The sequence below is a fragment of the Triticum urartu genome, chromosome 7A (assembly GCF_056163025.1).
Source record: "Triticum urartu cultivar PI428250 chromosome 7A, HENAU_Tu73, whole genome shotgun sequence".
Taxonomy (NCBI): Eukaryota; Viridiplantae; Streptophyta; class Magnoliopsida; order Poales; family Poaceae; genus Triticum; species Triticum urartu.
In genome coordinates this window covers 31,074,057-31,146,145 of record NC_141879.1, presented here as the reverse complement: position 1 = coordinate 31,146,145, position 72,089 = coordinate 31,074,057, and the positions used below count along the sequence as shown (strand labels likewise).

The window sequence follows — 72,089 nt, the reverse complement described above, 5'->3', positions numbered from 1 at the left end:
TTTTGTTGAAATACCTAGTCTCTATTACAACAAAACAACTATCTCACGCAACGTAATTTGTTTGTCGCAATATCGCTACCATGTTTCAACAACGATGTAGTTTGTTGCAATACGTGGTCTCTATTGCAACAAAATGTGTATTTATCGCGACAAGATTCGGTTGTGGCAGTATGTGCACCCTATTACTACAACCGAGGAATTTGTGGTAATATTACGTTCTATTGCAACAAAAGATGGTTGTAGCAATAAATTTTGTTGCAATAGACCGGAATCCTTGTAGTGAGCCCCGCGCAGCCCGCCTTGCTTGTAGGGGAGGAAAACCCACCGCCGCCGACTTCGCGCGGGCTTTGCCCGGCGGCGCTCGCCGGCGGCGACGGGGAGAGGAAGGCTGGAGGTGTGGCGGCGCCCGGCGGCTAGGGTTAGAGTTCGGGTCCTCATCCCACTCTTCGGGGACTCCAAGTGATACTGCGGTAAGCAGAGGAAAAGTTGAAAGAGAAAGGAAGTTTCGATGTACCCTATTTTGGAGATTATATTTTTTTGTCAAGAGGTATTGCATATCATCTGTTGCTGCTAGTTGTGTTAGTGTTCTTAAACCGCATCGCTAGTCTGATCTATCCCTGGACCAACGCAGTTCCGGCGTTCAACATTTGTTGAACTTGTCTCTCTGAATTGATTATTGATAACCTTGCTAATATACTGAAGCCTTCCCAAATTCTACAGATTACTACACCGTGCAGTTTAATATCACCTGGTAGTCATTCTACCCAATCTTTGGAGGTAATTGACACCATTGGTTGGTTTTATGTTGGTCGAAAAGAGTTTGTGGAACAACTTGTAACATGGACGGATGATACATTTCCATGGATAGAAAAAAGAGTCAGAGAGTGTAAAACAGACAATCCTTTATAAAAGGGTGCATGGATGATTGGAAAAGTAGTAAAATATGATGTTGATATTTACATATTTGCATTAGGTTTTGTCGTGGTAGCTTTGTGATTTGCAGTCATAAACTGTTGTTAGGGCAAAATAAGTGTTGGGGTGCAATTACTCGTGCAGATTGGTGTTTTCATCTGGTTGAGACTTAAGGACAGATCCATGCATAGCAGTAAGTTGCAAAATTGAAAAGCTGCAAATTAAAGGAGAAAGATTCTAATCATCAGACTGATTTCTGCGTCTACATCAGCCGCTTGCTTTATCGTCCAATTGACACTCGCACGTTCCGTGATGGATGGTGCTGCATGCTATCACGTGGGTGGTCCCTAATATTATGTACTACACATTTTACTTTTTGCTTCAACACCTTTTACACATTTTACTTTTTGCTTTTTGCTATCACATGGGAGTCCCAGCCGTAGATCGCCGGATCCCCCTTCCCTTGCCGGCGCCTCAGAGAGACTTCGCCGCCTGAGCATCCGCCACCGTCGAAAAGCTAGATCCGCCGCCGCCACGATGGGGAAGATCCTCGCCGCCGCCATGGAAGTGGATCCTTGTTGTCGGCGGCGACGGGGAGAGGGGGGTGGTCGGAGAAGGGTGGTGGACGGCGGCTGTTGGGGACGCCCGAGTCGCCTGGGCGGAGGCGACACGGACGCGGACCTGGGCGGATCCGTGTGCTCGTCGTTCGGGCAAATCTACTTTGGTAGTTGACTGAGAAGCAGGTAGAGGACAGCATGCTAGAGTTCTTGAAGCGCCTCAAATACAATGAAGATATACTACTTTCTTACAACTTCCAGTGAGTAACACTTTCTTGTATTACAAATTCTATGTTTTTGCCTACTAGCTAGCTATATGTTTTTGCTTACATATGCCCGCTTAATTAAGACATGCAAACGTGTGTGCATGAAGATTTCACTGGATCTTGTGTATCATTAAAGTTGACGCCGGAACAGTTCAAATACTGGACTCGCTACTCAAAGCAAATAGTGACTATAACATCTTGTTTGGGATAGTCAACATGTAATTTCAATCATTATTAACTATATATCTCAGCCTATTTAGTTCGTTATTTCATGATATGAACTATTTAATAACCCCTTTATTCATTTTCTTTGTCGGCGGGCAGGGCTTGGGCAAGGTTCATCAGCGTCATGGAAGGCGAATGGAAACGACAGCTGAAATGGTTTCGACCCAAGGTAAGTAATTAAGTAGTACTAGCTAGCTAGTTAGCTACCATCTCTTTAATTATCATGCTTGATTAATTATTATTTGATCAAATTAAATTTCATTCTCGTAATAAAGGCCCTGAAGCAGGCGCAGGGGACTGATCTGTGTGCATTCTGCGTTTGCGAGAACATTCGCATGATGGCGTCCAAAAGGAGCAGATCTCAAAGACAAGAATGGGTACGCTTGTCAGAACACTATTCACAATTTTTACACCATTATCGATATCTAGTCACACAACTAATACACATGCATATTGATCTCCTTCTTAACAGTTCAAAGAGGTGCGGGACAAGCTCCTAGAAACGGAGCGCGTAGAAGCACTTCAAGAGAAAATAGCAGGATTTTTGCTCGACCAGGTCATAAATCCGAAAGGAGAATACTATTACCCGCTACCGCCCCCATCGACCAGGTCATGAACCACTTCCAATTGTCATCGTGCTCCGAAGGCACCAATTAGGCTAATGCCACTGGCTCCGAAGGCAACATGCATATGTAGGAGAAATTGTATATAGCTATACATGTGTGTATGTGTGAATTAATATGGTGGTTTGTGAGACATAGATGATATATATATGATTGGTTCTACTAGAAATTATCTATATATATATATATATATGCATAACGTGTACAATGTGTAGTACCATAAAATACCAGCAAACGAAAAAGAATTAAAATGGAAAACACAAAATTAAATGAAAAAGAAATCATAAAACCAAAAACCCCCCAAACATTTTAGTACCGGTTGGTGTTACCAACATGTACTAAAGGATCCCGGCCCCCGGAGCTGGCTCTTGCCACGTGGTTGCCCTTTAGCACCGGTTCGTGCTGAACTGGTACTGAAGGGGGGGCCTTTAGTGACCATACTTTAGTGCCGGTTATGGAACCGGCACTAAAGGGCCTTACGAACCGGTGCTATTGCCCGGTTCTGCACTAGTGAAATGTCTTTAAATATGCAGTGAATATGTTTTGATTTGGGCGCCGAGATCCCCGCCACCACCTTCCCCGGCACCCGCGCGGGCTTTGCCGGTGGCCGTCTCTTTTAGCGGCGAAGGAGGGAAGGGGGATGAGGGAAGGCGGCGCGACAAAATATCTGATTGCCCCCGAGGCGCCCGGGAGGCGATACGAGCGCCGCATGGGAGGGCGTCATGGGCTATCTCAGTTTGACCAATGAGCAATAAAGAGCCCCCCCAAAAAAACAAAAGAAGATAATAAATGGAAGATATCTTCTATATCTAAATAGAAGCCCTCCACTAGATGATTTCTCTTGACATGCAGCCTATCCACATCAGCAACAACATGCAACCAACCACCTCAGCAAATTTGCCACCCCAGCTAAAGAAAAAAAAACACCACAAAACAAATTATGTGATTTAATTTCTTTTAGTACGCATCGGTTCCTCTTCGTATTCTAAAACCGATCAGATAGTCTATCTACTCTTTAAAGAGACACACCATCTTCTCCTCAACTCCCCACTGCATATACTCCTTCATTTCGTGTGCACGTCCGATCTTCTCTCCGGTTGGAAATCTGCCTCCATGGAAGATGAGCGGCAGCTAGGAGCTTGTGCTCCAACCCCTTTCCTAGGTCTGGCAGCCATGGCTTCTAGCTTCTGTGGCGGCCCGACTTTTGGCTGCGGAAGCGACAGCCGAGCGCCACATCGTCCATGTTGAGCGGACTATAGAGGTTGCAGTTGCAGCGGTGCCACCGTACTACTGGTTTGAACAAAGCGCCCAGATCCTACTCTTAACCGCTGAAGCTGTCCGTCTGGTCGAGGACTGATCTGTACCTCCTGCCTTCCGCGGCTCGGCTCCTTCCGCCTGCAGCTGCTCAACCGATCTGAGAGGGAGAGACGAGAAGGACAAGACATCTTGCAGCTATGTGAGAGAGAAGGTAGGGGAGCATGACCGAGTGTGGCGGCGGCTCTGTCGACGGGAGATACAGGAGAGCATGACTAGAGACGACATCACACATCAAGAACCGGAGGCAATGAGGTACAGACGTCTTCTCCCAGATTAATCAGAAGTCCCCTAGAAAAAGATTGATTTGGAATTAGAAAAACAGGACCACATCCTAGTTGTGGCATTCATTTACTCTCTTCCTTTTTTATTTGATAGAAAGGGAATCGTATGATATACATGACTTACGCAAGTTACTTGCACAATCTGATTTCTGCATGCTTTGGCATGTAATTAATTAGGAAAATCTTGGATTTTCTTTTATGTAAGTTTGTCTCTGCAGATGGCAGTAGATTCACATGTATCATACAACTTGGAATCTTTCAGTTAGGTGGAACCAATTTTCACGTCGGCGCAAAAAAAGGAGGCAATTTTTAGGATTGTGGGAAAGTTCAGATTGCTGGAATCCATTCTGGTATGATATGGTTCCTAACTAACTTTTTGTGTGGGATGCTACTGGAATAAATCTTAATATCTGATCATTTCGTACAACAACACATCAGAGTTATGACAAAGCATCATACGTTCATAAATAAGCTGCCTCAAAGTTTCAGGTGAGAACTATATATGTATGAACAAGATTACTTTTACGAAGAAAGTAAGTCATGGCCTGACTACAATTTAATACTTAATTGCTGTATATCATTCCTTACGCTTGACCTGTGGTCTCTTCTTATTACTCCACTGTTGAGACAGACATGTTTGTTGCTTTGCAGTACATGTGCACACGTACCCATTTAAATCTTTCATATCCATTGATATATTTGTCACTAATGTCATCCACCTGTTATTTTCTTCATATTCATGGTCAATTTCACAATATATGCTGATGAACTACCAAAATTTACCTTCATCCACGGTGTTGTAAAACAAGAAAAATAAGTTTTTATACAGCCATATGAATAATCAACCGCCCCCTCCTCAAGTCATGTTCTTTTTGTTTTATGTCCGAAGAAAGTGCAACTGATTATGTAGTCGTAAGATGCATGTTTCATGTCTTTCAAGTATTGTTACACTAGCTTACGCTGGGCATATAGAGTGTGCATCGAGATTTGAGCAAATCTCGTATTGGAAGATCAAATTGTTGCTTCATATTATGCTTATACACACAAATGCATACAATTAATAATGATACTTATGTGTATCTCTCTTTTTTTATAGAAAAAGAGGGTGATACTTGCCAAGATTGATGTCCAAAACAGGTTAAAACTTAAAACAGAGATGGATGTCTCATTAAATTTTTTTGGTGTACAATTGTGTCCACTTACCCTATCAGCCCATGTACTAACTGAAAGTGCGTTATATCGACTAGAGGGGGGTGAATAGGCGATTTTTATGAAAGTCTTCAAAACATGGAAGTTTCGAAGACAAACGATAGAAATAAACCTATTACCATACAGCGGAAGTTAGACTACACTAGATAAACCATAGTCATGTATTCAATGAAGTGAAAGGACAATGACTAACAGTAGCTAGGTAGTAAGGATCAGGCAGGAAGATATTAAGAAGCCAAACGGATCACACAGTCACTCAGTGAAGACAAAAAATAGAGCAAACATACCATGACTTCACACAGAGTAACAGTAAGTAAAGAGATGGGAAGGATGAAACTAGTGACTCGTTGAAGACAAAGATTTGTTGGACCAGTTCCAGTTGCTGTGACAACTGTACATCTGGTTAGGGCGGCTAGGTATTTAAACCAAAGGACACACAGTCCTGAACACGCAGCTCAGGACACCCAGTCCTCACCGTATTCCCCTTGAGCTAAGGTCACACAGACCTCGCCCAATCACTCTTGTAAGTCTTCAAGGTAGACTCCCAAACCTTTACAGACTTCGTTCACCGGCAATCCACAATGTCTCTTGGATCCTCAGAATGCGACGCCTAACCGGCTGGAGGATGCACAGTCCTCAAGTGTAATAAGTCTTCAGATCACTCAGACAAGAAGACTTAAGTGATGCCTAATTCTCTTTGGCTCTGGGTGGTTAGGGCTTTATCCTCTCAAGGAATTCTCTCTCAAAGGCTTCGAGGTGGATTGCTCTCAAAGGACAAAAGCCGTACTCTGAATCTGAGCAGCCAACCGTTTATGGTTGTAGGGGGTGGGCTATTTATAGCCACTAGGCAACCCGACCTGATTTTTACGAAATGACCCTGGGTCACTAAGGAACTGACACGTGTTCCAACGGTCAGATTTTAAACTCACACGGCAACTTTACTTGGGCTACAAGCAAAGCTGACTTGTCCGACTCTGGACAAGATTTGCTCTCATAGTCTTCACTCGAAGACATAGGTTTTTGTTTAAGCATCACTTCAGTCATTCTGACTGGTTCTCTTGGACCCCACTTAACAGTACGGTGGTTCCTATGACTCAACACAGAAGAAAAAGAATTACGAAAGATCTAAGTCTTCGAGCTCCATAGGCTTCATGCGGTGTCTTCTCTTGTCATAGTCTTCAATGTGAATATCTTCATATACCACCTTTGACATCAATGTCTTCATACATTTTTAGGGGCCATCTCTGGTAGGAAAACCGAATCAATGAGGGACTTCTACCTGTGTTATCCTGCAATTCTCACAAACACATTAGTCCCTCAACTAGGTTTGTCATCAATACTCCAAAACCAACTAGGGGTGGCACTAGATGCACTTACAATCTCCCCCGTTTTGGTGATTGATGACAAACTAGTTCAAGTTTTCAACGGGGAATATAATCTGTGAAATTGTAAAGGATAAGAAATTGTCTTCATAAGTTGCAAGGGCTCCCCCTGAAGATGTGCATCTAAGTAATTTGCTTTTGGAATGCAAATGCACATGGCAGGTTGTACTTGTGGAGATCCACTTCAACTTGTGATGACAATCCACTATGCATGAGAAAGTATGTGAAGATAATGACATGCATAATGAAAAATGGACGTCTGCAGAATGATCTAAGTGCGGAATTTATCATCGCACATGCGGAATTTATCATCGCAACACAAGGTGGCAAATAAGTAGCAGACGACCATCGAGTTTAAGTGTTACAACTCAAAGAACCAAATGTAGCAAAACGAGAGTTGTAAGCACGAAGCAAAATATAAAGCACCCGCCCATATGGACCCGCTTGAAGACTATCAAACTCATATGCTTCTCCCCCTTTTGTCAGTAAGGACCAAAAAGGTTTGAAGACATAGAGCATCTACTCATTCCCATGAGGAGTAGGTGAAGCAGCAGGGTCGTTGGTGGTGTTTGGCGGTGCAGAAGAGCTTGGAGCAGAGTCGAAGCATGCTGAAGGAGGTGGCGGTGAAGTAGCATCGTCTTCATCCTCGATCACTCTGGCATTCACAGTTGCAGCAGAGGAAGAGAACTCAGAGTCTTCAAGTGATGGAGTTCGTCGCAGCACAGCTCTGCGAGGAGGTGTGGAGTCAAACTTGAAGCGCTCAGTGAAGCCATCCTCTTGCAGATCATCTTCAGAACACAGCAGCATCAGCCCTTTCCATGTGCGTCGAGATGTTTCATGAACAACAAAGGCGTTCTTAGTGGCATGATTGCGAATGCGATTAACATCCACCAAGAGGCTTTACATTTGACGCTTTAGCCAGTCATGATGCCTATCCTGTTTCTGATGAAGGGCCACCAGAAGCTCTCGGTCATTGAGAACATGAGTGCGCTTCTTGGGTCGTTGAGCAATGGTGCTATCAGTGGCTTCAATAAGAGCAGGATGCGGTGCACGGGTAGTGCCAGCCAAAGGATACACACGTGTTACTGCTTCAACGCCTTCAACGTTCTGAGAGAAACTTTGATGCTCTGCATTCTGAAGACTTAGAGGTTCTTTGGCAGGCTTAGGATATATGGCTTCAATAGACATATCCACATCAGGCAAAAAGATCCGATGATTGTGGGGAGATGGCTGATATGAGATAGCAGAGTGGAGTTTGATCAGCCGCATCACCCAAGGGGCGTAGAACTTCAAACCACACAGATCAGAGCCAGATGCAGCAAATGGCGAATGAAGAAATCCTGTGTATTGAAGCATTTTCCATGAAGAATATAGAAGACCAAAGTCTTCATTGCACCTTCCAGCTTGGCATGGGGAGAATGTCCTTTGATTGGCCAGAGAGTTCGCCTTATGATATGATAAATGGTCTTGGGCAGATAATCAAGGTCTTCAACAAAGAACTCCATGGGATAAGCAGCATCTTGGGGCAATGGCTTCATCATACTGAGCATCTGACTCATATTGGGTTCAGTCTTTTGAAAGATGCTCTCAACAGCTTCACTGTGAAGCTGACAGCCATGCTCATAGAGATCGCCAGGAGTGGGCAAGCCAGTGAGCTCAATGATGTCAAAGGCTTTGGCTTCGTGATGAACGTTTCCAGTCATCCACTCCAGGACCCAAGTCTTTGGATCTCTGTTATACCCTCGAATGTGAAGTGTGTCATAAAATTGGAGCAGCAGCTCTTCATTCCAATGCTCTTGGTCAGTAACGAACGGCAGCAGTCCAACTTCCTTGAAGCAATCCAAAGTTTCTTCCAGACAGGGCAGACCAGCTATAGCTTCAATGTCAAGGCGCTTGTGTGGGAAGATGCGACCTTGGTTGTACAGAATGCATGAGTAATAGCTTCGCTGAGGATAGCTCCAGAACCGATCAGATGATATCCTTTCCCTTGAGTAGGGGTTCCTGGAGCTATTGAAGAATGTGTTGTCTGCCCTGAAGCCATTGATATTGAAGGAGCCAGGTGCTGATGCAGGACCTGGGAACCTTGGAAATCTTGGGATTGGCTTCTGGACCTGAGGCCTGTGCTCAACATGATAGTCGAATTGAGGACCGGCAGCAAACTCAGGAACAGAAGTGTCAGGATCAGTGGCTTCACTGTCTTCTGATGCTTTTGGTGGGGAGGGCTCCACATTAGCTTCATTGGTGGTTGTGGCAGCCTCAAGATTTTCATCCTCCACTTGACGAGCTGGAGGGTCGGTCACAAGCATGTTCTACTCGAGAACTGCTTCTTGATAGGACAGGGGGTTAGCAGCTTGTGGAACTTCTTCTTCCGCGGCTGATGCAGCCGGATTGTCTTCAGCAGAGACTTGAGGCCTTGGACCTTTGCGAAGACGGCGCAACGCAGGCGACGCCTGTGGAGTTGGTGTTGGCTGGGCCTCAGAGTCTTCTTCCTCTTGTGGGCGATCAGCCCATGAAGCATCCTGTGCAATTGGCGTCAGTGGACGACCAATGCTTATGCGTTCGCTGTGCGTTAGCACAGGCGATGATACCTGTTGGTGCTCTAGCTGAGGAAGGACTGCATCATCTTCAACATGGTCATGGTGACCAATGTCTTCATCTTCATGAGCCTCTGAGAAAGCAGGCTCATGGACAGTCAGTTGACGGTCTTGTGGATCAGCGTCGGGGTGAACCATGGAAATGGGTTCAACAATCAAGGGCTCTGTGGGAGCAGCCCGTTCCTGCTTGGTCTTTCTTTTCTTCTTGGCGGGGGCAGTAGCAGAGGCTTCAGGATGTTTTCTCTTCCTTGCTTCAGCCTCAGTAGTCCTGGTCTTCTTCAGTTCTGAAGCGGTTGACCTGGCCTTTTGCTTCGGGCCAGTCATGCTAGTTGGGAAGACAATGGGATCTGCTTCCTGCCTTGGTGCTTCAGGTTCAGCCATAGCGGGCTTCTTCTTCTTCTTGGCAGCCATCCTGGGGTCGATACCAGGACGCCCAAGGGCCTTGCGCTTCTCAGCCTCATTGTAGGCTTGCACACATCTGTCAGCCAGGGCCTTCATGCGCTCACGCGAACCTTGAGCTTCTGCACGTTTCTTCAGAAAGGCTTCCTTGAGCTCGTTCATCATGATCTTGAAGTTCTTCACTTCTTGCACATTGAGCTTGGCCATATGCTTCTTGAACTGAGATTTCCCATAGTCAATCTTCTGCTTCAGTTCAACAACGCGCTGGGCGATGGCTAACTCTGATACAATGGCGACTTGGAAGGCGACACTGAGGCCAATGGGTAGCTGCAGATCATCAAAGCTGATGTTTGGCGTGTCAAACCACTCGTCAATGAAGTTGTGGATGATGGTTACATCAAAGAGAGACAGATCATTGAAGATTTCGGCTTCTTCTTTGCTCTTGATGAGTTGCTCAAGAGCGTCATCTGCAAGATCTTCATCACTTGACAGATCAATGTCATCATTGCGCAGAATGGCAGCAGCTGTTAGCTCTTGGCCGGTGTGTGTCAGAGGCATCTTGGCCTTTTGGGGCTTGGAGATGCGTGATAAATCTTCGGACTGCACACTGTCTTTAGGAGGCGCAGTTGCCAGTGGCTTCGCCCTTAAGATTTTTGGTGAAGGGGCAGGCTTTGAAGCTTTGGGCTTGTTCAGCTTCTTTGGCGTTGGCGCTGCAGGCGCTTCATCTGATTCAGCGTCAGCTGCAGGCTCATTCACGGCTGTCCCTTGAACCAAGATATGGGTGATGAGTCCTGCAAAGTTGTAGAAAGGACCGACGACATTGGGTTCCGCATCGCGTGTGCCGTCAGCCCTTGGAGCAGAAGGACCAGGGTTGAAGTCTAATCCAAAAGACTTCTTGTTCTGCTTCGCTGAGTTCGTGGCAAACTGGAAGTTGCGCTTGAACAGATTGTCGTCACGGCACCATAGTAGTGACGATGGGTGTGCATCTGCAGGCTGTGGCCCACGGACCATGCAGGGATAGAAGCCTTGAACAATGGCTTCATCTCTGGTCCTGGGTTGAATATTTTTGTAGAGGATGTCTCCCCATGGTCGCTTGATGGCATTCTTTTCAGCATATTCCTTTGTCACAAATCTGTACTTGAACCACTGTTCTACCCAATAGCGTCGAATCCATTGGATTCGTGTTTTGCGCTGATTGTAATCCTCTTCAGGGTCTGTCTTGTAAAGCTCTGAGAGGTCATCTGGCAGATCTCTGGATGTTTCTCCACGACGCTTTCTGCCACCCTTCCTTACTGATTTCTCTGAAGCCATAAACTTTAACTTGAAAGGCTTCAACACGTTCAAAGGCTTCAAAGGTTTTCGCTTGCTGGACCAACAGGAACTGGCTTCGGGAGAGTTTATGTGATGCTGTAAGAATTCTGCAAATGAATGCAGACTATGAGAACCAAAGGATTCTCCCACGGACATGTACCTGTGACAGCATTAAGGTGCGAGGGAAGGGGAAGAGGTCATATGCATTCTCAGAAGATTTTGAAGGTAAATCAGTTTAGAAGACATTGACCTCATCATGCGAAGACATTCACTCATAGATAAGCAGTTGGTTCCAGATTTGTACGAATCCACAAATCAGTACAAGTGAGGAATCTAACTACTTTGTGAAGCATAAGTGAATATACTAGGCATGTTATGAGATGCAGTATGAGAGAGATCTAACTTGTGTGAATAGAAACTTCTTATGGTAGAAAGTGACAAAGCCATAAGATAAAAAGGGACTGTAAAAAGAAGTTTTATTTACCACACTGGGAACTGCTAGACGGAGTGGAAGAGGAGGCCGAGCAGTTCAATCTTCCGTGCCCTAACTTGGCGACGGAGGACACCTACGGCGACAGTGGAGAGGACGATGTCCGCGGTCGGCGTGAAGACGGCGTCGGAGAGGTTGCGGCAGTGAAGCATTCGTCGTCGGCGTCGTCGAGGGCTAGCGGTGGCGCTAGGGTTCGTGCGAGAGTGGAAGAAGAGATAATGACCGCTGTGAAGGGTGTATTTATAGGTACAGGGGCGGTACTATGTTATTACACAGGTGCCCCTAGCGATTCACATCTGAGGAACACGTGGCCATCATGCAGTATATTGGGGTTTGTTTCACGTCTCACACACGCCTGGATTGTCGGGTGGTCGTTCCAACTTCTCCGGGTTTCATGTGTAGGAATGAGCGTTGAAAACGGACTTAATGTTTGTCTCTGTATCTTCTGCTGACAAGGACGCAGAGAAGACATTCGACAGTTTCAATAGAATGCATATGATTTGGAGAGATAGAGTTTGAGATAGAGAGCACAGAGAGGTTAGGGTCCGATCACATTCACTTGGATCAAAAGATTCAACAAGAAGACATAGCTATAAGTGAATGCTGTAGAGGACAGAACACTAGTATATATATATATAATCAACATAGTGAAGATAATCATGAAAACATGTTGAGATTGAAACCAAACCGAATGTGAAGACATAGCAAGGTAACGCCATGAGTGAAACACTTAAAATAGAACATTTGGTGGTGGAGTTACCCACCGTATAGGAAGTATTAGACCCAGACACGGCGCACAATTATCGTGGCGCTCCGAAGTCAAATTTCACATTAATGTATTCACACTTAGAATGTATGTCTTCATTGATTGAAGATATACTTTACTTCGTGTGTTGCACATCTAAGTCATCAATATGCATAAGTGTTAGGATGTGTGCCTGATCATAGGACATTTGAGAATTCGCTTCACAGCTAAGTGATGCGACTCCTTTGGTGCCGCTTGAAATCGAGCACACATGCAAACACTAAGCATAATATCTGGCCTAGATGCACATAGATAAAGCAAAGAACCAATCATGGAGCGGTATACCTTTTGATCGAACTCTTTACCATTGTCGTCAGGACCCAGATGATGCTTGGCTGGCATTGGCGTCGTGAACCCTTTGCAGTCTTGCATACCGAACTTCTTAAGGCAATCTTTGAGATACTTCTCTTGAGATATGAAGATGCCGTTGCGTTGCTGTCGTATTTGAAGACCGAGGAAAAACTTCAGCTCTCCCATCATGGACATCTGATATTGCTCTTGCATCATATATCCAAACTCTTCACTGTACTTCTGATTGGTGCAGCCGAAGATAATGTCATCCACATATATTTGGCACACAAACAGTTCACCATCATATGTCTTCGTGAAGAGAGTGGGGTCGAGGGAACCAGGTATGAAGCCTTTGCTCTTCAGGAAGTATTTGAGTGTGTCATACCAGGCCCGAGGGGCTTGTTTGAGACCATACAGTGCCTTGTTGAGCTTGTATACCATATCAGGATGTTTTGGATCTTCAAAGCCAGGTGGTTGTGCAACATACACTTCTTCTTCAATCTTTCCATTGAGAAAGGCGCTCTTCACATCATTTGATAAAGAAGTATGTTGTGATGATTTGCATAGGCCAGCAATATGCGTATAGCTTCAAGTCTAGCCACAGGAGCAAATGTTTCATCGAAGTCAATGCCTTCCACTTGAGTATATCCTTGAGCAACTAGACGAGCTTTGTTTCTGACAACTTGACCATGCTCATCTTGCTTGTTGCGGTATATCCATTTTGTGCCTGTTATGTTGTGCTTCCGAGGATCAGGACGCTTAACCAGTTCCCATACATTATTCAGCTCAAACTGTTGAAGCTCTTCTTGCATAGCTTGAATCCATTCAGGTTTCATGAAGACTTCTTCCACTTTCTTGGGTTCTGTTATTGAGACAAATGCGAAGTGCCCAGAGAAATTTGCCAGCTGGGTTGCCCTTGATCGAGTGAGCGGACCAGGTGCATTGATGCTGTCAATTATTCTCTCAATCTGCACTTCATTGGCAACACGAGGATGTACAGGGCGAAGACTTTGCTCTTGCTGATCATTGTCGTTGTTGGAAGGATTGTCTTCAGGTTGAGCATTGTCTTCAGGTTGATCTGGTGCCGAGATGATGAGTTCCTCTTCAGGATGAGCTTCAGAAGTTATGATTTCTCCAGTTCCCATTAACTTGATTGATTCATTGGATGGAACTTCATCTAGCACATTTGGCAAGTGCTCTCTTTGTGAACCGTTAGTCTCATCGAACCGCACATCCATGGTTTCAACCACTTTATAATGAAAGAGGTTGAAGACTCTATAGGAGTGCGAATCCTTTCCATATCCAAGCATAAAACCCTCATGTGCTTTTGGGGCAAACTTTGAAGTGTGATGTGGGTCCTTGATCCAGCACCTTGCGCCAAATACTCTGAAGTAACTGACATTTGGCTTCTTGCCAGTGAGGAGCTCATACGATGTCTTGTTCAGAAGCTTGTGAAGATAAACACGATTGATTGTATGGCATGCAGTATCAATGGCTTCAGGCCAGAATTTTCTTGGAGTCTTGTATTCATCTAGGATTGTTCTGGCCATCTCAATGAGTGTTCTGTTCTTGCGTTCGACGACGCCATTCTGCTGTGGCGTATACGGGGCTGAGAATTCATGTGTGATGCCCAAGGTATCAAGATATGTATCAAGGCCAGTGTTGTTGAATTCAGTGCCATTGTCACTTCTGATGTGCTTTATCTTGGCGCCATAGTTGTTCATTGCTCGATTGGCAAAGCGTCTGAAGACATCCTGCACTTCAGTCTTGTAAAGGATTATATGCACCAAAGTGTATCTAGAATAATCATCAACAATGACGAAGCCATAAATACAAGCAGTAGTAGTAAGAGTTGAGTAATGAGTGGGACCGAAAAGATCCATGTGAAGCAGCTCGAAGGGTTGAGTCGTAGTCTTGATTGTCTTCGAGGGATGCTTGGCCCTCGTCATCTTTCTTGCTTCACAGGCACCGCATAAGTGATATTTCTTGAACTTGATGCCCTCGATGCCTATGACATGCTTCTTCTTTGCAAGGGTGTGGAGGTTCCTCATGCCAGCATGCCCAAGCCTCCGATGCCAGAGCCAGCATTCTGAAGCTTTTGCTAGAAGACATACGGCAAGCATTGGTCCTACTGAGAAATCTACCACATACAAATCATCTTTCCGATACCCTTCAAACACTAGAGACTTGTCAGATTCCATTAGAACAAGGCAGCGATATTTTCCAAATATTACGATCATGTTCAAATCGCAAAGCATTGAGACAGACATTAAGTTGAAGCCAAGGGATTCAACAAGCATGACTTTGTCCATCTATTGATCCTTTGAGATTGCAACTCTACCTAGACCCAATACCTTACTTTTACCAGTGTCAGCAAATGTGATGTGGCTCTTGTCGGATGGACGTAAGGTTGAGTCCATAAGAAGGCTTCTTTTGCCAGTCATGTGATTTGTACACCCACTATCAATAATCCATTCTGAAGACGCTGGTGTCGTACCCTTGGCACCGCGTGCCATGAAGCAGTAGGTAGGAGCATAGTCGTCCTTGTCATTTGCATCGGCGTCGGTGGTGAAGTCATTGTCTTCAGTGTTGAAGATGGACTTGGCAACGTATGCTGTAGCCAGACTTGCAACACCAGAATAGGACTCCTCCTCAGACTCCACCTCCGCCTCCTCAGACGCAGACTCCTCCTCTGAATCCATTTCCTTGCCAACAAACGCACGTGCCTTGCCAGATGAGCTCTTCTTGTGTGATGAAGACTTTGAGGAAGACTTGGAAGAAGACTTTGAGTATTTTTTCTTCTTCTTGTCGTCAGAGTCATATGCCTTGCTCTTCTTCTTCTTCTTTCTGTTTTCATTGTCCCACTGCGGACACTCAGAGATGAAGTGGCCAGTTTTCTTGCACTTGTGACATGTTTTCTTCTTGTAGTCATGAGAAGAAGCTTCATCATTCCTTGAGCTTGATCGTGAGGACTTTCTGAAGCCTTTCTTCTTGGTGAATCTTTGGAACTTCCTTACAAGCAGAGCAAGTTCCTTTCCAATGTCTTCAGGATCGTCAGAACTGCTATCAGATTCTTCTTCAGATGAGGAGACAGCTTTTGCCTTCAGGGCACGAGTTCTCCCATAGTTTGGACCGTAGATATCTCTTTTCTCAGAAAGCTGAAACTCATGTGTGTTGAGCCTCTCAAGTATGTCGGACGGATCGAGTGTCTTGAAATCAGGTCGTTCTTGAATCATCAGGGCTAGGGTGTCAATCGAACTGTCAAGTGATCTCAGTAGTGTCTTGACGACTTCATGCTTGGTGATCTCAGTGGCGCCGAGGGCTTGAAGCTCATTTGTGATGTCAGTGAGTCGGTCAAATGTGAGCTGGACATTCTCATTGTCATTACGCTTGAAGCGATTGAAGAGGTTGCGAAGAACGCTGATTGTCTGATCTCTCTGGGTTGAGACGCCTTCGTTGACCTTGGAGAGCTAGTCCCAAACCAGTTTAGATGTTTCCAAAGCGCTCACACGGCCATACTGTCCTTTGGTCAGATGACCACAGATAATGTTCTTGGCAGTAGAGTCCAGATGAACGAACTTCTTGACATCAGCAGCAGTGACACCATCTCCAGCCTTGGGAACGCCGTTCTTGACGACATACCATAGGTCGACGTCAATGGCTTCAAGATGCATGCACATCTTATTCTTCCAGTAGGGATATTCAGTTCCATCGAAGACGGGGCACGCAGCGGAGACTTTAATTATCCATGCAGTCGACATAGCTAAAACTCCAGGTGGTTAAACCGAATCACACAGAACAAGGGAGCACCTTGCTCTGATACCAATTGAAAGTGCGTTATATCGACTAGAGGGGGGTGAATAGGGGATTTTTATGAAAGTCTTCAAAACATGAAAGTTTCGAAAACAAACGATAGAAATAAACCTATTACCATGCAGCAGAAGTTAGACTACACTAGATAAACCATAGTCATGTATTCAATGAAGTGAAAGGACAATGACTAACAGTAGCTAGGTAGTAAGGATCAGGCAGGAAGATATTAAGAAGCCAAACGGATCACACAGTCACTCAGTGAAGACAAAAGATAGAGCAAACATACAATGACTTCACACAGAGTAACAGTAAGTAAAGAGATGGGAAGGATGAAACCAGTGACTCGTTGAAGAAAAAGATTTGTTGGACCAGTTCCAGTTGCTGTGACAACTGTACGTCTGGTTAGGGCGGCTAGGTATTTAAACCAAAGGACACACAGTCCCGGACACCCAGTCCTAAACACGTAGCTCAGGACACCCAGTCCTCACCGTATTCCCCTTGAGCTAAGGTCACACAGACCTCGCCCAATCACTCTGGTAAGTCTTCAAGGTAGACTTCCAAACCTTCACAGACTTCGTTCACCGGCAATCCACAATATCTCTTGGATGCTCAGAACACGACGCCTAACCGGCTGGAGGATGCACAGTCCTCAAGTGTAATAAGTCTTCAGATCACTCAGACAAGAAGACTTAAGTGATGCCTAATTCTCTTTGGCTCTAGGTGGTTAGGGCATTATCCTCACAAGGAATTCTCTCTCAAAGGCTTCGAGGTGGGTTGCTCTCAAACGACAAAAGCCGTACTCTGAATCTGAGCAGCCAACCGTTTATGGTTGTAGGGGGTGGGCTATTTATAGCCACTAGGCAACCCGACCTGATTTGTCCGAAATGACCCTGGGTCACTAAGGAACTGACACGTGTTCCAACGGTCAGATTTTAAACTCACACGGCAACTTTACTTGGGCTACAAGCAAAGCTGAATTGTCCGACTTTGGACAAGATTTGCTCTCATAGTCTTCACTCGAAGACATAGGTTTTTGTTTAAGCATCACTTCAGTCATTCTGACTGGTTCTCTTGGACCCCACTTAACAGTACGGTGGTTCCTATGACTCAACACAGAAGAAAAAGAATTACGAAAGATCTAAGTCTTCGAGCTCCATAGGCTTCATGCGGTTTCTTCTCTTGTCATAGTCTTCAATGTGAATATCTTCATATACCACCTTTGACATCAATGTCTTCATACATTTTTAGGGGTCATCTCTGGTAGGAAAACCGAATCAATGAGGGACTTCTACCTGTGTTATCCTGCAATTCTCACAAACACATTAGTCCCTCAACTAGGTTTGTCGTCAATACTCCAAAACCAACTAGAGGTGGCACTAGATGCACTTACACTAACTCTAATAGTATGTGTGTTGACTTTTTTTTGTTATTGTCATCGACAACATGTGTTGAATGCTGAGAGAATACCTATGTAGTTAATGTTTCTCTTTTGCAAGAAATAGCATTTATATATAGTACTATAATTTAGAGGTTTTGCACTTTTTATATATTATTTTGCTACATGCTTCATGTTTTTAATGTTTAAAATTAATGTTTGTGTTGCTTTAGTTTTAGTTCATTTTGTAGCACCTATTATACAAATTTTTAACAAGGTTTCCGGAGCAACGCGCGGGGTATCATCTAGTTGAAGAAAATTGTTCGAAATATTACAAAAGAGGAGAAATTAATTACGAGTAATAAATGGATAAACACATGACTATCGCACGCTGCCGCGTAGCCACAATTCCATACATCATGTCTGTTCAACAAAACTGGTTCCCTCACAAAGACTGGATTTCATTTCTTCTTCATCCTACAGCTTTCTTCCGCCCCTTGTGTGTTCGTTTCTTTCAAACAAGTTTTGCTTGGTATTGAATTATCTACTTCTTCAGGGCCCTCGCCCGTTCTAATCAATATGCTCCCTCCCGTGATCGTCGATCTGTAGTTATGGCCAACGCCGGTGTCAACAATGTCCCCACCGCCGGCGAGTGGGGAGCCGACCCCGCCGTTGCCTCCGTGGGAGGCAAGGCACAGTCCCCACCACCCTCGTCCAGGTACAATGCATCGTCGGAGTTGGAGGGGTACCTGGCAGGCACCGAGGAAGGGCATGGATCGGGTGTGGTGCTGGCGCCCCTGTTGCAGTGCTGCCAGTTGAAGCGGCGGCTGCGGCAGTGTGGTCCCTCTCTTTCCGGTCCGCGTCGGAGTGGGGAATGGATCCGCGAAAGGGTATGGAGCACACCATATCGCTGCTCCCGGGCCGACGGCTCCCCCATGCACTTCTTTGCCGTCTTCGACGGCCATGGCGACCCCTAGTTAACATTCCAAGCCACCTCCGGGTCTAGTGGTCGACACCGTCCACGTACTTTCCACTACACCTTTGATTTGCTTGCTACGTCAAGGTGCAGTGTCAGCCCTGTGCAGGTAACAGACGGACGTCATACTTGCGGTAACAGATGGACGTCATACTTGCGGACGAGCCGGCGGGCACGGTAACAGCCTACCCGAAGGAGCACCCGGAAAAGGATGACGAGGCGGAGCATCTTGTGTGGGAGGCGGCGCTGAAGTGGAGCTTCGAGCGGGCGGATGCGCTGTGGATGGGGCAGTCGGCATCGGGATGGCCCATCATGGGGTCCACCCACCGCCGTGGTGGAGCTCCTGGTGCGTGCCAGAATCCTCTGCCGCGCTGGAAACGCCTAGCCACTCTCCGAGAACCACAAGGTGAGATTAATTACCTCATGCATATTGCCTTTCTCTCCTTTGATCTCGTCTGGCTATACGAATTTGAGCTTCATGCATAGATGCAGCTGGAGCTGCTTGTTGGGACGGCGGCGGGAGAGGAAGTGTGCGCCTCGGCAGACGGGCAGCTGCGTGTACGGGGAATGCTTGTCATGTCGTGGGGTTTGGATATAAGTTGTTCCGAGGCGCACTCATACAACAAGTACTCCCTCTGGAAGAAAAGATAAAAGTTGTTTAGATCTCTTGTATTTATTTACGGAAGGAGTACAACTTAGGTAGGCCAAAAAGAAAGAAGTACTGCCTAAGCCTGCCATTGGACGACCATGCTACCTCAGTCAGAGAACGTTGCCATCAGGAACGGGCCGAGCGACTTAAGACAGACAAGAGACAACAATCAATCTCAGACAGCGACCTCAGTGAGACTCACGGAAGAGCAAAAAATAACAACGGGAGCTTACACATATCACGAGGCCTAGAGTGGACACGGTTCTCTCTAGAAACGCCACCTCTGCTACACAGATCATCATAGACAACAGACAGCCAAAGCGGCCGGCCATTCCTCAGCGAAATAATTCCGGCGCCCCAGATCAGATCCCTGGGAACACACGTCAGGCTCGAACCACCCGTTGTACGTTCGTGAACTCGCGGACCAAGGAGTGCACGGGCATGCCTCAGATCGGCCCCGGGCCAGATCACAGCGGACAAACTTTTAACGACCCGCGGGCCACCGCTAAGCAAACTAATATCTATCTCCGATCGACCACAGTTCCATTAAATAAAAGGTGATTATCAAGGAGACCGGTGGAGGATTTAGCAAACCTTCGGGTCAGGGTCAGATTTACCTACACTTTAGATACATACGTACACGTTTTGTTTCCATGCATTAACATTGGCTTTGTACATATCTATCTTATACAATATACAGAGAAACGAAAGTATGTGTTAAAGATTTTTTAATAAATATGTGATCCACATTTTTTTCAGAAGTATGCAATGAACATGTTTTTTTCCAAATATGTGATGAACATTTTTTTAGAAATATGCGATGGATAGTTTTTCAAGTACACGGTAAATATTTTTGAAATACAAATGAACATTCTTTAAATACGGAGTGAATATGTTTTGAAATATATTTTGAATATTTTTTGAAAATGCGGTTAACATTTTTTAAATACACGATGAACTTCAAATATGTGTTGAACATTTTTCAAATACAAGATGAACATTTATTCAAATATGTGTTGAACACTTTTTGAAATATCTGTGGAACACCTTTTCAAGTACACGATGAACACTTTTTTGAGTGCACAATGGATATATTTTTTCAAATACATGATGAACTTTTTTTCCATACGAGTGTGGCGCAAAAACGCTTCCCGCCTGAATTTTTTTTCTTCATCCTCCCACCTTCCTCGTCTTTTCTCCTTTCTCGCATCCGTTTCTTTCTTTCCACTCTCAACCTCTACACCCTATCTCTTCCAAGACAGGTTACTTGGTTGGCTTCTTAAAAATAAAAATTGAAACTCATCTTTTGAACTAGTAGGAACTATTTTTTTTTAAATAGTGATGATGGGGAACATTACATGAAAATCAAAAAAAAAATCCTACGTAACACCCAACATCTAATCTTGGAGAGATGCAAAGCAACGAGAGGGGAGTGTGTCTAGATACCTTGTAGAACGAAAGCGGAAGCGTATATAACGCATTGATGTAGTTGTACTCTTCGCGATCCAATCACGATCCAATCCGATCAAGTGCCGAATAGACGGCACCTCCGCATTCAGCACACGTGCGGCTCGATGACGTCTCCTCCTTCTTGATCCAGCAAGCAAGAGAGGCGAAGTAGATGGGATCTCAACCAGCACGACGGCGTGGTGGAGATGGTGATGACACCTATGGAGCACCAGCAGAAAGCTCTATTTCCTGTGCACTTGTGGAGGAAAGTCTCATCAAGTTACCCCATATAGTGATGCTACTGCTACGGCCAGGCTTTTCTGTAATGATCCACGAAAATGTGCAGGATCTGTTGGATCTGCATGAAACTGCTAGATAAATAAAAACTTATGGTAGGTCAACTGCTCTCCCAATTCATTATTCCTTTTTTTCTTTCAATAAAATGAACCATTGGAATCACATGGACAGGCTCCCCCACAGGCACGGCATGCCGCCATGCCTCCGCCTGCTAGTATTAATAATGCATCCCATGCATGCAGACATATCCAGTAATGAAAATGAACACACTGCTGGAGTTGCTCGCTAGAGAAATCTACACTCGAGGTATGTTTGAACATTTTCGCAAGGTCCTATATGAAGCAGGGCAGTACAAGGTAGATGAGATCTGTAAAGGAAAAACCTATTTTGTGTGGCGGTACCATCCAGAAAAACATGACCAGTGGTGCAGGGTTCAGGGTTGTGTACAAAGTCGAAGTTGTTGAGGAGGGCAGGGAACTGATATGTGAGTGTGGTAATTTTGAGCACACAGGCTTGCTGTGCTGCCACACTGTTAAGGTAACAATATTTATTGTGATGATCAAGGCTTTTGCTGCAAGCCTGCTAAATCAAAAAAATTGTTGAGCAGCATAATTAAGCATACGAACTATGTGTTTTGCAGGTCCGCGATTTCCTTGTATAAACTAGATAGAGGCAAAGCTCATTGTGAAACGTTGGACAAAAGATTGAGGGATATGCGGCTAGACCACTTGGCACATCTTCAGGGCAAAATTTGTGTAAACTCGATAACATTCGGACACTCAAATATGTGGACCCATGCCCTTGAAGTTGTAAGGCTGGGAGATGCAAATACAAGTGCATACGAGTGTGCAAATATCTTTAAGACAGCAATGGCTAAACTGACACCTATATATAGCCACTGTTGCGGGATGGAATGGAGCTAGAAGACTGAATCAAGACAAGGGGAAAGATAAGGAACCGATTCAGTGAGGGCACCCTCCAGCGGGTGTGGGAGCGACGCTAAAGGTAGTGACATTGGTAATTTCGTCGCTCTAAAGGCTCCAGAACGAAAGCGTAAGCCAGGTCGACCAACCATCGGTAGGGACAAGCCTCCATATGATGTTCAGGGTGCGAAGAGAAAGCTGCCGATGGATGCGGTGCAAGCAAACACACTCGCTTCTGTAGTATATGCCTGGAGCAATGTCACAAGAGCACCACGTGTCCACAGAGGGCCGACCTTCCTCAAAAAGAAAGAAAAGAGGCAAAATGCTGAAACTATGGCATCGGTATTCACAGGAAGAACACCTACAACAAGCCTAAGGTTGTGCTGCATATTGTTGAAAACGCCACTTTAGATGGAAATGCCATTTGCGGGTGACCTGGTTAGATTCAATATTTTTTTCTACGAGTTGCTGAGGGCTCCGTGGTTGCTAGCTAGAAGACTGTTATTCTTAATAGAAAAAACTGTTACTGAGTAGTATGTGCTGTTGTCATCAGTTTATGTGTTGTATGCATGTTTATCATCAAAAAATGTTATGAGCGAAATTTGAGTGCCATCTCATATGGAGTGTGCATTATCCCATGGGTTTCATTGCAATTTTAGTTGACAATTCTCAATTTGGTCTACTGATGTGTGTGAGCAAAATTTCAGTTGATTGTTTCTGTCCCCCTCTTACAAAATTTGTTACCATCAGGATCCACTATGCAGCTAGACCGTGGTGGCAACGATTCAATGTGACTGCGGCCTAAAACAGGTCAACACACTCCTGCTGTATGTCATGGGCGGGACCCGTACAGTTTTATTTTAGAACTGCTTGAGAGGGCTCCCCAAGGAAGCGGGGTGTACTTAACGAGGGGCTGCATCCCCTCCGGAGAGCACACACCGGAGCTTCATCTACAGTCTACATGGGATCAAGACGACCTGTGTGTGAGTGGACATGTTTGTGCTGGCTTCCTACGGGAGCTCCTTCTGTTCGAGCTGGAGTGCCCTTGCTGTCGGCGCTGACCAAGGCAACCATGTTCAGAATGTGAGTTCTGAAGAACACGCCAGTGGTGGCATTGCTCCAGCGCATGCGGGTTTTGTACATCAGCATTCACTGATCCAAGTACATGCTACTCACTTGCCGATGTACGTCGCAAAATTTGAGTTGGTGGGCATACCCAGCCCATTTACGTGCCGTTTGAACCCCTGGCACATGTTTTTAATGAGCCAAAACGTCATAGCAGTCTAGCCAAGTTGAACACCAGACCGATTGGCATTGAGGAAAAGGGCTAGTTTGGGTTAATTTTTTAGAGAACAGGGTTTTTTTGTGTGTGGAGGTATATGGGTTATTTTTTATGCTGAACATTTGATAGAGATCCAGTTTGTCAACTCTCACTAAATGAAGTGAGTGTATCAATACCGTTTTTACTCAGTTCTTGAATATTGAAATCCAAGGTGGGTGATGGATGTGTTTACTACTAATACATATAAATGTCAAACGATGTTAGTGCTGATATAGAGGCGAGGCGGTGCAAGTAAAATGCCTCCCATGAGAATAAAAAAAAGTAGATGAAACAAACCATAAGCATTTGCTCTGATATTTTTGCTTCTTGACGTATTGCCACTAGGGCAGTTGCCGCAGCAGCCGATTCTGCCTCCTTTTTTATAGCATATTCTTGCAGACTTCCAAATGTCGGCCCATCTATGGTCACTGTTGACTTGAAGATAGGTTCATGATGCGGACCACTCTGAGTGGTGTTATACAAATGTAAATCTTTCTGTAGGTCTTGAACATAATTTCGTAACTGTGACTTGTAAGAAAGATGGATTTCTGCAATATATAAATAAATTAGTGAGTACCACAAATATAGAAGAAACATGTGTGAACGATCATCATGAGCATTTTCAGTGGCAGGAATAAAAACGTCACAGCGGCATGATAGAGACGTAAAAAATCAAATCAATTTTTGGCATGAGGGGCATTTATATGACTACATAGGTAGTAAAGGCCAATCAAGAGAACAGAAAAAACAAAAGAATAATCTTCAATAGCCAATAAGCTATCCATTTCTACTAGACGCTCTCTGAGTAGCTAGCAATCAAAACGGCTTAAACCTTCATTTTCACAGTTGACACCACTTATATATATATGGTGGTCTGCAAACAACCGGCAACGTAACCCACATATATGTATAGAGTCTGGATGTACTGTTTACAAGTCGATCTTCTGGGATCTTGTCGAGCACGACGAGGCCCCATCAGTTGTGGCGGATCAGGTTCTTAGGAGTCGTCTCACGTCTGCTCTGGTAGTTGACTGAGAAGCAGCGACGGCGCATATATCTGGCGCTAGCCGGAGAACTAGGATCTTGAACAAAACATGATCTAGCTAGCTAAGGCGCAGACGTACACACCGGAAAGTAGCTGCCGAGGGGCGGAGCGGCGACGGCGCATGCATGCGCTAACCGGAGCCCTAAAATCTTGAACAAAACGAGATCTAGCTAGCTAGGGCGCATACATACTCACCTGTCAGTAGTTGCGGAGGTGACGAGGGGTGCTCCAACGCTTCCCTGGCGGCGATGTCCTCCAAGGCTGTCCTTGCGGCGACGTCCTGCGCCTGGATGAGCGTGCGGGACCCGGACTCTGGCGAGCTGAACTCGGCACCGCCGACGGCAACGGTGGAATGGAACCTTGACCCGTGGTCAGGGCCCTCGCCCCGGTCGGTGTAAGCCGGCGTCGCCTATCGCCGCTGCTGGCACAGGTTGTACATCGTCGATCGCGTCGCGTGGGGGCGGTCTGAATCAGAAACAGAAAACCGGGATTATATTGAAACTGGGAAGGGAAGGATTTCCTGGGGGCTTTGATCTGATCTGCGCGCAGCTGTGTTCTGGCCGGCGTCGTGTGCACTAATTGGACGCGCCAGCCAGCACTACTGCGTTTCTTTCTTTCTTTGGATTTGGAAGTTTGCTGAGAGCTTTGCAGAGCGTGCCGTTCACTATTGAACGCATGTTGGGTGCTGTCAATTCCAATTAATGCCGTAAAACTGAAAGGTTTTTATTTCTGTCATTTCCCATTTTTGATGCTTTCCTTTTAACACTTTCCAAATACGTACCTCAGCCCAGCTCGAGAAATTTTAAAATTTCAAGATTTTCAATGAACATGAATTTTGTTTGGGGCATGGTTCGACTCACGCACCTGTTATGAATAGTAAATTCGGAAAAAAATATACTGATTTTTTTTTCAAAAAAAATCTGAACTTTTTTTTCACATACATGGTCGACCACTCTACCCACATATGAAATTTCACAAAGAAATGACACCCACTACATTCTGTGGTGTCCCTACACATAGTCGGAGGGTTCAGTGGCAATCCCTAAATTACGGAGGTCCCCACACACCACATCGAGGTGCTACACATAATCGGAGGGTCCTGTGAATTACGTCGAGGAAGGAGATGTCTCCAATGTGTTGGCAGCACCCCAACTACGAGCTGAAGCGGCAGCGGCGACAGTATGGCCAATGGCTTTCGGGTCGACGTCGGAACTTGTGCAAGTTCAGCAGGAGATGATGGTCATTTTTATGCATAACTGTTTTGACAAATATGTGATGCAAACTTTTTCAGAAATTTGTGATTAACATTTTTAAGTACACGGTGAATATTTTTTAAATACAAATAACTTTCTTTAAATATGCAGTGAATATGTTTTGATCCGGGCGCCGAGATCCCCGCCGCCACCTTCCCCGGCGCCCGCGCGGGCTTTGCCGGTGGCCGTCTCTGGTGGCGGCGAGGGAGGGAAGAGGGATGAGGGGAGGCGGCACGACGAAAGATCTGATGGCCCCCGAGGCGCCCGGTAGGCGACACGAGAGCCGCATGGGAGGGAGGGCGTCATAGGCTATGTTAGTTTGATCAATGAGCAATCAAGTTTTTCACCAAAAAAGAAAAGAAGATTATAAATGGAAGATACTCCCTCCGTTTCATAATATAAAAGCATTTTTCACAGTAGAGTAGTGTCAATAACACTCTTATATTATGGGACGGAGGGAGTAGAAGATAATGATGCTGAAATATTAAAAAAGAGGAGAAATTAATTACGAGTAATAAATGGATAAACAAGTGTCTGTCGCCTGCTGCCGCGTAGCCACAATTCCATACATCTTGTCCGTTACACAAAACTGGTTCACTCCCAAAGACCGGATTCTTTTTCATCTCTAGCTTTCCTCCGCCCCTCGTGTGTTCGTTTCTTTCCCACAAGTTTTGCTTGGTAGCGAATTCTCTGCTGCTTCAGCGCCCTCGCTCCTCGCCCGTTCTAATCAATAAGCTGCCTCCCGTGATCGTCGATCTGTAGTTGGCCAACGCCGGGGTCAACAACGTCCCCGTCGACGGCAAGTGGGGAGCCGACCCCGCCGTGGCCTCCGTGGAAGGTGAAGCGCAGTCCTCACTGCCCTCGTCCGGGTACAACGCATCATCAGAGTCGGAGGGGTACCTGGAAGTCCCCGAGGAAGGGGATGGATCGGGTTTGGTGCCGGCGCCCCTGCTACGGTGCTGCCAACTGAAGCGGCGGCGGCGGCAGTGTGGTCCCTCAATTTCCGGTTCACGTTGGAGTGGGGACTCGATCAGCGAAATGGTATGGAGGACACCGTATCGCTGCGCCCGGACAACGAATCCCCCATGCACTTCGTTGCCGTCTTCGACGGCCACATCGACCCCAGGTAACCTTCCAAACCACCTCCAAGTCTAGTGGTCGACACCATCCATGCTCTTTCCGCTACAACTTTTATTTTCTTGCTATGTGGTGACGCAGAGGTCGGCCATGTGCAAGGACCAGATGCACATCATACTTGTGGAGGAGCTGGCCGGCGGGGCAAGTTCCTACTAGAAGGAGCATCCGAAAGAGGATGACGAGGCGGACCGTCGTGCGTGGGAGGCGGCGCTGAAGCGGAGCTTCCAGCTGGCTGACACGCCGGGGATGGGGCAGTCCGCATCGGGATGGCCCATCATGGGGTCCACCCACCGCCGTGGTGGCGCTCCTGGTCCGCAGCAGAATCCGCGTTGCCATTTGCGGGGACTCCCGCGCCGTGCTCTGCCGCGCCGGTAACGGCTTGCCACTTTCCAAGAACCACAAGGTGAGATTAATTGCCTCATGCATATTGCCTTTCTCTCCTTTGGTCTGGTCTGGCTATATGAATTTGAGCTTGATGCATAGATGCAGCTGGAGCCGCTGGTGGGATGGCGGCGGGAGAAGAAGTGTGCGCCTCCGCAGACAGGCAGCTGCGCGTACGGGGAATGCTTGCCATGTCGTGGGGTTTGGATACAAGTTGTTCCGAGGCGCACTCATACAACAAGTACTCCCTCCCGAAGAAAAGATAAAAGTCGTTTAGATCTCTTATATTTATTTACGGAAGGACTACCGCCTAGGTAGACCAAAAAGAAAGAAGTACTGCCTAAGACTGCTCACAGTGGGGAGTAACATAGAGTAGTAACTTGCCGATGTTACTAGTCTATGTTAGTACCTCCATAGTGGGTAGTAACATATGAGTGGTATCATGAAAGAGTTCATTTATTAGGCTATAGACTCATTATGCCTTGAAATGCGTGATGTTACAGTAACTAGCTAAGTTACCACAAACCCCTCTCTCCTCATTAATTAGCTGCCACATAAGCAATTTTGTATTGAAATGTGTGATGTTACTAGTTAAGTTACTTTCATTGTGACTAGTCTAAGCCTGGCACTGGGACGACCTTGCGACCTGAGTCAACGAAAACGTTGCAATCAGGAATGGGCCGAGCGATCTCGAACAGACAAGAGATAACAATCAATCTCAGACAGCAACCTCAGAAAGACTCACGGAAGAGCAAAAAATAACAACGGGAACTTACACATATCATGAGGCCTATAGTGGTTACACAGATCACCGTAGACGACGGACAGCCAAAGCAGCCGGCCTTTCCTCGGCGAAATAATTCCGGCGCCCTAGATCAGATCCCTGGAACACACGTCAGGCCCGAACCACCCGTCGTACCTTCGTGAACTCGCGGACCTAGGCGTGCACGGGCATGCCTCAGATCGGCCCGCGGGCGGAGAAACTTTTAACGACCCGCGGGTGGCCACTAAGCAAACGAATCTCTATCTCCGACCAAAGTTCCGTTGAATAAAAGGTGATTATCAAGGAGACCGGTGGAGGATTTAGCAAATCTTGATGTCAGGGTCAGAGTTACCTACACTTTAGATACATACATACATGCTTTGTTTTCATGCATTAACATTGGCTTTGTACATATCTATCTGATACTCCCTCCGTCCCATAATGTAAGACGCTTTTTGACTCTAGTGTAGTGTCAAAAAACATCTTATATTATGGGACAGAGGGAGTACAATATACAAAGAAACAAAAGTATGTGTAGAACACTTTTTACCAAATATGTGATCCACATTCTCTTTCAGAAATAGGCAATGAACATGTTTTTTTGCAAATATGTGATGAACATTTTTTTAGAAATATGTGATGGACCGTTTTTAAGTACACGGTGAATATTTCAAGATACGTGTGCTTGATCCGTGCGTTTCTTTATATATGCAAAACTGCTTCAGGAGCGCTCCCGTCTTCCTCCTCTGCTGCTTGGGTCTTCCTCTACAAAAATTAGGAGAAAGTACAGCTGAGCGCTCCAGTCTTCCTCTGTAGTTATGGCCAGGGCCGCCGGCGAGTCGGGAGCCAACCCCGCCATGGCCTTGGAGGAAGGTGAGGTCCAGTTCTCACCTCTCTTGTCCGGGTACTACGCATCCTTGGAGGAGTCAGACGGTTACGTTACAGGAGAGCTCCCGCATGCATGGTGGCAGCTCTCATGCACATCCCGCTGAAGTGACGGTAGCGGCTGTGTGGCCCATGTGACCCACGGTGTTTGGGTCGGCATCAGAGAAGGGGCTGCGCCCGTTCTTCTGCGCCTGGGCCGACGGCTCGCCCATGCATTTCTTTGCCGTCTTCGACGGCCACGGCGGCCTCAAGGTAACCTCCCCTCTCCTCACCTAGTCATTGCTTCACTTGGCCAGATTACAACACCTTTCACGCCATATCCAGGTCGAGTGCTCGACACATGTACACCTACCTTACACATTTTATTTGCTTGGTACGTGGCAGTGCAGGTGTCGGCGCTGTGCAGGGAACAGATGCACGCCATCTTGTTGGAGGAGCTGGCCGGCCCAGGAAATGACGAAGAGGCGGAGTATCGTGCGTGGGAGGCGGTGCTGAACCGGAGCTTCGAGCTGGCGTATGCACTAGGGATGGGGCTGGGGAAGAGGCGGACGCACTGCCGTGGTGGCGCTTCTGGCCCGCGGCAGCGTCCTGGTGGCCAACTGCGGCGACTCCCTTGCCGTGCTCTGCCGCGCCGGTGATGCCATCCCGTTTTCCGAGGACCACAAGGTGAGATTAATCGCGTCATGCACATTGTCTTTTTCTCCTATGGACAAATTTTGAGCTTGATGAGGCGTGGATATGATTGGAGCGGGCAGACGAGAGGGCGCGTGTTAAGGCGGCTGGAGGCAAAGTGTCGCGCTCCAACGACGGGTAGGTGCGGGATTGGGGGGCTTGCCATGTTGCGGGCTTCAGGTACATACGTATTACTACTATATCAAGGCGTGTAGTTTGTTTGGTTCTTATGCACATGTTTTGAAATACGCGGTAAACATTTTTGAAGCACACGATGAACATCAAATATGTGTTGAACAATTTGTCAAATAGAAGATGAATATTTATCAAATATGTGTTGAACACTTTATCAAATATCTGTTGAACACCTTTTCAAGTACATGATGAACACTTTTCTGGATACATGATGAATTTTTTTTTTGTATACACGATGAACTTTTTTCCATAGGAGCGTGGTGCAAAAACACTTCACGCCAGAACTTTTTTCGTCTTCATCCTGCAGACTACATGATACATCAATTAAATTAAGAGAGAGCAGTAGAATAATACCTTCTCCATTCCCCTGATCAAAAAGTGTCCACCAGAATAAAAAAGGCAGTCACTTTCCCTGAGTTCATGCAACCAAGATAAATTTGAATTAACCATAACTGGAAGGCGACCAATAGTAGCCAGATGAGTTTCATCCACAAGAACTCTCTTGTAGCCAAAAAGATCATTCTCTGTTTTAGACTTGTCACTTTTCTCCATAGAATAAATTTGTTAACAGTTTAGAGCACGTTGGTAATTGCTGACTCAGTGACTACAACACCTAAGTGCACAAATATGAGTATCCGATATTGATGAGGTAACTTCAGAATGCACACACCATGAGAAATCTTATCACATAGTTTATATAAGTAAATTAACATATCAACACAACTGTAGAGAGATGTTTTTCAATACAATAATCCTAGTATTGATGGGGTGCTGGTGCACGTATATATAAATATAGGGTAGGCCTCAACCTCAACTATACACAACTAGGAGATGGGCCACAACACGTAATACATGCAACACAAAATACAACTTAACACCCCCCGCAGTCGAAGCGTCGCCAGAGACACAGAGACTGGACCGAAACTCCTCGAAGACGGAAGTAGGCAATCCCTTAGTCATCACATCAGCAAACTGTTGCGACGTTGGCACATGAAGAACCCGAACACGGCCAAGGGCAACCTGCTCGCGCACGAAGTGAATATCGAGCTCTATATGCTTCGTACGGCGATGGTGCACCGGGTTGGCGGAAAGGTAGACCGCGCCGACGTTATCGCAGTAGATAAGAGTAGCTTTATGAACCTCACAAAACAACTCCTGGAGCAGCTAACGGAGCAAGAGCACTCAGCCACGGCATTAGCCACGACGCGATACTCTGCCTCGGCGCTGGAGCGGGAGACCATGGGCTGCTACTTCGATGACCAAGAGATCAACGAGGGCCCAAGGTAGACGCAGTAGCCGGACGTGGAGCGTCGAGTGTCGGGGCAGCTAGCCCAGTTGGCATCCGAGTAGGCCACGAGGTCGGTGGAGGCGGAGGCCGTCAGGGTGAGTCCCAAGGACATGGTGCCACGTATATAACGGAGAATACGCTTCACCAAGGTCCAGTGGGAGTCACGCGGGGCGTGCATGTGGAGGCACACCTGCTGAACAGCGTACTGCAGGTCGGGTCGAGTCAGCGTCAGGTACTGTAAAGCACCAATAATGGAGCGATAAAACGCTCCATCGGACGCGAGAGACCCCTCCAGAGCAGAGACCTTCGCCTTCGTGTCGACGGGTGTGGGCGCCGGCTTGCAGTTAAGCATACCGGCACGCTGCAGGAGCTCGTGGGCGTACTTCTGCTGATGCAGAAAGAAGCCGTCAGGCCGGCGGACCACCTCGATGCTGAGGAAGTAGTGCAGGGGCCCCAAGTCCTTGAGGGAGAACTCATCACGAAGACGAGCAGTCATCCGCTGAAGGAGATCGGGGGCGGACGCCGTGAGGATGATGTCTTCGACGTAGAGCAGCAGATATGCAGTGTCAGCTCCCTGATGATACACGAATAGTGAGGCATCGGAGCGAGTGGACCGAAAACCCAAAGACCGCAGGAAGGCTGCGATACGCTGGTACCAAGCCCGAGGCGCCTGCTTTAACCCATAAAGAGAACGGGAGAGCAAGCACATAAAGTCTGGGTGCTCGCCGTGGACGAAGCCAGTGGGCTGCTCACAGTACACCTGCTCGGCAAGGTGACCGTGCAAGAAGGCGTTGGAGACGTCCAACTGGTGCACAGGCCAGGCGCGCGAGACCGCCAACTGGAGCACGGCGCGGATCGTGCCCGGTTTAACAACCGAGGCGAAGGTGTCGGTGAAGTTCACGCCCGCGCGCCGCCGAAATCCGAACCACCCATCGAGCCTTGTAGCGCTCGAGAGAACCGTCCGGGCGAGTCTTGTGGCGAAACACCCACTTGCCAGAGATGATGTTGGCACGAGGGGGTCGCGGAACAAGCTGCCACGTGCGGTTGCGCTGTAGGGCATCGAACTCCTCCTGCATCGCAGCTAGGCAGTGGGGATGCCGAAGGGCAGCGCGAGCGGAGGTGGGGATGGGTGATGGCATCGACATCGAGGCAGTGCACGCATAATCGTCGGCGGAGTAGCGCGTTCTAGGCCGAGGCACTCCTGCTCGGGCACGGGTGGTCACACCAAGTGATGGGGCAGCAGGGCCGGCGGATGCCGCGGCGACGGGGGCCACGGCGGCGGGGGCACCCGGTGCAGCGATGGGGGCCGCGGCCGCGGAGGGGATCGCGGCAGCGGCGGCGGCGGAGGCCGCAACAGCGGCGGAGGACGCAGCAGCGGCGGCGGCGGCAGCAGCGCCGGCCAATCCGGCGGTGGAAGAGGCGACGGGCGAGGTTGACGTCGAGCCCGTCGCTGTGGTGGCGGGCGGGGTGCCGGGCTCAACCTCGTGTGAGGGAGACAGGGACCCTAGGGCCCGCTCAGACTCGACCTCGGGGGAGGGAGTCGGGAAGCTGGGTGGGGGTAGCAGAGGGCGCCGGGCCGGGGGGGGGGGGCGCCGGGGGGTGCCGCCGTGCATCGCTCCACGAAGGGGGCACGGGGGCCGGCGCCGAAGGAGCCGATGCCGTTGGAACCTGGAAAAAAGGGAACACCGTATCGACAAAGTACATGTGCCTCGAGGTGTACATGCGATGAGTGACAGAATCATAGCACCGGTAACCTTTGTTGTTAGGAGGGTAGACAAGGAAGATGCATCGGACGGATCGTGGTGCGAGCTTGTGTGGCGTGGTGGACGCGGTGCTAGGATAATAGAGACACCCGAAGATGCGGAGACCATCATAGTATGGTGGTGTGCCAAAGAGAAGATGGTGAGGGGCGTAGTTCCCCCGAGGGCGACATGAACGAATATTAACTAAGAGAGTGGCGGTGGCGAGAGCATCGGGCCAAAACCGAGCGGGCACGTTAGAGTGAAAGAGTAATGTGCGAACGCAGTCATTAAGAGTGCGGAGAAAGCGCTGGCGCGGCCGTTCTGCTGTGAAGTGTATGGACAAGTCAGACGAAAGATGGTACCGTGAGAGGCAGGAAGTGTGCGGAGAGCGACGTTGTCAAACTCTTTTTCGTTATCTTTCTGGAGTGCGAGTATGGGGCGACCGAACTTGGTGGTGACATAGGAATAATAGGCGGTGAGTGTGGCTAAAGCATTGGATTTACGACGAAGGGGAAAAGTCCACACATAATAAGAATAATCATCTAAAATCACCAAGTAGTATAGATAGCCCGTGTTACTCGCAACGGGAGAAGTCCAAACATCACTATGAAGTAATTGAAAGGGAAAAGTGGAAACTCAAGAAGACACACTAAAGGGAAGACGAACGTGCTTGCCTAAGTGACAAGCCTCACAAGAGTGCTCGTCGAGCTTATTACACGAGAAAGAGAAACTCCTAAGAATCTGACGTAAAGCGGTGTGGTTGGGGTGACCCAAGTGAGCGTGCCAAAGGTCAACGCCGGCGGCAAGGGCGGCGGGTGTGGAGGTGGAGGCGCCGGCGTGCACATAGTAGAGCTCATCGGGACTTTCACATCGATGGACCATCCGGGTACGGGCGTCTTTCATAGAAAAGCCAACACCATCAAATTCAACAGTAAGTGGGTTCTCACGAGTAAGACGACGAACAGAAACTAGGTTCGTGACTAATTCAGTTGAAACAAGAACATTGTACATAGTGATGGGTGTGGAAGTGGAGGGAAAACTAGTGCTACCGATATGACTAATAGGTAGGGAGGAGCCGTTGCCGACGGTGATACGAGTGGGTGTGTGAACGGGAGTGGAGGAGGTTAGGTTACCGGGATGAGCTGTCATATGCGCAGTAGCACCTGAGCCCATGTACCAGTCGCCTCCGCCGACAGAGCTACTCGGCAATGGCGCGGAGTGCTGGGCGGCGAGGAGGGCGGGGTCCCATGGCATAGGTATCGGCGGCGGCGAAAGGCCCCCGTAGGGCAGCGCCGGAGCGGGCGGGCCATAACCATCGAGGGGCGGCGGCACAGGGAGGGCGATGTAGCCGGCGCCGATTGACTGGTAAGGTGCGCCGACGAACCCCTGGTGGCCCGCGAGGAGATCCTGCGGGTAGTGCGGGGCCCACCCTGCGCCCTGGGCCGGCTGCTGCTGGGGAGGCGCGGATGGCGGCAACGGGCAATACCAGTCCGGAGAGGCCATCGATGGGGCGGGCGGAGCATGGCCACCAGCCATTGGCAGGGCCGGCTGCATGTGGTTGACGCCGGATGCGCCGTAGGCGGCGGTCGCGCCGTATGGCGGTGGGGCCGCACCGAAGGGTGCCGGTGGCGGGACAGCAGAGGCAGCGACGGACAGGCTGGTGAACGCCATCGGGGATCCGACGGCGGCAGCGGGCGGTCGGCGGTCGGCGGGAGAGCGGCGGCGGCGGCGCGGGAGGAGTCACGCGGCGGCGGCGGCGCAGGAGGAATCGCGCGGCGGCGGCGGCGGCGGCGGCGGGGTCGCGGCAGCGGCAGAGGCGCGGGAGGAGTCGCGCGGCGGCGGCGGCGCTGGGGTGGCGGCGGCGGCGGCGCGGGATGAGCGCACGGCGGCGGGGGCGGCGGCGGCAGCGGAAGACGAGGATCAAAATCTAAAAAACTGATATCATGTCCAGAGATGTTTTGCAATACAATAATCCTTGTATTGATGGGGTGCTGGTGCATGTATATATAAATACAGGGTAGGCCTCAACCTCAACTATGCACAACTAAGAGGTAGGCCACAACATTTAATACATGCAACACAAAATACAACTCAACAACAGTTCAATAGGATCAAGCGCATAAAGAATTAGCACACATCAGTGACATCCACAACTATGTAGCTAATCGGGGAACATCAAGCAACTATTTGTTCCTTGCTGCTCCATTTCATGTTGTGTCAATGGACTTGATTCTTCTATAAATAGAAAGACATGAAGAATAAGAAAAATCATGTACTTGTTAACAAACATCCACCACCGTGACCCTATGCGGCAATTCATACTGAAATCAGTGCTTACAAAACAATAGACATCAAGGAAGGAACACTGTGTAGACAAGATCAGCACTAATTCTTGAGAAGACACAGAAGAAGGTGGACGCCAAGAACGCTACTGCCACAGCTCTATGGGCTAGCGGCAACAACATTCTTCCAAGCGCCGGTGGTGAGCGCGCACCTTCCGGGGGCGCAGGACGAGGCAGCTCAGTCTCCTACGACAGCAACGGCCAAGGCTACCGCGGCGGTGGCGGCGGTGGCCGTGGACGTGGCCGTGGCGGACGTGGTCATGGACGCAGTGAACCATGGATGTTTAATCCGTGGACAGGGCTGCCAACTCGTGCAGGCCACGTACAACAGCCGGCGCCGTCCCAGCCTCAACCATGGCAGCAAACACGTGCATGGCGTGCTCCAGCTCCAGGCCTTCTTGATCCTCGTCCTACAAGCACTTCTCAAGCATATGCAACATATGCTCCAGCAACTGGCTACACCAACACGCATTTCACCAGGCGCCACCTCCTCCCACCTTGCAGCAGCAGCAACAACAGCTCGACCCTGCGCTTGTCACCGCCCTGAACAACATGCACTTCCCCAATGGTACATGTATTCCGGCGCTTCCTCCCATATGGCATCCGATCCGGGTAAACTTCAATCTCTCACACCATCCTCCGCTCACACAGTAACCGTTGGCAATGGTGCGTCTCTTCCCATCACTCATATTAGCTCCCAAACACTTGCATCTCTCTTTAAATCTCTCTATCTTCGCAATAATGTTGTAGTTCCCAAAATTATCAAAAATCTCGTATCTGTTCGTCAACTTACCATTAATAATTATTGTTCTATTGAATTTGATCCCTTCGGTTTTTCTGTGAAGGCCCTTCCATCCAAAACCGTGATTCTCGATGCAATAGCTCCGGACCACTCTACCCTCTCCACCAACCAGCACTTGCCGAAGCTCACGCCATCATCGCCTCCCGCTCGCTTTGGCATCGTCGACTTGGCCACCCCGACAACCACACCATGTCACGTCTAAATAGCTCCAAGCATATTTCTTTCAATAAAGGAGGGCCTCCCCTCTGTCATGCGTTTCAGTTAGGCAAACATGTTAGGCTACCATTTTATGCTTCTCAAACTTCTACTACTCGCCCGTTTGAAATAATTCATTGTGATTTATGGACGCCCCAATTCCTAGCACTTCTGATCTTTGTTATTATCTTATCATCATCGACGACTATACACATTATTTTTGGAGCTTTCCCCTACGCAAAAAGTCTGATGTTTACACCACCTTCACTGCTTTTCACGCCTACACTCGTACCCAATTTAATTTGTCTATTTCCGCACTCCAATGTGATAATGGACGAGAATTTGAAAACACTAAACTAAATACGTTCTGCACCACCCATGGCATTCTTTTTCGCCTATCTTGTCCTTACACCTCCCAGCAAAATGGTACCGCCGAGCGAGCAATCCGTACCACTAATAATGTCATTCGCACCCTTCTCTTCCAAGCCCCCATGCCACCATCTCTTTGGGCCGAAGCCCTCCATACTGCCACCTACCTCATAAACATTTGTCCTACAGCCACACGGAAATTTTCAACACCATATACCCTGTTGTTCGGCCTCTCTCCATCTTACAATGACCTTCGAGTATTCGGTTGCCTTTGTTACCCTAACACATCCTCCACTTCCCCTAATAAGCTCAGCGCCCGCTCAACTAAATGTGTTTTTCTTGGTTATCCTACACGTCATCCTGGGTACTGCTGTCTTGATCTCACAACCCGGCGCATCATTATCTCGCGTCACGTTATCTTTGACGAGCCTACATTTCCGTATGCACCCGAATCATCTTCTACGCCACCACCACCCGCTGTCCTATTCGATCCACCACCAGCTCCTCAATACGTGCATCACCCAGCAGCTCATGCTACAACGCCAACCACTACACTCAATTCATCTCTACATGTACCAGGTCCCAAACCCACTATGCATGCACCCGTTATGCATGGTTTTCCCGGCCACACTTCCCAGAGCATCCAACCAGCCACACCTAGCTCAACTCCTTCCGCCTCTCCACCACTAGATGGTCCAACATCTTCAGGTTCAACATCTCCAGGCCCACCTCCATCTCCAGCCGAACCACCTTCTCTAAGTTCTCTATCTCAAACACGTTCTGCAACCCTTCCGTCTGAGTCAGCTACGCACCCAACGCCATCACTCCATCATACACGCTCAGTCACAGGCCGACTTCCACCACCCATTGATCGCCTTAATTTATCTGCCATCACAGCCTCTCCCATCCCATACAATTATCTCACTGCCCTACGCGATCCCTCTTGGCGACACGCCATGCAGGAAGAATTCGACACTCTCACACTCAATCAAACATGGCAATTAGTTCCTCCCCCTTTAGGTGCTAATATCGTTAGCGGAAAATGGGTCTTCCGTCACAAACACAATCCCGATGGTTCTCTCTCTCGCCATAAAGCTCCGTGGGTTGTTCGAGGGTTCTCTCGACAACATGGTGTCGATTTTGATGAGACTTTTAATTCCGTCGTCAAACCTGCGACCATTCGTATTGTTCTTTCTTTAGCTACATCCCACTCCTGGACGATCCATCAACTAGACGTTGAAAACGCCCTCCTTCATGGTCATCTTGATGAAGTAGTCTACAGCCAACAATCATCCGGCTTCTTGGATCCTCAACATCCCACTCATGTATGTCATCTTCTCAAATCCCTCTATGGCCTCTAACAGCCACCTCGTGCATGGTTTCAGCTTTTCGCAACCTTTGCTCGCACAATGGGATTTATCGGGTCCAAGTCTGATGCCTCTCTATTTATCCTTAATCGTAACAATAACTTAGCCTATCTTCTTCTTTATGTCGACGACATCATTCTCACCGCGTCTACTCACACACTTCTACGGTCTATCATCATGTCCCTTAGCACCGAATTTGCCATGAAGGATCTCGGCACCCTTCACCACTTCCTCGGTATTTCTGTAACTCGCACCGCCTCTGGTCTTCACCTATCTCAAAGCCAATATATTCTCGACATTCTCTCTCGTGCAGGTATGCGCGACTGTCATCCCGTCCAAACTCCTATCGATACCAAGGCCAAATTATCCGGTTCGGTTGGCACTCCCGTCACCGATCCCTCTCTCTACCGGAGTCTCACCGGAGCTCTCCAGTACGCCACTCTCCCTCGTCCCGAAATAGCCTATGCTATTCAACAAGTTTGCCTTCATATGCATGATCCTAAAGAGCCTCACTTCCATCTAATTAAACGCATTCTTCGATACCTCAAAGGTACTCTCCATCATGGTCTTCTCCTACACTCTTCTTCCTCCCATTCTCTCACTGCCTACTCTGATGCCGATTGGGCCGGATGCCCGGACACCAGAAGTTCAACGTCGGGTTTTTGCATGTTCCTCGGTGATAACCTTATCTCTTGGTCCTCGCGATGGCAAACAACGGTCCAGCGCCGAGGTAGAGTATAGAGCTGTTGCAACGGCAGTGGCTGAATCTTGTTGGGTCCGCCAATTACTCCATGAACTTCATCGACCTATTAATAGTGCTACCATTGTCTATTGCGATAACGTCACTGCAGTTTATCTTTCTGCCAACGTTCAACATCGTCGCAAGAAGCATATCGAGCTGGACATTCACTTTCTTCGCGATAAGGTTGCTCTGGGTGTCGTTCGTGTTCTTCATGTCCCCTCGTCCTCTCAATTTGCGGACATTTTCACCAAAGGACTACTGACGGCATTATTTCATGACTTCCGGACCAGTCTTCACGTCGCTGCTCTCCCGGGTTCAGACTGCGGGGGCGTGTTAGAGCATGACCGGATGGCCGTATCTGGCCGTTCAGATTCTTCCGCATCAGGCACATCCGGTGCTGCTCATCTTGGCGTTCACGCCAAGCCTCATATAGATGGCATGGTATCTACTGTACATGGAAACTGTTTATTGTAACCTGATTGTAATCCTGTACTCTATATATACGTGAATATGAGTTGGACGAGGCATGCAATCAGCAGCCCGTTCTTTCCCAACTTACAGAGACAACAATCAATCTCAGATAGCGACCTCAGAGAGACTCACGGAAGAGCAAAAAATAACAAGGGAACTTATACATATCACGAGGCCTAGAGTGGACACGGTTCTCACTAGAAACGCCACACAGATCACCGCATGATGAAACTACTACTACGTGCACTCTATGATCCGTACCAGCAAAATCCTAATTAAACTTCTAAAAGACGACGGAAAGCCAAAGCGGCCGGCTGTTCCTCGGCGAAATAGTTCTGGCGCCCCAGATCAGATCCCCGGGAACACACGTCAGGCCCGAACCGCCCGTCTTACCTTCGTGAACTCGCGGACCCAGGCATGCACGATCATGCCTCAGATCAGCCCCGTGCCAGAACACAGCAGAGAAACTTTTAATGACCCGCGGGCCGCCTCTAAGCACCGGTGGAGGTTTTAGCAAATCTTGGGGTCAGGGTCAGAGTTACCTGCACTTTAGATACATACGTACACGTTTTGTTTCCATGCATTAATATTGGTTTTGTATATATCTATCTTATACAATATACAAAGAATCAAATGTGTGTGTTTAACAGTTTTTAACAAATATGTGATCCACATTTTTTTTCCGAAATATGCAATGAATATGTTTTTCAAAAATTTGTGATGAACACTTTTTTAGATATGCAATGCACAGTTTTTCAAGTACACGGTAAATACTTTTTAAATACAAAAGAACATTCTTTAAATACGTAGTGAATATATTTTGAAATATACGTTGAATATATTTTGAAAATGCGGTTTACATTTTTTAAATACACGACGAACTTCAGATATGTGTTGAACACTTTTCAAATACAAGATGAACATTTATTCAAATATGTGTTGAACACTTTTTCAAATATCTGTTGAACACCTTTTCAAGTACATGATGAACACTTTTTTGAGTGCACGATGAATCTATTTTTTCAAATACATGATGAACTATTTTTCCATACGAGTGTGGCACAAAAACACTTCCCGCCGGAACTTTTTTTCTTCATCCTCCCACCTTCCTCATGTTCTGCCCTTTCTCGCCTCCGTTTCTTTCATTCCACTCTCTACCTCTACACCATATCTCTTCCAAGACAGGTTACATTGTTGGCTTCTTAAAAATAAAAATTGAAATTGATCTTTTGAAATAGTAGGAACAATTTTTTAAAATAGTGAAACCGTCAAAACCAGTTTTTCAAATAGTGGAATAATGTAATGTTTTATGAAAGTAATTTCAAAGATAGTTGAAACAAGTAAAATAAAAAGACAGTTCAAATTCTTCTTGTTACGGATTCAAATTTATAAAAAAGTATCAGAAACAAAGTTTAGTTTGAAAGATATCAATCATTCAAAATATGGCAACAAAATCAAACGCATGTAATTTAAATGGGGAGAGAGAATACATGCAGAGATCATTCTCTGAATCTTCAAGATAGACAACAAATGGCGAGTGCTCTGAACACGGGGCCAGCCTGAGAAGGACGAAAGAGATAAGGAGAAAATCATGACACATTAATCAATAGCAATCAATGGATACTGTAGATGAGAAGTGTAGAACGTAATGATCAAATGTGTAGACAAATGACCGAAATCGAACGAACACTAGATCCAAACAGATCCATCGAAGACATGCACCGACAGGATCTTGAGAGATCCGACGAAGACTACTCTCATATGCCTTCCGATGATGCTAGACACACCTTCGGGATGAGGATGGGACGTGGGTGACATAATGTCTCTGAATTTGGATCTTTCACTATCTTCTAGTACATGCGACAACAATAAGCAAATTATCAACAATAAATAGAAGATATTGTCTGAGAAAGAGAAAAGAAAGAAGCAAATAATGAAACGTTAAAAGGAAGAAGATGCAGAAGAAATGCCTCATGACGTGTCAGCGGCACAAAAATATGAGAAAATATTCTAAGAATCAATAGGAGAAATAATAAATGAAAGATCGTATTTTTCATTTTTGAGTTGGAAATATAGTATCATTTGAGATTGACCATAAAATAGGAGGAAATAATGAAACATTAAAAATGGAGAAACATTAATTAATTAAGACTAGTAATATGGATAAGAAAGACGCTTGTCCGATGCCTGCCACCTATAGCCCCGATTCATACACAAAATTGCTTTGATCACTAGTACGAAAAATAGGATAAAGTAGAGAGTGCTTCAGTCTTCCTCCTCCTATTCCGCGCCTGTTTCTTCCCCGCAGATTGCTTGGTAGCGAAGGCTTTGCTGAGCCGTAGCCCGCAGGCATTGTGCTCAACCTGCTCGCCCCTTCGCGTGGTCGATCTGTGCTCTGTACTCTGTAGTTATGGCCAGCGCTGCCGGCGAGTCGGGAGCCAACCCTGCCGTGGAGTTGGAGGAAGGTGAGTTCCTGTCCTCACCTCTCTTGTCCGGGTACCATGCATCCTCGGAGCAGTCGGAGGGCTACGTCACGGGTCCAGTGGAAGGGGAGAGCTCCGGCGCGGTGGCGGCTCTCCTACACAGCCCGCTGAAGCGACGGCATGAGCTGTGTGGCGCATGTGGCCCATTGGCGTTCAGGTCAACATCGGACAAGGGGCTGTGCGGGTTCTTCTGCGCCTAGGCCGACGGCTCGCCCATGCACTTCTTCGCCTTCTTCGACGGCCAGGGCGACCCCAAGGTAACCTCCCCTCTCCTCACCTAGTCGTTGGTTCACTTGGCCAGACTACGAACCTTCCACGCCATATCCAGGTCGAGTACTCGACACATGTGCACCCTACCTTACACGTTTGATTTGCTTGGTACGTGGCGGTGCAGCTGTCAGCCCTGTGCAGGGAACAGATGCACGCCATCTTGGTGCAGGAGCTCGCCGGCCCGGAAAATGAAGAAGAGGCGGAGTGTCATGCATGGGAGGCGGTGCTGAACCGGAGCTTCGAGTGGGCGGACGCACTAGGGATGGGGTTGTCGGAATCGGGATGGCCCGTCATGGGGTGCACTGCCGTGGTGGCGCTTCTGGTCCGCGGTAGCATCCTGGTGGCCAACTGCGGCGACTCCCGCGCCGTGTTATGCCGTGCCTATGATGCCATCCCGTTGTGAGAGGACCAAAGGTGAGATTAATCGCGTCATGCGCATTGTATTTTTCTCCTTTGGACAAATTTTGAGCTTGATGAGGAGTGGATACAGCTGGAGCGGGCGGACGAGAGGGCGCGCGTCAAGGCGTCCGGAGGCAAAGTGTGGAGCTCCAACAACAGGCATCTGCGGGATTGGGGGGCTTGCCATGTCGCGGGCTTTAGGTACGTACGTATTACTATTGTATCAAAGGCGTGTATAGTTTGTTTGGTTCTTATGCACACGCTTTGAAATATGCGGTAAAGATTTTTGAAATACACGATGAACATCAAATATGTGTTGAAAACTTTCTCAAATACAAGATGAACATTTATCAAATATGTGTTGAACACATTTTCAAATATTTGTTGAACACCTTTTCAAGTACATGATGAACACTTGTTTGAATAGACGGTGAATATATTTTTTCATATACACGATGAACCTTTTTTTCCATACGAGTGTGGCGCAAAAACACTTCACGCCAGAACATTTTTTCATCATCCTCCAGCCTTCCGAGTCTTGTGCCCTTTCTCGCATCCATTTCTTTCTTTCCTCTCTCTACCTCTACACCGTCTCTCTTCCAAGACAGGTTACTTTGTTGGCTCGTAGAAAAAATTAGTATCACGTCCATTGTAGGGGGCACTAGTAGAAAAAGGGTCTAATGTGAGACACATTAGTGTGGGTTTGAAGTTGGCCCGGCACTAAAGGCACCATATGCATTAGTATCGGTTCGTGTTGAGCCTTTAGTACCGGTTCGTGCCACGAACCGGTACTAAAGGGGTAGTGGCAGGCTGGCGCCAGGCCGGGTCCCCACGAGCCCCTTTAGTACCGGTTTGTGACACAAACCGGCACTAAAGGTCTAACTAATAGTACCGGTTCGTGTCACGAACCCACACTAAAGGCTCCCTTTAGTGTGGATTCGTGACACGAACCCACACTAAAGGGGGCAATTTTCATACTCTAACCCCCCCTTATCGCCATTTCAGTTTTGAAAAAATCAAAAGAAAATGAGAAAAACTTCAAAAAATAAAAGCCTTCCAGAGGTAGTTATATTACTACATCTACTAGTTAGGAAAATTTGAAAACTTAAATCTGGACATGCTCTTGTCTACAACTCGCCTATCTCCATTCTCGAGACGACCAAGCTCGATGCGCAAGCCGCATACGTCTGCTAGAGCTATATCCAGGCCCTATGATTTTTGGATCACTGGCACTATGGATTTCTTGGTTTTATTTAATGACCTTCTTGAATGTCATTCACTTAGAAAGGTAGTAATACAATCTGTGATATTAAGGCAAATCATTGGTCATATTAAAGTGCAAAAGGCCCTATAGGAGTCAAAGGATGACTTTTATGGTTATACTGTAATTTGCAAGATCTGAGATTTATGCAAGTGTACAATTAGAGAAGAGCCAATTAAATAGATTTTCACATTCATAATAGTACGATTAGCAGTAGCACTTCAATTTTTTCATGTTTGATCAGCTTGCTAGGTGGTTATCACTAAGCATGTTGGAACGATGAGCATAACCTAACTTAGTTCAGTACGTGTTGCTGCAAATTAGTTCAGTACGTACGAAGCTGTTGCTAATTTCAATGCCTGGCTGTTGCAAGTTTCTAATGAAAAAGTACTTCAGGTCAAAGGTCAGGGAATATACACTTTTGTTATCATGGTTGTTTCCTTATAGTGAACAACTTTGATCACCGCTTCAGCAGCTACTATCTATAAGAAGACATTAGCTAAGTAGATACAGGCAAAGAAAGCATGTAGGCAAAACCAGAATTAAAACATCCTTCTCAATGGAGCTCGTGCAGTTCGGAAGACCCTAATCATCGATGAGGGACCCCTCCGATGGTAGCATGGCGTGACAATTGCCGTCAATGACGACACCCAAAGTACCTTGCACAATCCATCGATCCAGTTCGGAACAATCAAGCACATACCTTGCAAAGTGATGTGGATCTGAAGCAGAGGTGGGAAGGTAAAGGCTCAGGTGAGGTGGAAGGAGACGTTGATATAGACGTGCACGCATGAGAATAAGGCGGTGCCCAGGATGGATCTCCATCGGAGGAGGCCGGATCCGCTGGGGAGGAGGTCGCTGTAGTACCTGCCATCTGTGCGACGGATCACGGGGCTGGCAGGCAGGGGGAGGGGATAGGAGGGAGCGGGTGGGCTAGAGCGCAGATGGCGGGTGCCCCCGACGACGGCTGGGAAGGATGGTGGAGGAGGTGGATGAGGATGGCGGCGGCGGCGTCTGCGGTTGCGCCTCGTCCGCAGCCGTGCTGGTGGTGGTCGATGCGAGAGCCGGATGGCGTCGGCCAGAATCAGGCAGGGGCAACAAAGATTTAGAGGAGAGAGAGAATGGAGGCGATGAGCGATGGGAGGAAGGGCCACTGGCGATTGGGGTGGCCTCAGATCCGCCCTCCGTGGCCGCCTATTTCATGGGACGAACACCCGTGCTCACCGTCGGGCTCACCTTCGGCCGCTGCCTCGCCGACATTCACGACGTAGAGCCCCTTCCTCCGATCCCATTTGCAAGGGAGGCAGCGCCATCCTTCATCGCAGAGAACGAGTCCACACTGAGATCCCAACCAGATCATGATTGCGCCTCCCCAAACCGCAGCGGCACATCCCACTCCATCAACGACCAACCTATATGAGGCGGAGGGTCAGTGTAGGACGCGAGCGCCGTCACCATGGACGTGGGGGACGCCGTAGGTGGGAAGGAGGCGGCGACGGCGTCTGTGTCAGGAAGATCGCACGACGGAGGCGGCGTTTACTCGAGGGGATCGAGAGGAGCTGCGTTTGGTGCCAGGTGGGTTCTTTGGTGCGTGCGTGGGGCTGGAGATTGTGATAGGTGATCGGGTGAGGGCGTGCCATACCTGGATCGATAGCCTTACCATACCTGGTGGTAATTTAAATTTATTAACATATTCGATATTTCCCGAGTTATGGCCTTACCATACCTGGATTGATAGCCTTTGGGGTAATTTAAATTTATTACCATATAATTACCATATTCAAAATTTCCTGAGTTATGACCTTACCATACCTGGATTGGTTTATTACTATACGTGGATTAATTATGATTTAATGCTATACGTGGATAGCCTTACCATACCTGGTGGTAATTTAAATTTATTACCATATTCGATATTTCCCGAGTTATGGCCTTACCATACCTGGAATGATAGCCTTTGGGGTAATTTAAATTTATTACCATATAATTACCATATTCAAAATTTCCTGAGTTATGACCTTACCATACCTGGATTGATTTATTACTATATGTGGATTAATTATGATTTATTACTATATGATCTATTACTATATGTGGATAGCCTTACCATACCTGGTGGTAATTTAAATTTATTACCATATTCGATATTTCCCGAGTTATGGCCTTACCATACCTGGATTGATAGCCTTTGGGGTAATTTAAATTTATTACCATACGAGTGTGGCGCAAAAACGCTTCCCGCCTGAATTTTTTTTCTTCATCCTCCCACCTTCCTCGTCTTTTCTCCTTTCTCGCATCCGTTTCTTTCTTTCCACTCTCAACCTCTACACCCTATCTCTTCCAAGACAGGTTACTTGGTTGGCTTCTTAAAAATAAAAATTGAAACTCATCTTTTGAACTAGTAGGAACTATTTTTTTTTAAATAGTGATGATGGGGAACATTACATGAAAATAAAAAAAAAATTCCTACGAAACACCCAACATCTAATCTTGGAGAGATGCAAAGCAACGAGAGGGGAGTGTGTCTAGATACCTTGTAGAACGAAAGCGGAAGCGTATATAACGCATTGATGTAGTCGTACTCTTCGCGATCCAATCACGATCCAATCCGATCAAGTGCCGAACAGACGGCACCTCCGCATTCAGCACACGTGCGGCTCGATGACGTCTCCTCCTTCTTGATCCAGCAAGCAAGAGAGGCGAAGTAGATGGGATCTCAACCAGCACGACGGCGTGGTGGAGATGGTGATGACACCTATGGAGCACCAGCAGAAAGCTCTATTTCCTGTGCACTTGTGGAGGAAAGTCTCATCAAGTTACCCCATATACTGATGCTACTGCTACGGCCAGGCTTTTCTGTAATGATCCACGAAAATGTGCAGGATCTGTTGGATCTGCATGAAACTGCTAGATAAATAAAAACTTATGGTAGGTCAACTGCTCTCCCAATTCATTATTCCTTTTTTTCTTTCAATAAAATGAACCATTGGAATCGCATGGACAGGCTCCCCCACAGGCACGGCATGCCGCCATGCCTCCGCCTACTAGTATTAATAATGCATCCCATGCATGCAGACATATCCAGTAATGAAAATGAACACACTGCTGGAGTTGCTCGCTAGAGAAATCTACACTCGAGGTATGTTTGAACATTTTCGCAAGGTCCTATATGAAGCAGGGCAGTACAAGGTAGATGAGATCTGTAAAGGAAAAACCTATTTTGTGTGGCGGTACCATCCAGAAAAACATGACCAGTGGTGCAGGGTTCAGGGTTGTGTACAAAGTCGAAGTTGTTGAGGAGGGCAGGGAACTGATATGCGAGTGTGGTAATTTTGAGCACACAGGCTTGCTGTGCTGCCACACTGTTAAGGTAACAATATTTATTGTGATGATCAAGGCTTTTGCTGCAAGCCTGCTAAATCAAAAAAATTGTTGAGCAGCATAATTAAGCATACGAACTATGTGTTTTGCAGGTCCGCGATTTCCTTGTATAAACTAGATAGAGGCAAAGCTCATTGTGAAACGTTGGACAAAAGATTGAGGGATATGCGGCCAGACCACTTGGCACATCTTCAGGGCAAAATTTGTGTAAACTCGATAACATTCGGACACTCAAATATGTGGACCCATGCCCTTGAAGTTGTAAGGCTGGGAGATGCAAATACAAGTGCATACGAGTGTGCAAATATCTTGAAGACAGCAATGGCTAAACTGACACCTATATATAGCCACTGTTGCGGGATGGAATGGAGCTAGAAGACTGAATCCAGACAAGGGGAAAGATAAGGAACCGATTCAGTGAGGGCACCCTCCAGCGGGTGTGGGAGCGACGCTAAAGGTAGTGACATTGGTAATTTCGTCGCTCTAAAGGCTCCAGAACGAAAGCGTAAGCCAGGTCGACCAACCATCGGTAGGGACAAGCCACCATATGATGTTCAGGGTGCGAAGAGAAAGCTGCCGATGGATGCGGTGCAAGCAAACACACTCGCTTCTGTAGTATATGCCTGGAGCAATGTCACAAGAGCACCACGTGTCCACAGAGGGCCGACCTTCCTCAAAAAGAAAGAAAAGAGGCAAAATGCTGAAACTATGGCATCGGTATTCACAGGAAGAACACCTACAACAAGCCTAAGGTTGTGCTGCATATTGTTGAAAACGCCACTTTAGATGGAAATGCCATTTGCGGGTGACCTGGTTAGATTCAATATTTTTTTCTGCGAGTTGCTGAGGGCTCCGTGGTTGCTAGCTAGAAGACTGTTATTCTTAATAGAAAAAACTGTTACTGAGTAGTATGTGCTGTTGTCATCAGTTTATGTGTTGTATGCATGTTTATCATCAAAAAATGTTATGAGTGAAATTTGAGTGCCATCTCATATGGAGTGTGCATTATCCCATGGGTTTCATTGCAATTTTAGTTGACAATTCTCAATTTGGCATTGAGGAAAAGGGCTAGTTTGGGTTAATTTTTTAGAGAACAGAGTTTTTTTGTGTGTGGAGGTATATGGGTTATTTTTTATGCTGAACATTTGATAGAGATCCAGTTTGTCAACTCTCACTAAATGAAGTGAGTGTATCAATACCGTTTTTACTCAGTTCTTGAATATTGAAATCCAAGGTGGGTGATGAATGTGTTTACTACTAATACATATAAATGTCAAACGATGTTAGTGCTGATATAGAGGCGAGGCGGTGCAAGTAAAATGCCTCCCATGAGAATAAAAAAAACTAGATGAAACAAACCATAAGCATTTGCTCTGATATTTTTGCTTCTTGACGTATTGCCACTAGGGCAGTTGCCGCAGCAGCCGATTCTGCCTCCTTTTTTATAGCATATTCTTGCAGACTTCCAAATGTCGGCCCATCTATGGTCACTGTTGACTTGAGGATAGGTTCATGATGCGGACCACTCTGAGTGGTGTTATACAAATGTAAATCTTTCTGTAGGTCTTGAGCATAATTTCGTAACTGTGACTTGTAAGAAAGATGGGTTTCTGCAATATATAAATAAATTAGTGAGTACCACAAATATAGAAGAAACATGTGTGAACGAGCATCATGAGCATTCTCAGTGGCAGGAATAAAAACGTCACAGCGGCATGATAGAGACGTAAAAAAATCAAATCAATTTTTGGCATGAGGGGCATTTATATGACTACATAGGTAGTAAAGGCCAATCAAGAGAACAGAAAAAACAAAAGAATAATCTTCAATAGCCAATAAGCTATCCATTTCTACTAGACGCTCTCTGAGTAGCTAGCAATCAAAACGGCTTAAACCTTCATTTTCACAGTTGACACCACTTATATATATATGGTGGTCTGCAAACAACCGGCAACGTAACCCACATATATGTATAGAGTCTGGATGTACTGTTTACAAGTCGATCTTCTGGGATCTTGTCGAGCACGACGACGCCCCATCAGTTGTGGCGGATCAGGTTCTTAGGAGTCGTCTCACGTCTGCTTTGGTAGTTGACTGAGAAGCAGCGACGGCGCATATATCTGGCGCTAGCCGGAGAACTAGGATCTTGAACAAAACATGATCTAGCTAGCTAAGGCGCAGACGTACACACCGGAAAGTAGCTGCCGAGGGGCGGAGCGGCCACGGCGCATGCATCTGGCGCTAACCGGAGCCCTAAAATCTTGAACAAAACACGATCTAGCTAGCTAGGGCGCATACATACTCACCTGTCAGTAGTTGCGGAGGTGACGAGGGGTGCTCCAACGCTTCCCTGGCGGCGATGTCCTCCAAGGCTGTCCTTGCGGCGACGTCCTGCGCCTGGATGAGCGTGCGGGACCCGGACTCTGGCGAGCTGAACTCGGCGCCGCCGACGGCAACGGTGGAATGGAACCTTGACCCGTGGTCAGGGCCCTCGCCCCGGTCGGTGTAAGCCGGCGTCGCCTATCGCCGCTGCTGGCACAGGTTGTACATCGTCGATCGCGTCGCGTGGGGGCGGTCTGAATCAGAAACAGGAAACCTGGATTATATTGAAACTGGGAAGGGAAGGATTTCCTCGGGGCTTTGATCTGATCTGCGCGCAGCTGTGTTCTGGCCGGCGTCGTGTGCACTAATTGGACGCGGCAGCCAGCACTACTGCGTTTCTTTCTTTCTTTGGATTTGGAAGTTTGCTGAGAGCTTTGCAGAGCGTGCCGTTCACTGTTGAAAGCATGTTGGGTGCTGTCAATTCCAATTAATGCCGTAAAACTGAAAGGTTTTTATTTCTGTCATTTCCCATTTTTGATGCTTTCCTTTTAACACTTTCCAAATACGTACCTCAGCCCAGCTCGAGAAATTTTAAAATTTCAAGATTTTCAATGAGTCTCTCGCTCTGGGTCTTCCTCCTCTGCTGCTTGGGTCTTCCTCTACAAAAATTAGGAGAAAGTACAGCTGAGCGCTCCAGTCTTCCTCTGTAGTTATGGCCAGGGCCGCCGGCGAGTCGGGAGCCAACCCCGCCATGGCCTTGGAGGAAGGTGAGGTCCAGTTCTCACCTCTCTTGTCCGGGTACTACGCATCCTTGGAGGAGTCAGACGGTTACGTTACAGGAGAGCTCCCGCATGCATGGTGGCAGCTCTCATGCACATCCCGCTGAAGTGACGGTAGCGGCTGTGTGGCCCATGTGACCCACGGTGTTTGGGTCGGCATCAGAGAAGGGGCTGCGCCCGTTCTTCTGCGCCTGGGCCGACGGCTCGCCCATGCATTTCTTTGCCGTCTTCGACGGCCACGGCGGCCTCAAGGTAACCTCCCCTCTCCTCACCTAGTCATTGCTTCACTTGGCCAGACTACAACACCTTTCACGCCATATCCAGGTCGAGTGCTCGACACATGTACACCTACCTTACACATTTTATTTGCTTGGTACGTGGCAGTGCAGGTGTCGGCGCTGTGCAGGGAACAGATGCACGCCATCATGGTGGAGGAGCTGGCCGGCCCAGGAAATGACGAAGAGGCGGAGTATCGTGCGTGGGAGGCGGTGCTGAACCGGAGCTTCGAGCTGGCGTATGCACTAGGGATGGGGCTGGGGAAGAGGCGGACGCACTGCCGTGGTGGCGCTTCTGGCCCGCGGCAGCGTCCTGGTGGCCAACTGCGGCGACTCCCTTGCCGTGCTCTGCCGCGCCGGTGATGCCATCCCGTTTTCCGAGGACCACAAGGTGAGATTAATCGCGTCATGCACATTGTCTTTTTCTCCTATGGACAAATTTTGAGCTTGATGAGGCGTTGATATGATTGGAGCGGGCAGACGAGAGGGCGCGTGTTAAGGCGGCTGGAGGCAAAGTGTCGCGCTCCAACGACGGGTAGGTGCGGGATTGGGGGGCTTGCCATGTTGCGGGCTTCAGGTACATACGTATTACTACTGTATCAAGTAGTGTAGTTTGTTTGGTTCTTATGCACACGTTTTGGAATACGCGGTAAACATTTTTGAAGCACACGATGAACATCAAATATGTGTTGAACAATTTGTCAAATAGAAGATGAATATTTATCAAATATGTGTTGAACACTTTATCAAATATCTGTTGAACACCTTTTCAAGTACATGATGAACACTTTTCTGGATACATGATGAATTTTTTTCTGTATACACGATGAACTTTTTTTCCATAGGAGCGTGGTGCAAAAACACTTCACGCCAGAACTTTTTTCGTCTTCATCCTGCAGACTACATGATACATCAATTAAATTAAGAGAGAGCGGTAGAATAATACCTTCTCCATTCCCCTGATCAAAAAGTGTCCACCAGAATAAAAAAGGCAGTCACTTTCCCTGAGTTCATGCAACCAAGATAAATTTGAATTAACCATAACTGGAAGGCGACCAATAGTAGCCAGATGAGTTTCATCCACAAGAACTCTCTTGTACCCAAAAAGATCATTCTCTGTTTTAGACTTGTCACTTTTCTCCATAGAATAAATTTGTTAACAGTTTAGAGCACGTTGGTAATTGCTGACTCAGTGACTACAACACCTAAGTGCACAAATATGAGTATCCGATATTGATGAGGTAACTTCAAAATGCACACACCATGAGAAATCTTATCACATAGTTTATATAAGTAAATTAACATATCAACACAACTGTAGAGAGATGTTTTTCAATACAATAATCCTAGTATTGATGGGGTGCTGGTGCACATATATATAAATATAGGGTAGGCCTCAACCTCAACTATACACAACTAGGAGATGGGCCACAACACGTAATACATGCAACACAAAATACAACTTAACACCCCCCGCAGTCGAAGCGTCGCCAGAGACACAGAGACTGGACCGAAACTCCTCGAAGACGGAAGTAGGCAATCCCTTAGTCATCACATCAGCAAACTGTTGCGATGTTGGCACATGAAGAACCCGAACACGGCCAAGGGCAACCTGCTCGCGCACGAAGTGAATATCGAGCTCTATATGCTTCGTACGGCGATGGTGCACCAGGTTGGCGGAAAGGTAGACCGCGCCGACGTTATCGCAGTAGATAAGAGTAGCTTTATGAACCTCACAAAACAACTCCTGGAGCAACTAACGGAGCAAGAGCACTCAGCCACGGCATTAGCCACGATGCGATACTCTGCCTCGGCGCTGGAGCGGGAGACCATGGGCTGCTACTTCGATGACCAAGAGATCAACGAGGGCCCAAGGTAGACGCAGTAGCCGGACGTGGAGCGTCGAGTGTCGGGGCAGCCAGCCCAGTTGGCATCCGAGTAGGCCACGAGGTCGGTGGAGGCGGAGGCCGTCAGGGTGAGTCCCAAGGACATGGTGCCACGTATATAACGGAGAATACGCTTCACCAAGGTCCAGTGGGAGTCACGCGGGGCGTGCATGTGGAGGCACACCTGCTGAACAGCGTACTGCAGGTCGGGTCGAGTCAGCGTCAGGTACTGTAAAGCACCAACAATGGAGCGATAAAACGCTCCATCGGACGCGAGAGACCCCTCCAGAGTAGAGAACTTCTCGAGACCTTCGCCTTCGTGTCGACGGGTGTGGGCGCCGGCTTGCAGTTAAGCATACCGGCACGCTGCAGGAGCTCGTGGGCGTACTTCTGCTGATGCAGAAAGAAGCCACCAGGCCGGCGGACCACCTCGATGCCGAGGAAGTAGTGCAGGGGCCCCAAGTCCTTGAGGGCGAACTCATCACGAAGACGAGCAGTCATCCGCTGAAGGAGATCGGGGGCGGACGCCGTGAGGATGATGTCGTCGACGTAGATCAGCAGATATGCAGTGTCAGCTCCCTGATGATACATGAATAGTGAGGCATCGGAGCGAGTGGACCGAAAACCCAAAGACCGCAGGAAGGCTGCGATACGCTGGTACCAAGCCCGAGGCGCCTGCTTTAACCCATAAAGAGAACGGGAGAGCAAGCACATAAAGTCTGGGTGCTCGCCGTGGACGAAGCCAGTGGGCTGCTCACAGTACACCTGCTCGGCAAGGTGACCGTGCAAGAAGGCGTTGGAGACGTCCAACTGGTGCACAGGCCAGGCGCGCGAGACCGCCAACTGGAGCACGGCGCGGATCGTGCCCGGTTTAGCAACCGGGGCGAAGGTGTCGGTGAAGTTCACGCCCGCGCGCCGCCGAAATCCGCGAACCACCCATCGAGCCTTGTAGCGCTCAAGAGAACCGTCCGGGCGAGTCTTGTGGCGACACACCCACTTGCCAGAGATGATGTTGGCACGAGGGGGTCGCGGAACAAGCTGCCACGTGCGGTTGCGCTGTAGGGCATCGAACTCCTCCTGCATCGCAGCTAGGCAGTGGGGATCCCGAAGGGCAGCGCGAGCGGAGGTGGGGATGGGTGATGGCATCGACATCGAGGCGGTGCACGCATAATCGTCGGCGGAGTAGCGCGTGCTAGGCCGAAGCACTCCTGCTCGGGCACGGGTGGTCACACCAAGTGACGGGGCAGCAGGGCCGGCGGATGCCGCGGCGACGGGGGCCACGGCGTCGGGGGCACCCGGTGCGGCGATGGGGGCCGCGACCGCGGAGGGGATCGCGGCAGCGGTGGCGGCGGAGGCCGCAACGGCGGCGGAGGACGCAGCGGCGGCGGCGACAGCAGCGCCGGCCAATCCGGCGGTGGAAGAGGCGACGGGCGAGGTTGACGTCGAGCCCGTCGCTGTGGTGGCGGGCGGGGTGCCGGGCTCCACCTCGTGTGAGGGACACAGGGACCCTAGGGCCCGCTCAGACTCGACCTCGGGGGAGGGAGTCGGGAAGCTGGGTGGGGGTAGCAGAGGGCGCCGGGCCGGGGGGGGGGGGGGGCGCCGGGGAGTGCCGCCGCGCATCGCTCCACGAAGGGGGCACGGGGGCCGGCGCCGAAGGAGCCGATGCCGTTGGAACCTGGAAAAAAGGGAACACCGTATCGACAAAGTACATGTGCCTCGAGGTGTACACGCGATGAGTGACAGAATCATAGCACCGGTAACCTTTGTTGTTAGGAGGGTAGACAAGGAAGATGCATCGGACGGATCGTGGTGCGAGCTTGTGTGGCGTGGTGGACGCGGTGCTAGGATAATAGAGACACCCGAAGATGCGGAGACCATCATAGTATGGTGGTGTGCCAAAGAGAAGATGGTGAGGGGCCTAGTTCCCCCGAGGGCGGCATGAACGAATATTAACTAAGATAGTGGCGGTGGCGAGAGCATCGGGCCAAAACCGAGCGGGCACGTTAGAGTGAAAGAGTAATGTGCGAATGCAGTCATTAAGAGTGCGGAGAAAGCGCTGGCGCGGCCGTTCTGCTGTGAAGTGTATGGACAAGTCAGACGAAAGATGGTACCGTGAGAGGCAGGAAGTGTGCGGAGAGCGACTTTGTCAAACTCTTTTTTGTTATCTTTCTGGAGTGCGAGTATGGGGCGACCGAACTTGGTGGTGACATAGGAATAATAGGCGGTGAGTGTGGCTAAAGCATTGGATTTACGACGAAGGGGAAAAGTCCACACATAATAAGAATAATCATCTAAAATCACCAAGTAGTATAGATAGCCCGTGTTACTCGCAACGGGAGAAGTCCAAACATCACTATGAAGTAATTGAAACGGAAAAGTGGAAACTCAAGAAGACACACTAAAGGGAAGACGAACGTGCTTTCCTAAGTGACAAGCCTCACAAGAGTGCTCGTCGAGCTTATTACACGAGAAAGAGAAACTCCTAAGAATTTGACGTAAAGCGGTGTGGTTGGGGTGACCCAAGCGAGCGTGCCAAAGGTCAACGCCGGCGGCAAGGGCGGCGGGTGTGGAGGTGGAGGCGCCGGCGTGCACATAGTAGAGCTCATCAGGACTGTCACATCGATGGACCATCCGGGTATGGGCGTCTTTCATACAAAAGCCAACACCATCAAATTCAACAGTAAGTGGGTTCTCACGAGTAAGACGACGAACAGAAACTAGGCTCGTGACTTATTCAGCTGAAACAAGAACATTGTACATAGTGATGTGTGTGGAAGTGGAGGGAAAACTAGTGCTACTGATATGACTAATAGGTAGGGAGGAGCCGTTGCCGACGGTGATACGAGTGGGTGTGTGAACGGGAGTGGAGGAGGTTAGGTTACCGGGATGAGCTGTCATATGCACAGTAGCACCTGAGCCCATGTACCAGTCGCCTCCGCCGACAGAGCTACTCGGCAATGGCGCGGAGTGCTGGGCGGCGAGGAGGGCGGGGTCCCATGGCATAGGTATCGGCGGCGGCGAAAGGCCCCCGTAGGGCAGCGCCGGAGCGGGCGGGCCATAACCATCGAGGGGCGGCGGCACAGGGAGGGCGATGTAGCCGGCGCCGATTGACTGGTAAGGTGCGCCGACGAACCCCTGGTGGCCCGCGGGGAGATCCTGCGGGTAGTGCGGGGCCCACCCTGCGCCCTGGGCTGGCTGCTGCTGGGGAGGCGCGGATGGCGGCAACGGGCAATACCAGTCCGGAGAGGCCATCGATGGGGCGGGCGGAGCATGGCCACCGGCCATTGGCAGGGTCGGCTGCATGTGGTTGACGCCGGATGCGCCGTAGGCGGCGGTCGCGCCGTATGGCGGTGGGGCCGCACCGAAGGGTGCCGGTGGCGGGACAGCAGAGGCAGCGACGGACAGGCTGGTGAACGCCATCGGGGATCCGACGGCGGCAGCGGGCGGTCGGCGGTCGGCGGGAGAGCGGCGGCGGCGGCGCGGGAGGAGTCACGCGGCGGCGGCGGCGGCGCAGGAGGAATCGCGCGGCGGCGGCGGCGGCGGCGGGGTCGCTGCAGCGGCAGCGGCGCGGGAGGAGTCGCGCGGCGGCGGCGGCGCTGGGGTGGCGGCGCGGGAGGAGCGCACGGCGGCGGGGGCGGCGGCGGCAGCGGAAGACGAGGATCAAAATCTAAAAAACTGATATCATGTACAGAGATGTTTTGCAATACAATAATCCTTGTATTGATGGGGTGCTGGTGCATGTATATATAAATACAGGGTAGGCCTCAACCTCAACTATGCACAACTAGGAGGTAGGCCACAACATTTAATACATGCAACACAAAATACAACTCAACAACAGTTCAATAGGATCAAGTGCATAAAGAATTAGCACACATCAGTGACATCCAGAACTATGTAGCTAATCGGGGAACATCAAGCAACTATTTGTTCCTTGCTGCTCCATTTCATGTTGTGTCAATGGACTTGATTCTTCTACAAATAGAAAGACATGAAGAATAAGAAAAATCATGTACTTGTTAACAAACATCCACCACCGTGACCCTATGCGGCAATTAATACTGAAATCAGTGCTTACAAAACAATAGACATCAAGAAAGGAACACTGTGCAGACCAGATCAGCACTAATTCTTGAGAAGACACAGAAGAAGGTGGACGCCAAGAACGCTACTGCCACAGCTCTATGGGCTAGCGGCAACAGCATTCTTCCAAGCGCCGGTGGTGAGCGCGCACCTTCCGGGGGCGCAGGACGTGGCAGCTCAGTCTCCTACGACAGCAACGGCCAAGGCTATCGCGGCGGCGGCGGCGGCGGTGGCCGTGGACGTGGCCGTGGCGGACGTGGTCATGGACGCAGTGAACCATGGATGTTTAATCCGTGGACAGGGCTGCCAACTCGTGCAGGCCACGTACAGCAGCCGGCGCCGTCCCAGCCTCAACCATGGCAACAAACACGTGCATGGCGTGCTCCAGCTCCAGGCCTTCTTGATCCTCGTCCTACAAGCACTTCTCAAGCATATGCAGCATATGCTCCAGCAACTGGCTACACCAACACGCATCTTCACCAGGCGCCACCTCCTCCCACCTTGCAGCAGCAGCAACAACAGCTCGACCCTGCGCTTCTCACCGCCCTGAACAACATGCACTTCCCCAATGGTACATGTATTCCGGCGCTTCCTCCCATATGGCATCCGATCCGGGTAAACTTCAATCTCTCACACCATCCTCCGCTCACACAGTAACCGTTGGCAACCGTTGGCAATGGTGCGTCTCTTCCCATCACTCATATTAGCTCCCAAACACTTGCATCTCTCTCTAAACCTCTCTATCTTCGCAATAATGTTGTAGTTCCCAACATTATCAAAAATCTCGTATCTGTTCGTCAACTTACCATTAATAATTATTGTTCTATTGAATTTGATCCCTTCGGTTTTTCTATGAGGGCCCTTCCATCCAAGACCGTGATTCTCGATGCAATAGCTCCGGACCACTCTACCCTCTCCACCAACCAGCACTTGCCGAAGCTCACGCCATCATCGCCTCCCGCTCGCTTTGGCATCGTCGACTTGGCCACCCCGGCAACCACACCATGTCACGTCTAAATAGCTCCAAGCATATTTCTTTCAATAAAGGAGGGCCTCCCCTCTGTCATGCGTTTCAGTTAGGCAAACATGTTAGGCTACCATTTTATGCTTCTCAAACTTCTACTACTCGCCCGTTTGAAATAATTCATTGTGATTTATGGACGCCCCAGTTCCTAGCACTTCTGATCTTTGTTATTATCTTATCATCATCGACAACTATACACATTATTTTTGGAGCTTTCCCCTACGCAAAAAGTCTGATGTTTACACCACCTTCACTGCTTTTCACGCCTACACTCGTACCCAATTTAATTTGTCTATTTCCGCACTCCAATGTGATAATGGACGAGAATTTGAAAACACTAAACTAAATACGTTCTGCACCACCCATGGCATTCTTTTTCGCCTATCTTATCCTTACACCTCCCAGCAAAATGGTACCGCCGAGCGAGCAATCCGTACCACTAATAATGTCATTCGCACCCTTCTCTTCCAAGCCCCCATGCCACCATCTCTTTGGGCCGAAGCCCTCCATACTGCCACCTACCTCATAAACATTTGTCCTACAGCCACACGGAAATTTTCAACACCATATACCCCGTTGTTCGGCCTCTCTCCATCTTACAATGACCTTCGAGTATTCGGTTGCCTTTGTTACCCTAACACATCCTCCACTTCCCCTAATAAGCTCAGCGCCCGCTCAACTAAATGTGTTTTTCTTGGTTATCCTACACGTCATCCTGAGTACTGCTGTCTTGATCTCACAACCCGGCGCATCATTATCTCGCGTCACGTTATCTTTGACGAGCCTACATTTCCGTATGCACCCGAATCATCTTCTACGCCACCACCACCCGCTGTCCTATTCGATCCACCACCAGCTCCTCAATACGTGCATCACCCAGCAGCTCATGCTACAACGCCAACCACTACACTCAATTCATCTCTACATGTACCAGGTCCCAAACCCACTATGCATGCACCCGTTATGCATGGTTTTCCCGGCCACACTTCCCAGAGCATCCAACCAGCCACACCTAGCTCAACTCCTTCCGCCTCTCCACCACTAGATGGTCCAACATCTTCAGGTTCAACATCTCCAGGCCCACCTCCATCTCCAGCCGAACCACCTTCTCTAAGTTCTCTATCTCAAACACGTTCTGCGACCCTTCCGTCTGAGTCAGCTACGCACCCAACGCCATCACTCCATCATACACGCTCAGTCACAGGCCGACTTCCACCACCCATTGATCGCCTTAATTTATCTGCCATCACAGCCTCTCCCATCCCATACAATTATCTCACTGCCCTACGCGATCCCTCTTGGCGACACGCCATGCAGGAAGAATTCGACACTCTCACACTCAATCAAACATGGCAATTAGTTCCTCCCCCTTTAGGTGCTAATATCGTTAGCGGAAAATGGGTCTTCCGTCGCAAACACAATCCCGATGGTTCTCTCTCTCGCCATAAAGCTCCGTGGGTTGTTCGAGGGTTCTCTCGACAACATGGTGTCGATTTTGACGAGACTTTTAGCTCCGTCGTCAAACCTGCGACCATTCGTATTGTTCTTTCTTTAGCTACATCCCTCTCCTGGCCGATCCATCAACTAGACGTTGAAAACGCCCTCCTTCATGGTCATCTTGATGAAGTAGTCTACAGCCAACAACCATCCGGCTTCTTGGATCCTCAACATCCCACTCATGTATGTCATCTTCTCAAATCCCTCTATGGCCTCTAACAGCCACCTCGTGCATGGTTTCAGCTTTTCGCAACCTTTGCTCGCACAATGGGATTTATCGGGTCCAAGTCTGATGCCTCTCTATTTATCCTTAATCGTAACAATAACTTAGCCTATTTCTTCTTTATGTCGACGACATCATTCTCACCGCGTCTACTCACACACTTCTACGGTCTATCATCATGTCCCTTAGCACCGAATTTGCCATGAAGGATCTCGGCACCCTTCACCACTTCCTCGGTATTTCTATAACTCGCACCGCCTCTGGTCTTCACCTATCTCAACGCCAATATATTCTCGACATTCTCTCTCGTGCAGGTATGCGCGACTGTCATCCCGTCCAAACTCCTATCGATACCAAGGCCAAATTATCCGGTTCGGTTGGCACTCCCGTCACCGATCCCTCTCTCTACCGGAGTCTCACCGGAGCTCTCCAGTACGCCACTCTCCCTCGTCCCGAAATAGCCTATGCTATTCAACAAGTTTGCCTTCATATGCATGATCCTAAAGAGCCTCACTTCCATCTAATTAAACGCATTCTTCGATACCTCAAAGGTACTCTCCATCATGGTCTTCTCCTACACTCTTCTTCCTCCCATTCTCTCACTGCCTACTCTGATGCCGATTGGGCCGGATGCCCGGACACCAGAAGTTCAACGTCGGGTTTTTGCATGTTCCTTGGTGATAACCTTATCTCTTGGTCCTCGCGATGGCAAACAACGGTCCAGCGCCGAGGTAGAGTATAGAGCTGTTGCAACGGCAGTGGCTGAATCTTGTTGGGTCCGCCAATTACTCCATGAACTTCATCGACCTATTAATAGTGCTACCATTGTCTATTGCGATAACGTCACTGCAGTTTATCTTTCTGCCAACGTTCAACATCGTCGCAAGAAGCATATCGAGCTGGACATTCACTTTGTTCGCGATAAGGTTGCTCTGGGTGTCGTTCGTGTTCTTCATGTCCCCTTGTCCTCTGAATTTGCGGACATTTTCACCAAAGGACTACTGACGGCATTATTTCATGACTTCCGGACCAGTCTTCACGTCGCTGCTCTCCCGGGTTCAGACTGCGGGGGCGTGTTAGAGCATGACCGGATGGCCGTATCTGGCCGTTCAGATTCTTCCGCATCAGGCACATCCGGTGCTGCTCATCTTGGCGTTCACGCCAAGCCTCATATAGATGGCATGGTATCTACTGTACATGGAAACTGTTTATTGTAACCTGATTGTAATCCTGTACTCTATATATACGTGAATATGAGTTGGACGAGGCATGCAATCAGCAGCCCGTTCTTTCCCAACTTACAGAGACAACAATCAATCTCAGATAGCGACCTCAGAGAGACTCACGGAAGAGCAAAAAATAACAAGGGAACTTATACATATCACGAGGCCTAGAGTGGACACGGTTCTCACTAGAAACGCCACACAGATCACCGCATGATGAAACTACTACTACGTGCACTCTATGATCCGTACCAGCAAAATCCTAATTAAACTTCTAAAAGACGACGGAAAGCCAAAGCGGCCGGCCGTTCCTCGGCGAAATAGTTCTGGCGCCCCAGATCAGATCCCCGGGAACACACGTCAGGCCCGAACCGCCCGTCTTACCTTCGTGAACTCGCGGACCCAGGCATGCACGATCATGCCTCAGATCAGCCCCGTGCCAGAACACAGCAGAGAAACTTTTAATGACCCGCGGGCCGCCGCTAAGCACCGGTGGAGGTTTTAGCAAATCTTGGGGTCAGGGTCAGAGTTACCTGCACTTTAGATACATACGTACACGTTTTGTTTCCATGCATTAATATTGGTTTTGTATATATCTATCTTATACAATATACAAAGAATCAAATGTGTGTGTTTAACAGTTTTTAACAAATATGTGATCCACATTTTTTTTCTGAAATATGCAATGAATATGTTTTTCAAAAATTTGTGATGAACACTTTTTTAGATATGCAATGCACAGTTTTTCAAGTACACAGTAAATACTTTTTAAATACAAAAGAACATTCTTTAAATACGTAGTGAATATGTTTTGAAATATACGTTGAATATATTTTGAAAATGCGGTTTACATTTTTTAAATACACGACGAACTTCAGATATGTGTTGAACACTTTTCAAATACAAGATGAACATTTATTCAAATATGTGTTGAACACTTTTTCAAATATCTGTTGAACACCTTTTCAAGTACATGATGAACACTTTTTTGAGTGCACGATGAATCTATTTTTTCAAATACATGATGAACTATTTTTCCATACGAGTGTGGCACAAAAACACTTCCCGCCGGAACTTTTTTTCTTCATCCTCCCACCTTCCTCATGTTCTGCCCTTTCTCGCCTCCGTTTCTTTCATTCCACTCTCTACCTCTACACCATATCTCTTCCAAGACAGGTTACATGGTTGGCTTCTTAAAAATAAAAATTGAAATTGATCTTTTGAAATAGTAGGAACAATTTTTTAAAATAGTGAAACCGTCAAAACCAGTTTTTCAAATAGTGGAATAATGTAATGTTTTATGAAAGTAATTTCAAAGATAGTTGAAACAAGTAAAATAAAAAGACAGTTCAAATTCTTCTTGTTACGGATTCAAATTTATAAAAAAGTATCAGAAACAAAGTTTAGTTTGAAAGATATCAATCATTCAAAATATGGCAACAAAATCAAACACATGTAATTTAAATGGGGAGAGAGAATACATGCAGAGATCATTCTCTGAATCTTCAAGATAGACAACAAATGGCGAGTGCTCTGAACACGGGGCCAGCCTGAGAAGGACGAAAGAGATAAGGAGAAAATCATGACACATTAATCAATAGCAATCAATGGATACTGTAGATGAGAAGTGTAGAACGTAATGATCAAATGTGTAGACAAATGACCGAAATCGAACGAACACTAGATCCAAACAGATCCATCGAAGACATGCACCGACAGGATCTTGAGAGATCCGACGAAGACTACTCTCATATGCCTTCCGATGATGCTAGACACACCTTCGGGATGAGGATGGGACGTGGGTGACATAATGTCTCTGAATTTGGATCTTTCACTATCTTCTAGTACATGCGACAACAATAAGCAAATTATCAACAATAAATAGAAGATATTGTCTGAGAAAGTGAAAAGAAAGAAGCAAATAATGAAACGTTAAAAGGAAGAAGATGCAGAAGAAATGCCTCATGACGTGTCAGCGGCACAAAAATATGAGAAAATATTCTAAGAATCAATAGGAGAAATAATAAATGAAAGATCGTATTTTTCATTTTTGAGTTGGAAATATAGTATCATTTGAGATTGACCATAAAATAGGAGGAAATAATGAAACATTAAAAATGGAGAAACATTAATTAATTAAGACTAGTAATATGGATAAGAAATACGCTTGTCCGATGCCTGCCACCTATAGCCCCGATTCATACACAAAATTGCTTTGATCACTAGTACGAAAAATAGGATAAAGTAGAGAGTGTTTCAGTCTTCCTCCTCCTATTCCACGCCTGTTTCTTCCCCGCAGATTGCTTGGTAGCGAAGGCTTTGCTGAGCCGTAGCCCGCAGGCATTGTGCTCAACCTGCTCACCCCTTCGCGTGGTCGATCTGTGCTCTGTACTCTGTAGTTATGGCCAGCGCCGCCGGCGAGTCGGGAGCCAACCCTGCCGTGGAGTTGGAGGAAGGTGAGTTCCAGTCCTCACCTCTCTTGTCCGGGTACCATGCATCCTCGGAGCAGTCGGAGGGCTACGTCACGGGTCCAGTGGAAGGGGAGATCTCCCGCGCGGTGGCGGCTCTCCTACACAGCCCGCTGAAGCGACGGCATGAGCTGTGTGGCGCATGTGGCCCATTGGCGTTCAGGTCAACATCGGACAAGGGGTTGTGCGGGTTCTTCTGCGCCTAGGCCGACGGCTCGCCCATGCACTTCTTCGCCTTCTTCGACGGCCAGGGCGACCCCAAGGTAACCTCCCCTCTCCTCACCTAGTCGTTGGTTCACTTGGCCAGACTACGAACCTTCCACGCCATATCCAGGTCGAGTACTCGACACATGTGCACCCTACCTTACACGTTTGATTTGCTTGGTACGTGGCGGTGCAGCTGTCAGCCCTGTGCAGGGAACAGATGCACGCCATCTTGGTGGAGGAGCTCGCCGGCCCGGAAAATGAAGAAGAGGCGGAGTGTCATGCGTGGGAGGCGGTGCTGAACCGGAGCTTCGAGCGGGCGGACGCACTAGGGATGGGGTTGTCGGAATCGGGATGGCCCGTCATGGGGTGCACTGCCGTGGTGGCGCTTCTGGTCCGCGGTAGCATCCTGGTGGCCAACTGCGGCGACTCCCGCGCCGTGTTATGCCGTGCCTATGATGCCATCCCGTTGTGAGAGGACCAAAGGTGAGATTAATCGCGTCATGCGCATTGTATTTTTCTCCTTTGGACAAATTTTGAGCTTGATGAGGAGTGGATACAGCTGGAGCGGGCGGACGAGAGGGCGCGCGTCAAGGCGTCCGGAGGCAAAGTGTGGAGCTCCAACAACAGGCATCTGCGGGATTGGGGGGCTTGCCATGTCGCGGGCTTTAGGTACGTACGTATTACTATTGTATCAAAGGCGTGTATAGTTTGTTTGGTTCTTATGCACACGCTTTGAAATATGCGGTAAAGATTTTTGAAATACACGATGAACATCAAATATGTGTTGAAAACTTTCTCAAATACAAGATGAACATTTATCAAATATGTGTTGAACACATTTTCAAATATTTGTTGAACACCTTTTCAAGTACATGATGAACACTTGTTTGAATAGACGGTGAATATATTTTTTCATATACACGATGAACCTTTTTTTCCATACGAGTGTGGCGCAAAAACACTTCACGCCAGAACATTTTTTCATCATCCTCCAGCCTTCCGAGTCTTGTGCCCTTTCTCGCATCCATTTCTTTCTTTCCTCTCTCTACCTCTACACCGTCTGTCTTCCAAGACAGGTTACTTTGTTGGCTCGTAGAAAAAATTAGTATCACGACCATTGTAGGGGGCACTAGTAGAAAAAGGGTCTAATGTGAGACACATTAGTGTGGGTTTGAAGTTGGCCCGGCACTGAAGGCACCATATGCATTAGTATCGGTTCGTGTTGAGCCTTTAGTACCGGTTCGTGCCACGAACCGGTGCTAAAGGGGTAGTGGCAGGCTGGCGCCAGGCCGGGTCCCCACGAGCCCCTTTAGTACCGGTTTGTGACACAAACAGGCACTAAAGGTCTAACCAATAGTACCGGTTCGTGTCACGAACCCACACTAAAGGCTCCCTTTAGTGTGGGTTCGTGACACGAACCCACACTAAAGGGGGCAATTTTCATACTCTAACCCCCCCTTATCGCCATTTCAGTTTTGAAAAAATCAAAAGAAAATGAGAAAACTTCAAAAAATAAAATCCTTCGAGAGGTAGTTATATTACTACATCTACTAGTTAGGAAAATTTGAAAACTTAAAACTGGACATGTTTTGCAAAAAGTATAGGGAAAATGTAAAACGGCTATAACTTTTGCATACGATGTTGAAAAAAACGTATAATATATTAGAAAATTCAGCACGAAAATCCGCATCCAATGGAGACCGCCTACGGCCTGTTTGCAATTTTTTAGAATCCTCAAATTCCAAAAGGAAAAAAAGATATGGTCAAATTTCAGTTTTTTAAAAAAAATTGGTTAAATCTGGTCAAACTACTTATTCAAGAAGTATTAATGTTACTACATAATTATTCAAGAATATTAGTGTTACTAAATAATTATTTCAATTTTTTGAATTTTGGTCAAATCTACTCAAAATATGGTCAAACTGTGGTCAAACTATGGTCAAACTTATTCAAGAAATATTAGTGTTACTAAATAATTACTGTTTTTTAGAATAATAGTTTCAAACTCAAACGGTGAAACGTGTGACCTAATGCTCAAGCTAAACTGCTAAGGGTTAATAGGATTGATAGTTTACATTTGTCAGGAAAACAATAAGTGTAGACTTAGAATGTAGGGGGAATAGAACTTCGAAGTTAAGCGTGCTCAGGCTGGGGGGTGAGAGGATGGGTGACCGGCCGGAAAGTTAGGCGATTTGGAATGAGTGATCCACACTTGAGCAGTTAAGAGAGGTGATTAGAGACTAAATCATCAAATAATTCAGAAAAAATAAAAATAAAAAAATCAAATCTTTTTTCCAAAAAATCCAAAAAAAACCTTTAGTACCGGTTGGTAACACCAACCGGTACTAAAGGTCCCCCATACCAGGGCGCGAGCTCACGCCACGTGGTGGCACTTTAGCGCCGGTTTGTGTCGAACCGGTATTAAAGGGGGGGGGGGGATGGAACCGACACTAAAGGCCCTTACGAACCGGTTTTAAAGCTCTATTTTCTACTAGTGGGGGAGCTACACGCGTTATATCAAAACGGCTTAAACCTCCATTTAACAGTTGAGCCCACTATATATACTAGTATAACGCCCGTGCGTTGCCACGGGCTCTTCAAAATTTACAATCAGTATCTTTCATTTATCATCCCCTCATATTGGGTGATTATGGGGTGCTCTAATTAGAAACACAACAATCAAATATTAGGAAATTTCACCAAACGATCAACAACGAATAATACGATATCTATCAAACGAATAAAATGAGGTCATATTTTTGGTCCGTCATGCACTTCTGTTGAAAAGTGCCTATCCCTTTTAGAATCAACCCACTGTTTGCTCGCACGCAAAAAAAATACATCTCTAAAGTGGGGAACCGATCGGTGCCAAAAAGAACTCAAACTCCTATCCAATCTCGACTTCGTGCTCTTCCACTTCCATTGATAAAGATGGGACGTCAAGGGTTTCATCATGATGACCTCGAGCAGCCGCCGACATCCCTCCCCACATCTACCCCTACCCCCTGCTGCCGCTTGCACTGTCCTTGCTCCTCGAGGGAGCTAGGGACACAATGTTCTCTAGGATGGGCATGACCAGATCCACGAGGAGGCCACATTCTTCCATGGGAACCCAACCAAGCACACCACCCTCCGCAACCATCCAATCCCAGCCTAACAAAGTCAAGACCCGCCATCGATCCACAAATCAGGCTCACCGCATCCAGGTTCACTGCAAGTCTGCGACGAGTCTGTAGTCGACATCTTGACTTTGGCTATCCCCACGGAAGAATCATCGGATCCTGCTTACTTTTACCATCACTTCGTCTCTTCCCAAGGCAGCGACACCACCCAGCCAATCACCACCACCGCTTGCGGCTAGCCTACATAAAATCATGAGAAATCCCCACGGCGGTGCTGTAAGATCACCTTGGCGACCTCGAAAGTGACCGACTGGTCTAAGATCTAAGCTAGCCGCTCTTTGTAGAAACCAATAGAAGTAGGCATGTGACTCAGATTTGTTCTTTGGTGTGCATGCGTTTCTTGCTGCCCACCAGCTCTTGTCTACAACTCGCCTATCTCCATTCTCGAGACGACCAAGCTCGATGCGCAAGCCGCATACGTCTGCTAGAGCTATATCCAGGCCCTATGATTTTTGGATCACTGGCACTATGGATTTCTTGGTTTTATTTAATGACCTTCTTGAATGTCATTCACTTAGAAAGGTAGTAATACAATCTGTGATATTAAGGCAAATCATTGGTCATATTAAAGTGCAAAAGGCCCTATAGGAGTCAAAGCATGACTTTTATGGTTATACTGTAATTTGCAAGATCTGAGATTTATGCAAGTGTACAATTAGAGAAGAGCCAATTAAATAGATTTTCGCATTCATAATAGTACGATTAGCAGTAGCACTTCAATTTTTTCATGTTTGATCAGCTTGCTAGGTGGTTATCACTAAGCATGTTGGAACGATGAGCATAACCTAACTTAGTTCAGTACGTGTTGCTGCAAATTAGTTCAGTACGTACGAAGCTGTTGCTAATTTCAATGCCTGGCTATTGCAAGTTTCTAATGAAAAAGTACTTCAGGTCAAAGGTTAGGGAATATACACTTTTGTTATCATGGTTGTTTCCTTATAGTGAACAACTTTGATCACCACTTCAGTAGCTACTATCTATAAGAAGACATTAGCTAAGTAGATACAGGCAAAGAAAGCATGTAGGCAAAACCAGAATTAAAACATCCTTCTCAATGGAGCTCGTGCAGTTCGGAAGACCCTAATCATCGATGAGGGACCCCTCCAATGGTAGCATGGCGTGACAATTGCCGTCAATGACGACACCCAAAGTACCTTGCACAATCCATCGATCCAGTTCGGAACAATCAAGCACATACCTTGCAAAGTGATGTGGATCTGAAGCAGAGGTGGGAAGGTAAAGGCTCAGGTGAGGTGGAATGAGACGTTGATATAGACGTGCACGCATGAGAATAAGGCGGTGCCCAGGATGGATCTCCATCGGAGGAGGCCGGATCCGCTGGGGAGGAGGTCGCTGTAGTACCTGCCATCTGTGCGACGGATCACGGGGCTGGCAGGCAGGGGGAGGGGATAGGAGGGAGCGGGTGGGCTAGAGCGCAGATGGCGGGTGCCCCCGACGACGGCTGGGAAGGATGGTGGAGGAGGTGGATGAGGATGGCGGCGGCGGCGTCTGCGGTTGCGCCTCGTCCGCAGCCGTGCTGGTGGTGGTCGATGCGAGAGCCGGATGGCGTCGGCCAGAATCAGGCTGGGGCAACAAAGATTTAGAGGAGAGAGAGAATGGAGGCGATGAGCGATGGGAGGAAGGGCCACTGGCGATTGGGGTGGCCTCAGATCCGCCCTCCGTGGCCGCCTATTTCATGGGACGAACACCCGTGCTCACCGTCGGGCTCACCTTCGGCCGCTGCCTCGCCGACATTCACGACGTAGAGCCCCTTCCTCCGATCCCATTTGCAAGGGAGGCAGCGCCATCCTTCATCGCAGAGAACGAGTCCACACTGAGATCCCAACCAGATCGTGATTGCGCCTCCCCAAACCGCAGCGGCACATCCCACTCCATCAACGACCAACCTATATGAGGGTCAGTGTAGGACGCGAGCGCCGTCACCATGGACGTGGGGGACGCCGTAGGTGGGAAGGAGGCGGCGACGGCGTCTGTGTCAGGAAGATCGCACGACGGCGGCGGCGTTTACTCGAGGGGATCGAGAGGAGCTGCGTTTGGTGCCGGGTGGGTTCTTTGGTGCGTGCGTGGGGCTGGAGATTGTGATAGGTGATCGGGTGAGGGCGTGCCATACCTGGATCGATAGCCTTACCATACCTGGTGGTAATTTAAATTTATTAACATATTCGATATTTCCCAAGTTATGGCCTTACCATACCTGGATTGATAGCCTTTGGGGTAATTTAAATTTATTACCATATAATTACCATATTCAAAATTTCCTGAGTTATGACCTTACCATACCTGGATTGGTTTATTACTATACGTGGATTAATTATGATTTATTACTATACGTGGATAGCCTTACCATACCTGGTGGTAATTTAAATTTATTACCATATTCGATATTTCCCGAGTTATGGCCTTACCATACCTGGATTGATAGCCTTTGGGGTAATTTAAATTTATTACCATATAATTACCATATTCAAAATTTCCTGAGTTATGACCTTACCATACCTGGATTGATTTATTACTATACGTGGATTAATTATGATTTATTACTATATGATTTATTACTATATGTGGATAGCCTTACCATACCTGGTGGTAATTTAAATTTATTACCATATTCGATATTTCCCGAGTTATGGCCTTACCATACCTGGATTGATAGCCTTTGGGGTAATTTAAATTTATTACCATACGAGTGTGGCGCAAAAACGCTTCCCGCCTGAATTTTTTTTCTTCATCCTCCCACCTTCCTCGTCTTTTCTCCTTTCTCGCATCCGTTTCTTTCTTTCCACTCTCAACCTCTACACCCTATCTCTTCCAAGACAGGTTACTTGGTTGGCTTCTTAAAAATAAAAATTGAAACTCATCTTTTGAACTAGTAGGAACTATTTTTTTTAAATAGTGATGATGGGGAACATTACATGAAAATCAAAAAAAAAATTCCTACGAAACACCCAACATCTAATCTTGGAGAGATGCAAAGCAACGAGAGGGGAGTGTGTCTAGATACCTTGTAGAACGAAAGCGGAAGCGTATATAACGCATTGATGTAGTCGTACTCTTCGCGATCCAATCACGATCCAATCCGATCAAGTGCCGAACAGACGGCACCTCCGCATTCAGCACACGTGCGGCTCGATGACGTCTCCTCCTTCTTGATCTAGCAAGCAAGAGCGGCGAAGTAGATGGGATCTCAACCAGCACGACGGCGTGGTGGAGATGGTGATGACACCTATGGAGCACCAGCAGAAAGCTCTATTTCCTGTGCACTTGTGGAGGAAAGTCTCATCAAGTTACCCCATATAGTGATGCTACAGCTACGGCTAGGCTTTTCTGTAATGATCCACGAAAATGTGCAGGATCTGTTGGATCTGCATGAAACTGCTACATAAATAAAAACTTATGGTAGGTCAACTGCTCTCCCAATTCAATATTCCTTTTTTTCTTTCAATAAAATGAACCATTGGAATCGCATGGACAGGCTCCCCCACAGGCACGGCATGCCGCCATGCCTCCGCCTGCTAGTATTAATAATGCATCCCATGCATGCAGACATATCCAGTAATGAAAATGAACACACTGCTGGAGTTGCTCGCTAGAGAAATCTACACTCGAGGTATGTTTGAACATTTTCGCAAGGTCCTATATGAAGCAGGGCAGTACAAGGTAGATGAGATCTGTAAAGGAAAAACCTATTTTGTGTGGCGGTACCATCCAGAAAAACATGACCAGTGGTGCAGGGTTCAGGGTTGTGTACAAAGTCGAAGTTGTTGAGGAGGGCAGGGAACTGATATGCGAGTGTGGTAATTTTGAGCACACAGGCTTGCTGTGCTGCCACACTGTTAAGGTAACAATATTTATTGTGATGATCAAGGCTTTTGCTGCAAGCCTGCTAAATCAAAAAAATTGTTGAGCAGCATAATTAAGCATACGAACTATGTGTTTTGCAGGTCCGCGATTTCCTTGTATAAACTAGATAGAGGCAAAGCTCATTGTGAAACGTTGGACAAAAGATTGAGGGATATGCGGCCAGACCACTTGGCACATCTTCAGGGCAAAATTTGTGTAAACTCGATAACATTCGGACACTCAAATATGTGGACCCATGCCCTTGAAGTTGTAAGGCTGGGAGATGCAAATACAAGTGCATACGAGTGTGCAAATATCTTGAAGACAGCAATGGCTAAACTGACACCTATATATAGCCACTGTTGCGGGATGGAATGGAGCTAGAAGACTGAATCAAGACAAGGGGAAAGATAAGGAACCGATTCAGTGAGGGCACCCTCCAGCGGGTGTGGGAGCGACGCTAAAGGTAGTGACATTGGTAATTTCGTCGCTCTAAAGGCTCCAGAACGAAAGCGTAAGCCAGGTCGACCAACCATCGGTAGGGACAAGCCTCCATATGATGTTCAGGGTGCGAAGAGAAAGCTGCCGATGGATGCGGTGCAAGCAAACACACTCGCTTCTGTAGTATATGCCTGGAGCAATGTCACAAGAGCACCACGTGTCCACAGAGGGGCGACCTTCCTCAAAAAGAAAGAAAAGAGGCAAAATGCTGAAACTATGGCATCGGTATTCACAGGAAGAACACCTACAACAAGCCTAAGGTTGTGCTGCATATTGTTGAAAACGCCACTTTAGATGGAAATGCCATTTGCGGGTGACCTGGTTAGATTCAATATTTTTTTCTGCGAGTTGCTGAGGGCTCCGTGGTTGCTAGCTAGAAGACTGTTATTCTTAATAGAAAAAACTGTTACTGAGTAGTATGTGCTGTTGTCATCAGTTTATGTGTTGTATGCATGTTTATCATCAAAAAATGTTATGAGTGAAATTTGAGTGCCATCTCATATGGAGTGTGCATTATCCCATGGGTTTCATTGCAATTTTAGTTGACAATTCTCAATTTGGTCTACTGATGTGTGTGAGCAAAATTTCAGTTGATTGTTTCTGTCCCCCTCTTACAAAATTTGCTACCATCAGGATCCACTATGCAGCTAGACCGTGGTGGCAACGATTCAATGTGACTGCGGCCTAAAACAGGTCAACACACTCCTGCTGTATGTCATGGGCGGGACCCGTACAGTTTTATTTTAGAACTGCTTGAGAGGGCTCCCCAAGGAAGCGGGGTGTACTTAACGAGGGGCTGCATCCCCTCCGGAGAGCACACACCGGAGCTTCATCTACAGTCTACATGGGATCAAGACGACCTGTGTGTGAGTGGACATGTTTGTGCTGGCTTCCTACGGGAGCTCCTTCTGTTCGAGCTGGAGTGCCCTTGCTGTCGGCGCTGACCAAGGCAACCATGTTCAGAATGTGAGCTCTGAAGAACACGCTAGTGGTGGTATTGCTCCAGCGCATGCGGGTTTTGTACATCAGCATTCACTGATCCAAGTACATGCTACTCACTTGCCGATGTACGTCGCAAAATTTGAGTTGGTGGGCATACCCAGCCCATTTACGTGCCGTTTGAACCTCTGGCACAGGTTTTTAATGAGCCAAAACGTCATAGCAGTCTAGCCAAGTTGAACACCAGACCGATTGGCATTGAGGAAAAGGGCTAGTTTGGGTTAATTTTTTAGAGAACAGGGTTTTTTTGTGTGTGGAGGTATATGGGTTATTTTTTATGCTGAACATTTGATAGAGATCCAGTTTGTCAACTCTCACTAAATGAAGTGAGTGTATCAATACCGTTTTTACTCAGTTCTCGAATATTGAAATCCAAGGTGGGTGATGAATGTGTTTACTACTAATACATATAAATGTCAAACGATGTTAGTGCTGATATAGAGGCGAGGCGGTGCAAGTAAAATGCCTCCCATGAGAATAAAAAAAAGTAGATGAAACAAACCATAAGCATTTGCTCTGATATTTTTGCTTCTTGACGTATTGCCACTAGGGCAGTTGCCGCAGCAGCCAATTCTGCCTCCTTTTTTATAGCATATTCTTGCAGACTTCCAAATGTCGGCCCATCCATGGTCACTGTTGACTTGAAGATAG

The 72,089-nt window shown here is 47.7% G+C and overlaps 2 protein-coding genes and 4 pseudogenes across 2 annotated transcripts; all 6 read left to right on the top strand.

Annotated features, from left to right (window-relative positions):
- Positions 1-18,967: 18,967 nt before the first annotated feature.
- Positions 18,968-22,578, top strand: LOC147957305 (uncharacterized; annotated as a pseudogene).
- A 6,284-nt stretch (positions 22,579-28,862) lies between these two features.
- On the top strand, positions 28,863-29,649 carry LOC147957304 (putative protein phosphatase 2C 37; annotated as a pseudogene).
- Positions 29,650-41,812: 12,163 nt separating this feature from the next.
- LOC147957303 (putative protein phosphatase 2C 37) lies at positions 41,813-42,270 on the top strand. Its single transcript, XM_087531638.1, has 2 exons — positions 41,813-41,854; positions 41,992-42,270. The coding sequence occupies exons 1-2, from the start codon at positions 41,813-41,815 to the stop codon at positions 42,268-42,270; spliced, it is 321 nt and encodes a 106-aa protein (XP_087387764.1).
- A 4,504-nt stretch (positions 42,271-46,774) lies between these two features.
- LOC147957302 (uncharacterized) lies at positions 46,775-47,717 on the top strand (annotated as a pseudogene).
- A 15,192-nt stretch (positions 47,718-62,909) lies between these two features.
- LOC147957301 (protein phosphatase 2C 53-like) lies at positions 62,910-63,367 on the top strand. Its single transcript, XM_087531637.1, has 2 exons — positions 62,910-62,951; positions 63,089-63,367. Exons 1-2 carry the CDS (start codon positions 62,910-62,912, stop codon positions 63,365-63,367), a joined length of 321 nt encoding a protein of 106 aa, XP_087387763.1.
- A 6,446-nt stretch (positions 63,368-69,813) lies between these two features.
- On the top strand, positions 69,814-70,756 carry LOC147957300 (uncharacterized; annotated as a pseudogene).
- Positions 70,757-72,089: the final 1,333 nt, after the last annotated feature.

Excerpts from the sequence above, each read along its gene's own strand:
- LOC147957303 (XM_087531638.1), top strand. The coding sequence starts at position 41,813 with ATGCACTTCTTCGCCTTCTTCGACGGCCAGGGCGACCCCAAG. Across the intron at positions 41,855-41,991 it reads ACGGCCAGGGCGACCCCAAG|CTGTCAGCCCTGTGCAGGGA; the intron begins GTAACCTCCCCT and ends GTGGCGGTGCAG.
- LOC147957301 (XM_087531637.1), top strand. The coding sequence starts at position 62,910 with ATGCACTTCTTCGCCTTCTTCGACGGCCAGGGCGACCCCAAG. Across the intron at positions 62,952-63,088 it reads ACGGCCAGGGCGACCCCAAG|CTGTCAGCCCTGTGCAGGGA; the intron begins GTAACCTCCCCT and ends GTGGCGGTGCAG.